Genomic DNA, 68,834 nt, shown 5'->3' on the forward strand with positions numbered 1-68,834 from the left:
CAGCGAAGCTTGCCAATCACTTTGAGGTTCAGAATTAGTCTGCCTGCTGTTTGATCACGTCCAACTTCATAGCCAAAAGATTGAGCCACAGGCAAGCCTGTTCCAACCAAAGAAGCTGATAAGAGATTACTATCTTCATGGTCTTGGTAGAATGGTGGAAGAGAGGTATAGGTTGTTATCTGTTGTCCTTTGTAAGCGGCATAAACTTGTAGCTCATCATAGTAAATGCCAACTTTTTTATTTGGGTTCTTTGCAAAGAGAGAGAGTTGGATAGAGGAGTTGAGAAGGTGAGAGCCTGATGAGAGGTTTAGCTGGTAGACGTTAGTTTCTTTGAGGGAGAAGTCAGGCTTTGAGGGGCGTAAGATGAGCCAAATGAGTAAAATGAATGAGAGAAAGGGGAAGACAAACGCAGATAAGAAGTAGAAGAGCTTCTTGTAGCGAAATTTGCCCAAGTTCAGTTCTTTCTTTGCGCAGTGTTTGGGAGACTCTACGAAGTATTGAGACATTTGCAGTGAGGAGCACGAGAGAGAGAGAGAGAGAGAGAGAGAGAGAGAGAGGGGAGTTTGACAAGGCTAAGGAAGAGAGGTGTTGAGTTTATAACTTTATATACAAAGTAGGATCAGTAAAGCAACACATTTATTCATAAACAACTTTTTATTTATTTATTTCTGAATATTCATACACAGTTTCACCACTTGTTAAAAGAAGAGGCAAGCAATGATTATTGTTGCGGAAAATTTAAGTCGGACGTGTGAAAAGTATGATAGATTAGTATGCACATAATTTTTGTGCCAGAATTTTGATGTGGTCAATTTTAAATAGTGAAAAAAAAAAATTATAGTTCACATAAAAATAATTGTTAATAGAGTACTTATTGTCCATTACAAAAGTTGTAACAAATGATGTGATCTTAAAAGAAGTGATTAGCGACATTTCAACAAGTCGGTAAGAAAATAAGTGAAGTGTATCTCTATAAAGTATCTTTGGGTATGGCAAAAAGCAACAATAATTTTGCTCTATCAGCTTTTGACTAGCAGCTACTCCTTGTGGTGGTGGAAGGTGGTTGTATAAGATATTTCCTTATAGACTTTCTGGAATACACTCTTAAACTTATGGCCCAAAAGATATAGGTAAAGTATTTATAGATTAATCATGCACCCAAGCCATGTGTTTATATATTAATCATGCACCAAAGCCAAGTGTTAAAACTTAGGGCAGTAAAGTACATTCATAGACTAATCATGCATATCTGAGCCATGTTTTCAATAGATTGCCTTTGGCCCTTGATGATGTTGTATGCTTCCCTCGCCTTTCTTCTGGGGTTAAGACAAATGAACTACAGTAGGGGCACTAGTGCATTATACAATGAAAGATTGAGGAGGAAGCTTGGGTGGGACAAGCCAAGGCCTTTTCCAAAAGGCAAAAGCAAGTGCAATTGTCATGCACATACATTTTCATGATTTTGTTAACAAAGGTTCATACTGTTGAATTGTTTGGACAGTAAAAGACATGACACAAATTTCAATCTGAAACTCTTTGATAGCTTTCCTAAGCTTTGTTTATTTTTTGGGTTACTTTTCATTTTCACTTATATGGTAGATTATGAGATGCGTTGGACTACTATGAAAAGCAAAAGATATACTGCTTGTGGTTGTGGCAACCTATCATTTCTGCTTGCACTTTTGTACACATAAAGATGCAAAGCTTGTTTGATAGGAAACTCATGTAGTCATGTGCAAGCCTAAGGTTTTTTTTTTTTTTTTGGTTGAGGTTGAGAGGATTTGAACCCTAAATGTTTTCATTGAAAACACGATGTGTTAACCAATTAAATTACAATGCTCTTGACATATGCAAATTTAAGTTTATTTATTCGTTTCTTGTGAAAAATGAGGCTTTTTCCCCAAAAAACACAAGTTGGTATAGTTTTAGTTTAAAGACCTAGTGATAGTTACCCAAGTTATTAGAATTGTGTTCATATTTTGAAATCTAAAATGCATTTTCCCGCACATAGATACCCAAATGCCTTTGTGGCTGAATTGGCCTCTTTAGGATATTGAAATGTCCTCATCTTTAGTCATTTTTGTCTATATATTGTGATAATCAGATTCAGAGTACAATTCAAATCGCATACAATAAAGTATTTTGTGAACATACTAAACACATTGTATCCACACCTAATTTGGGTTCCTATAACCGATCATGAGTTTGAGAGGGCTATTAGCTAGACAGCTCTTCTCTTTTTCTTTTTTTGTTAAAAATAACATTCAACAATTCTTACATTGCATGCTAATAAATTCATGCTCCTTATATGATTATAAAGAAGATTGAAAGAATGAAAAGCTTGCTTTGTATTGTAAAAATGTCATCTTTTTCTTCTTTATCTCCATTTTCAAACAGAGAGATTTGATCTTCTAAACTGTGTTTCAAGATAAACAAATAGAATCGTTTCAGCTCATGTGCCATCTATATATATATATATATATATATATAGTACTTCTTGTGTTTCATAAGCTGTATCTCACACATTTTAAGCTAACTTTCTACCTCGGAATGATGGAGCCAAGGACAAGGAGCATCGTGAAAAAAGCATGGTATATGCATGGTTCTGCTGGAACCTCGAAAGTAGTACACTTGGTAAAAACTTGCATGTGGGGACGACCATCATTCATTGGATCCCATCCCCAAGGCTTCCTACCTAAATTTCCAATATCATATTGATTCATGAATATGCATGCACTAATAGTAATACTATCCATATCATATGCTATCTTTGAAAGTATGCTTTTACAAGTTTCATTTATATACTTATTTCATATATGATACACTCTATGGAAATATATATATATATATATATATATATATATATATATATCTATAATGACGATGGAAAGTAAAGGATACGGGGATATCTTTCTTTCCTCAGCCAGAATCAGAGGTGGGAATACACTTTGGAATAATTTTGAAACGATATAAAGTCTTTCAAAAGAGCCATAGGAGATAGGGTAGCCAATACCAATAGAGATGGTGCATATGCATTGGTCTAGGCCTAGCTAGTGGTATCTCTCCTTTTTTTTCTTTTCCCACATTGTTTTATTTTTGATAACCTCTCTCCAGATTAACAGAGTTTGTATTAAAAATTGATTATGAATTAAAATACCTTATATTAGCAGTCCATGAAAAGCAGAAATAGTTGTTATTGGACTTGTGGGGTGTCTAGTGTCTACAATTTCTTGAACTGTGCACAAGATTTCAAAAAGGAGAAAGTTTATGGAGATTCTATAGCTGAATTTTTAGAAGCCCCTAGGATCAGCCTAATTTGTGTCTTGGTCTTAAAGTATTATTTTATGTAGTTGTTGCTTTTAAGTTAAGAAAAGGGCAAAATGACAGGAGTGTTAGTTGACTAATGTCCCTCAACCTGGGCCATATATACGATGTACAGCAATGGTCACAATGCTAATACTATAAATATAAAAATATTACAATTTTTTTATAATCTATTGATGTAATATACAACATCATTTTGCATAAAATTTGCAACTAGTATTATATTATTATGTATTAATTGTAATTTTTCAAGGGTTTTTTTAACTTATGCCCTAAGAGCATATAAAAAACTAAGATATGTTTAGTAACAGTTTTTTTCTCTTATTTTTTGTTTCCAAAAACAATTTTTTATTTTTTAAACTAAAAAACTTGTTTAGCAACTTAAAATGAACAAAAAACAAAAATTGTTCTCAAAACTCAATTTGTGAAGAAAACTGAAAACATGCAAAAGACTGTTTTTAATTTCTAGTTTCCAAAAGTTAATAAAAACATGCATTTAATTTATTGAATCTGTGTCATTTAATAAGTTAGCTAACATTAGAATTCAAATCCTAATAACAACATATTTTAGTATTTTCTATTTTTTTCTTCAAAAAAAATATTTTTTTTAATTTCAACTAATCAAACATGTTTTTTATTTCAAAAATACAAAAAAAAATTGTTTTTTCTTAATATTCCCCAAAACAAATTTTTGAAAATAAAAAAGAAAATCTATTACTAAATATAACCTTACTATTTTGACAATTTTTTCAAATTTCGATAAAAGGTTTTTTAAAATAAATGATTAATGCTGGACCCATTTTTCAATTGGAATTATATGACATAATTATCACATCAGTGTTTGACATCATAGTGGCTCAGTGCCATTTGATCTGCCACTTGTAAAACCCATTGTTGGTGGACAGACTCTTGGTTTATCACCAGGAACGTAAACCCATCCTAATTAGGATCTTCAAGAGAATATTTTTGAGTGTGGCAGGCAGAGAAGTTTGAAATTATGAGAGTTATTTTTGCTTTTGAAAAACCTTTTGATCAACTATTGGCTATTATTGAGGCCTTTAATCAAGAAAAAGATAGATAGATGACCCCAACAAGTTAGTGATTTCTCATCTACTTGTATTTCCTTGCTTCTTCTTTTTTATTTTTTATTTTTTTATGGGGTGGGTGGGACCATATCTTTCCTTGTTAGAAATAAGCCCAATAAAGGCCCATAATGTCTTTGATTACAGCAGGAAGAAAAATACCTCGGTCCTTTGATCTTTTATTGGGCCTTTGATCTTTCATTGATTTTAAGTATGTGGGGATGGGGTTAATGAAAGGACCTCGGTCCTACCACATCACATCCAGCCAATCTGGGCTCTTAATTTGTTGTATCACTTTCAATGAGACTATGACAACTTGATCAATCATACTTAAACAACCAACCAGAGCATAAGATAACAGCAATAATGATGAGCGGATGTATCGCAATTTCACAAATTGGAATCACTTTAATGGGGTTAGGAACTTAGGGGCCAAGGTGTGAATGAAATAACCAAAGTGTTTTGTAGTTTATTAATGGGGTACCAAACTAATCCGGTGTTTTTATTGGACCAAAATTCTTCAAGTTTAAATCCAATGTGTATCCTTAAAATTCATAATAAGCAATATACAAGGAACTGTTAGTTCAAATTTCTTGATATTAAATCCTCAAATCTAAATACAACCATACAACCTTAATGAGATTAAATTTTAACATGAAACATTTGTATAATTATATAAAATGACAAAGATTTCCTCCAAATTGGTTTGGATGAATCTCTTCTAAGTTCCAACTCATTGTATAACAATTCATAAAATTGTTATACATAAAATCATAAACATATATTAAATTTACAAGGCGCGTTAATTTATTTAAATAAGTAGTTTGATTCCCAATAGAATTGAGATGTCTTTGGTTTGTTGGACAAACCATGGTTTTTTTTTCCCCCATATATTTGGAGGGCTTCAAGAGGCCTTTATGATGGACACAGGGTTGTGCAGACTTAGCTTGGTTAGGAAATTATAAGGTGATAATAATATTTGGCTGTAGCTATGAAATGAAAGATGCTTTTTTGAAAAGTTAAAGGGTAAGTGGGAACATTTAATATAATGGGTGTACCTATGAAATGAAAGACGCTTTTTTGAAAAGTTAAAGAGTAAGTGGGAACATTTAATATAATGGGTGATAGCTTGTATTGATAAGGACAATTAAGAGAAAATTACAAGGAAATGTAAAAAATGAAGTCAAACTCTTGGTTCATGTGTTCCAAGTTAACACATTAACCAAGGGGTTAACACATTAACCAAAGGGATAGCTAAGCATTTTACCACTCACCAAAAATCACTCCCCTACCTACCACTTCTCCCCTTGCTGCAAACTAAAAATTTTCTATGGGCTTGGACCATGGGTTAAAAAGATTAGATGTTAACTTAATAGGCATGATTTTTTTTTTTTTTTTTTTTTTTTTAATAACAACTTAGTAGTTAGTAGGCATGATGCTTTTGTTTGTGGATAGCCATATGATATGGGTTGTGTTCTCTGTCACAGATTATCAGTTTTGGACTTTAAGCCTTAATGCATAATGTACTAAAAAAGTGGTAGCAACAAGTCTTTTTATATGTAAAAAAGAGAGAACATACCAAGGTGACCCAGCCCATCAAAAACCATACAAGAAGGGAATAACAAATTATTTTGATTTGTGAGTAATGCTGCAAATACAATAGTTTTCATAATCCCCTTCAAAAAAACAAAAAGGAAAAAAAAATTTCATAATCAATTTCATAATTACTATGTTGACAGATTATTATTGATTATCATATGAACCCATCACGACTTGCCCACATAGACAATAATGAAATTTATTGTGAATGATGTTGTGACTCTTAAGAGCTGTTGACGACATAAACGTTATGACGTGAGGAGTTTAATGAGTAATCAGAGCACGACCTTGACAAAGAAAATTTTTAAGAGTTGGAAGTCTGCATCATATGCGATTGCGGTCAAGAATTTATATGCCATTTCCTGTTTACTATAATCAATCTATAGATTTTCCGATTAAAAAAACAAAAAAAAAAAAAACCGAAGTAGCAAAATGAGTTGAGACAGAACCCATGAAAGACTTTGAAAGTTACCACTCATTGAGGATACTGGCTTAGCCATTAAGGTCCCATTTGAACCCAAGCCCATATCAGGTTTCCCTTTCAGCTTTCCTTCTTGGCAATCCAAACATGCGTTAAAGGAGATCCTAGTTTAATGACGTCGATGAGTAGATGATGAATAATAACTATATAGCTTCTAGTTTACACCGATTAATCTGAGAGGTTTTGAGTGAAGAAATATACATGTCAAAAAATAAAGAAAGAATGTCCAGGCAGCCTCTCCTACCAAGATGTATAGAAATTACAATGCTATAATACAGCGGATAGAGGATTATAAGAACCAACATCCAAAGAGAAGATAGATATATATATATATATATATATACAGTAGTTTTAGAAAGCATCTTGGTCCTTGTAGTTGTTTCCTCTTTGTTTCTCAAGCATCGATAACAGGAAAGGCAGAAATATGCCAATCATTTCAATTGCCTGAAGCTCAATATCTAACCATCGTAGGAATTGCCATCAATTTCTGAAGGTGATGGATCAATGTGCACCTGTCGAACAAACTGACCTTTTACTCTGGGACGCTGCTCTGCAAGTTTTTTTCTGCTCTCATACCGTACCTGTTGAGTTATATTTCGCATTAATAAATGGTAGTATACAGGAAAACTTCTCTAGGATATGCATAGGAATAGAATCATAATGATGATGATAATGATAAGTTACCTTCTTATCATAGCATCTTTCTTTCCGCTTCAAGCGAAACTTAGCTAAAGCTGCCTCTCTTTGGATGGATCGGTGTGAACTTCCATTTTGAGGATAGAAACCTTCTTCATTCTTGCTCTCAGGAGCAGCCCCCACAAAAGCAACATGATCCACATTGCTGTTACTTCCACAAGCACTTCCGTACCCGACGCTATTATGATGACTTACACCACCATTACAGAAACTACTACTTGCACTCTGATCAGTCGCTGAAGATACATGCCCTCGGTCCTCCAAAGGATCCAATTTGTGTTCCTGCTTGTACACATTCTGGTTTGCAGCATCATTTGTACTTTGACCATGTGGGTCAGACTGCTGCTCAAAACTATTATTTTCAAGACTTGACTGATAAAGTATATTCATTTGAAACGAGGGTTCCTGCTGTGGGACTGAATTTGGACTTGGCGTTGGTGATGAATTAGATTGTGTACAAAACATTGGAGGAAGAACAGAACCAAAACCCGTGTATAGATTATTAACTCTTATACCTTTCACTGGAATTGGCACAGGAAATACTCTCTGTTGAGAGCATGAAGTTGCAACTTCAGATTCTTTAGAATGACTGGCAGCTAGAGAGATAATACTTCTTTGTGTGATACCAGGATTATCAGAGCTACAAGAAGTAAAGGTATTGGATAACATTTGTTCAGAATTTGTTCCATATTCTTTCTGATGATTACAAGCATTGGCAATTTTTGTTTGTGGAGGTTGTAATGCCCTGTTAGTGTACCTGCAAGGATTGAACTTTTAGTACATAAACCCAGTCAAAGGAAGGCTTTAAATTTTTAGTTAGAAAATTCTGTAATCCCAACACCCGCGCCCCCACCCCTTCCCAAAAAAAAAGACAAAAAAATAAAAAAAGGATACAATAAACAGTTCATGTGTATATTGAAGCTTTTATGGTTATATTTTCATATAATGTCCTCAGAAGTTGCACGTACAATACCTTCATCACTTGAAAAACTCACTTAAACATAACCAACATGCTTCTCGTGTTTGGGCTTATTAGATCCAACCATTTTATTTTAAGATAGATTGATGAAATAAGGCAAGATATGCAGTCAAACAGCAACAAGTCTAATAAATTAACTGAATTATACCAATTCAATAAATTCTGAAAGAAACTGGGGGTAACCAACAAGTAATGAAGTATAAACAAGGAAACTTAAACTCACCTCGTAAAGGCGGAGGCATTAGAAGTCCCAAGGGTATGCCTTTCTTCAGTATATGAATTACAAAAGCCATTGAAATGAGATCTTCTCAATGAAAGATCCAATTGTGGCAAAGAATCAAACTTGCTTATGCCTTCACTGCTGCAGTTTGGATGGTTATGGAATGATCCAATCAAATCAATGGCTTTTCTAGAAGAGCTGACAAGGACATAATTATTGTCAAAATCCTCATTAGTGATAATAGCATCCCTATTTTGACTTTCTGGTCTTATATCCTTGCCAAGAGGAGTTGTGTTATCATCCTTGCAGTTATCCACCTCTGATCCTAGACATGTTCAAAAAGTTAGACGCTTCCTTACTAAACAGAACATATAAGATGATGCAAAGCTAGATAGAAATGTTTACCTTCTGCTTCACTCCCATGCATAAGAAATTTCTGGCCGAAATTCAAGTATTCTTCTTTGTTTTGCAATATTATGTCACTTGGAAACGATTTGCCCCATTTTGGCTGAGAGAATTCCTGCATATTTTCCACACGGACACTTTCAGCTTCCAACTCTGGCTTCGTGCAAGAGCTCTGCAAGAGACAGCAAACATGCAGCCTCTATATGAAACTTCATGTATCCAGCCTAATGTGAAAGGAAATTTCTTAAAACCATAATTGGCCTCATTAAACATAGGTTCATATCCCCTGGATACACGCATCAAGAATTTATTGCAATAAAACTGATTAGTCAATGAACGATGCGAATTAACTTATGGTCTATCAGAAACACTAACCTGTTCATCACTCCCTTTTTCAATTTGTTCAGTATTTCTCTGAATACAAGCCATCCGACCATTCAAACGGTTACTGGCAGCATGGTTTTCAGAAGTGGCCTCTAGCTGTTGTTGTGCAACGCTCTCATCTTGGGGATCATTTATGCCAAAATTTGACTGATAGATCAGTAGGAACAGATCAAGACTGAGATAAGTAGCTTATACTTTTTTCAAGACCAAAAGAATAAATAAATAAATAAAGACAAAATTGCTTACAGATTGTTTTCTCCAAACATGCTGCCACAAATTTCTCAACTCATTTCTTCTAATAGGCTTAACAAGATAGTCAGCCGCACCTCTCAACATGCATTTATAAACCGTGCTTACTGAATCCTGTGTGGACATCACTGCAAATTAACAGAAAAATTATTTAGACAAGTACAAAAAATAGCATATTATGAATAGTTTTTAGTTTTAATATAGCATTATATCAAATCAGCAATGTCAAATATTCGAAGCCTTTATTTAATTTGTATTACTTATGACTGGGATGTTTTTGCAAATCTCATGCTCCGCGATTAGCGTAAGAAGAGCAAATCCAGATATTGCTGGCAAATCCACTTCTGTCAATATGAGGTCTATGTTATGGGGTCTTCCCTTCAGTATCTCCCAAGCTTTTAAGCCATCAGGAACAGCAGTAACTGCTCAAACAATAAACAAGACATTTCAGTTCCAAAAGCACCATGTCTACAAATTTCAGGTTTCAACCAAAACACAATAAACAGCATTTCAGGCTTGTAACAGATAATTGCAAGCCTAATAGTTACATCATTTGTCCAGGGGCTCTGCGATCCAACTCACTAGAACCCTTTACAATTAATTTCCTATCCAGAAAGTTTTCAGGAAGTATTGGTGTAGAGTAAATTCAAGTGAAACACTGATCAATTAAATAAAGAGATCTGAGCAAGCCATAACATGTAAGAAGACCAGAGAGAAGGACTTAAAGGGTTGAGGATCCATTCAGTAGCATTTCCTATTTTCCAGTTTCGAAATTTTTGTTTTTTTGTGATGTGATTTGTAGTTAAACTTCTTATCTTTTCCTTAAAAGACTTTCTCTAAATTCTAAGTCCTTGATCCATTTTGTTTTCTTAAAAAACTTGCACATAGGAATTAAAGCAGTTGAACATAGAAGAAAAGGCAGCTTCTCTTTGTAATTTGAAAACAAAACCAGCTAACTATGCCTAACAGTAATCAAACCAACCTTATAAGATAAATACCATAACTTTCCAGCCCTTATCTAATCCCTCCAACTTGTACCCTTCAAAGCCAACTCTTTTACAATCCAATTGACACTACTCTCAAAATTTTACAAAAAAAATCCAAAACCCAGTTCACTATTCAACCCAATGAAGCTAAAAATCCAACAAAACCAACCATGCAAAGCAAGCATACACACACGCACACACACATATATATATATAGAGAGAGAGAGAGAGAGAGAGAGAGATACAGACCTCTGTAGCTACACTTTCTAAGAAGCGCCCCTATGATCTGTCTGGTGGAATCATCAGCCTCAATCAGCAACACCCTCAACCTCATCCTCCGCAAGAAATTCTCCCACCTCACAACCCCACTTGAATTCCCACCTTTTCTCTTCCTAAGCTTCTTAGTCTTCTTCCTCATCTTCTTATTCTCTGCAGTCTCACTCTCTGTCTCATACTTCTCTTCCTCCGTCTCCATCTCCATCTCTGTCTCACTCTCTGCTCTCAGTTCCATTTCCTCACTACTCACCACCACCTCATCCATGTCTCACAAACACACACACTCTCTCTTTCTCTGTCTGAACCAAACCAACTATAAAACACAACAGTGTTCTGCTAAGAAAATATCATGTCCTTGCACTACACAAACCAAAGCTTTGCTGAAAATATCTGAAATAGAACTCTAATATTATATTTCTAGAAGGGAAATGGACGGTGGAGATATTGAGTCCACTGCTCAAAGATTAATAATATCTCCAAAAAAATCTTATTTCAGTAGTGGTGGGCTGCTTTTTGCCACGTCAACTTGTACAAGTTTCTATCTTTAATCAAAATGCAATTGGTCATTGGGTTTTTTTTTTTTTTTGTTTTCTCTTTCTTTCTTTCTTTATGTTTGTGTGGTTATCAGCTGAGTTGGAGGGCGGTGCAAGCAAAGCAAAGCAAATCTGAAGGTCAATACAAAACCAGATCATAATGGTCCCCAACAAAACTGACAATTTTCTCCCAATTCATCCACGTAGCGAGTTATAAATAGTAAAATTGTGGATTATACAGTTTGTACACAACCCACCACTCATAATTTGCCACATAAATAACTTTGAAGCGAAGTTGTGTTAAATTGTTAGTAGCGTTGTTTGGGTCCCTTTGTGAAAGTTGTAGAGATGGCCGACATGAGTTAGATATTTTTTTTGAGTGAGTTGGCTTGGAGAAGACAGTTGATCTCAAGGACGGAATATTGACACGTAGAGGTGTGTCATAGGACTATAGGAGGGGTCGTATTGTGGCTTGCATTTTGTCCGATGCTATCTTATCTACGACACTATGAACGGCGTCAACTTTATTTGTTCTTCTGTCCAGTGGCCATTTGTCCGTCAAGATACAGATACGTGTATAATTTTAAACACGTGTTCGTAATTTAATATATTCCGTGACTAGTGTCACTAGATAAAAGTTGGATCCTGTTATTATAAAGTTTAGTCTAAACAAAAATATATTAAAAATTTGTGAAAAGGAAAGAAACAATTCAAAAATAAGGAGGAGGGATTCTCCTTAATCAATTGAGTGTTTGTGTGAAATTTGTTTTGAGTGATGTTAACAATATTATAAATTTTATAATTGATGTGTTGATTAAAATATTTATTTATTATATGATGTAAATATTTTATAATAAATTTTTACTTTTGTTTAGCATTTCCATTTTTTCTTTTTTAGTTAGGATAAATTTATTGTATGAGATATAAAATGATCAAATCATTTATTAATTGCATTTTTCTTTCCTCTTTATCTCTAAATACAAGAAAATCAAACATGTTAGGCCTAAATGAAGAATTTGTTCTCTCTCCTTTCCCCTTAGTTAATCTCTTTCTCTTCTTGCAAAGATCGAAAAATATCCTCCTTTTTGTCTCACTTATCTAATAGATCAAGTGTGTCCACGTTACCACAGCTCAATTGGGTGAGTTGGCACCCATAAGTGCTTGATGGAGAGGGGAGAGTGGGGCCAAGGATGTAGCATATATATTATATAAATCTTTCTAACTATTTCAACCCAAAAAAATATAAAGAAAATCTCCTATGGACACTTGTTTATATATCTCTTTATTTATATATATATATATATAGAGAGAGAGAGAGAGAGAGAGAGAGAGAGAGAGAGAAATTCCTCAATTTTTAGTTGTGACACAAAGGCATTGAGAAATTCCACATATATTAGTTTTGACAAGTGAATAATATATAGCCTCTCCTTGGGTCACTCACTTGAATTTGTTTAGGCGGTAGCACTGGCCAGTGGGACCCAATCCTTCCTATTTGTACCATTTATTTTTTCTGGGCTGGGTTAGTTGTACCATGAGTCAAAATTTCACCCCATTGTATGATTTCAAGTCCTTATCTAACTATTAATATACTTTACCATTCGACCAAAACTACCACACAAGAAAGCAAAGAATTTATGGTTTTAAAAACCAGACCAGCCGGCCGGTTCAACCGAAAACAGACCTAAGTTAAGTTCGGTTCGGTTCTATCTAAAAACCGAAAATATCAAAAAATTCGAAAAAAACCGAAAATCATTGGTTAAACCGGTGAAACCGTCAACTGGGACGATTCGACCGATTTTCAGCAGTTTTGTTCATTGAACAAAATTTCCATTCACTTCTTGGCTTCTAACGAGGAAGGTGCAAGTTTTTCTTTTCTATTTTGAAAAATCTCAGATTTGGTATAAGAGGAGATTTGGGGAGACACTTACTTTGGGAAAAATCTCATATTTGTTTGAGGAGGTGTGAGAAGCAATGTGAGAAAATGACTAGAAAATATCTCAGATATGCCGAACTGTGCTTGAAGGAGAGAGCAATTTAAATCTGCCACTACAGCTCCTTGAGAGAGAGAGCTCTGAGCAATTTTCTAACTTTTTCTAGATCTACTTTTGTTTAAGCCTTCAGAGGAGAAGACTTTATGTTTCTTTAAAAGTTTTAGTATCAACGTGGTTGAATGTAAATTGGCCATGTTGATGGTTAGGTGGGAGATCACTTTGTGACGGATCCGGCTCCTGGCCACTGGACACAAACCACTCCCTTTTGTGACTCCCATATTCTTATTTGCACTTCATAAATAACAGCAATAGTGGCTTGTTGCATTTTGCAAGACAATCATAAAATATTTACATAATAAATACTAATATTTTTGGGAGAAATATTTAGGTGTGAAATTAAATTATGTTAACATTGGTAAAAAAAAATTAAAAATAAATAATGGTATTGTTAAAACTTAAAAGTAAAGAAAATTATATATGAATATAAAACCTTAAACCATAACCTTTTTTATTTGATAGTTTGTTTAGGTTAATTTCTTTTGATTTGAGTTAAATTTGACATAAAAATATTTCTAAAATGTTATATCAATTTTTTTTAGTAAATATTGATAGCTATAAAATTATTATATATTTAAATTTATTTTTTATAATTATAAATTTATTAATTAAATTATTTATTACATCACCGATTCGACCATCGGTCTGACCCCAATTAGACCTAAAAACTAGTAACCAGTCTCTTTTACGGTTCTTTAACCAATTTAGTTTTTTAAACCATGGGAATTTCACTCTATCTGAAACTGTATGTAGTCAGTGGTGGTGCCAATAATTTTAAGTTGGGGATCAAACAATTGTATCAAAATAAACTCAAATCACAAATATACATTACCCTAAAAAAATCTACATAATACATGTGTATATTGATTTCTTTTTGGATGACTAGAAGAAAAAAGTGTTAGAGCATTACCATCAGGTGTGCTAAATGTGTTAAATGCTATAATATTTAGCATTTGACACACCAAACACCAAAAACAGAGCATCATCAGGTGTGTTATATGTGCCAAAATTTTGAGACATGTTACAATACGCTCTCAAATATGAGAGCGTATGGACGAGAATGCCAAAATTTTATGCTTATTTTATTCAGTTTTCCTCTCTCCTCCCAACACATCTCTCCTCGGACAACAACTTCAAAGTCTCCTAAGGTGCGCTCCAAGCTCTGGACTCCACTGTCGTGCTCTCCAGCGACCACTTCAAGCTCCACTTCAACACCACCCTCGTCCCCTCCGTCGTCGAGCACCTCAGCGACGCCAAACAGCCCGTCCGCGACACCACCTGGCAGTTCCTCCTCACGCTTATGCAGGTCTCTTCTCCATCCACGACTCCTCACTTATGCTTGGAGTCACAAAAGCTGGGTTTGATGGATCTCCCACCTCCAACGCTTTTGGGTTCTTTGATTTGGGATGGGTTTGATGGGTCTACCACTCCGACGCATCACTCCTACAAGAGTTGGGTTTGACGCTTTTGGGTTTTTTTTTTTTTAATGATATTTTAATGTGATGTATATATTATTTTAATGTATGAGATTGAAGAATAGAACATTTGATAAATAGAATATTGTAAAATGATGTGCTAAAATGATAAAGTAAATTTTTGGTGTGTCAAAATGGCATTTTTTATAAGAGAGCTTATGAGAATGCTCTAATCCTTTTATTGCAAATGAAACAAGAGGTTGGAGCGGACCCCACCCCCCTCGTCATGTGAAAATGAATTTTGATGTTGTTGATTAGAGATGGCAAATCATGTAGAGCTATTGATGGAGTAAACCACTCAAAGGTGATGTTATTTTTGCGTACACTGAAATTATTGTAGAGCAAAATCGGTAACGAAGGCAACGGAAATGGGACTTAAATTTGGGGCAAAGATTAAGTTCAGTGCTTCCGTGCACTGAAGAGGCTAGGATGCACGTGTCTGTAATTTAAACATGTTAAATGGCTCGAGCCAATTCCATAAATTTGTCATATACAAAAGAGATGCGTTAAACCTGATTCTTCATAATCAAAACTCCTTAATGCAATGATAGCATTGATCCATTAAATCCATCATTGGAGAGATTAAAAGCTCTCTTAATTCCTTTCATTTTGATTTGTAAACTATACATTCAAAGAAGCAAATTTTGATACCCACAAGCCACAATGTCTAACGCAAGATAGACCCAAAGGGTGGGATTGATCCCCCCATCTCTAACATCCCAGTTTCTTGTCTAAAATATTCCTGTTGTGTTACTTAGTTATTTAATTATTTTTACTTTTGTGTTAATGAAACCTAGAGTCTATTTATTTTGAAACTATTTATAGGGGAAATTAAAAATAATTATTTAACTCTTAAAAAACATATTCAATTGCCAAAAACTTTTTCCTATAAAAAAAAAATAAAAAATAAAAAACATTAGTGTTGGTGACTACCCACTTCAGCCAACCTAACCATACACCTACTTACTTCTCAATAGATATTTTCAAGAGAGACCTTTCATGGGCTCTCCGAAAGATGCGAATAATCACTAAACCTTTGTCGGCAGCCTTTGTGGTTACAATTCTCCCATGTTCGTTCTCAAGGAAATAAAGTAGCTTATATTCTCGCGAAGCATGCCAAATGTATCATTACTTTTCTAGTTTGGACGGAAGAAGTTCCACCATAAATCTAAGATGTTATTCGAATAAAGTAACTTATAATCTCTTACCAGGCATGCCAAGTGTATCACTACTTTTCTAGTTTAGATGGAAGAAGTTCCACCAAAAATTCAAAATGTTATCGAGTAACTTGTGGTATGAGAAACTTTAGAATAACATTGTTGATACGACATGATATTTTTTAAAACTATTGATATGGTCTGCTATTATTGGAGTAATATCATTTTCAACTTGGTCCACAACTAATACAACTTTTATATACACCAATAGCATGAAAAATGTGGTCTTCCTAAACTAATTGAAAACTTTGTAGTGAGTTGAGTACAAATATTGAAGATGAACTATCAGTAATTACACCAAGGAAATGGCTACAAAGAGCTCAATACTACATTAATCCTATGTGCTACAAGAACTACCCTACACCTAAGATAAAAGAAGGCATGTTGCCTCGAACTGTTGATCCATGTGTTAAGTGTTGTTCTTCATGCATAACCCTTATTCTATAGGCAAATATTGAAGTTATTTTCAGCTCATAACTATCCTATCCCACAAAATAAGAGAGCAGAGTGGTAATTTCCAATTGACATGGGTCTTCAACGCTTCTATTTACTTTACTAGTGTCTTCGGATCTTATAACTATTTGACAAGTGTCTTTAACTCTTTCATGCAACAGATAAGTGTTTTTTATGTGTCTCTAGCATTACTCATCTTTTATGTGGTATAAATAATTTAAAAAACACACACGACATGGTTACCAAACTAACACATATCATATAGTTCCCAACTTACATATGTCACCATCTATAGAATTACAGGTGACTTTTTGCCAACTATTGATATTATTATTTTTGTAGTATAAACATTTTCTTTTAGATGAACACCGTTGCCCAGACATAAGAAATGCCTAAATCTCATTATAGTTTTCTCTCACACTCACATACACATACACATACACATACACATACACATAGGGACAAAGTCAAGACTTTTTTTGTTTGGGGTCAAATTGAGGTACTAATATATTAGTTATGAGTCAAAAAAAAAAAAAAACTATCACACACATATGTATAAACACACATACACACATATATAAACCTTAATATTTTAATACTAAAGTAAGCCATAATTTATGAATATATTGTATACAAAATTATCAACTTTGACATATGTATATTCAAACGATAATTTTTAGGAGAATTTATTATCTTTTAAATTCCAATGAGTATACAAAATTTATTTAGTTTGATATTAGCCATGTCCAAAAAACAAAATTGAGAAAACAAAAATTACTTTTTCTCTATAACTACTAGACTAATTGAAAAATTTTATATATTTTTAAGAGTATTATTGGACTAACCCAAATATTTGAGGTAATTAGAAAACTCCTATATTTACAGCTAAAATTTTAAAGTTTTAAATAAATATACATAAACTAAATAAATAAATTGGGGGTGGGTCGAGTCACTTCCACGTGTACCTTCTCATTTTTTCCCACTAACTCTCTTTTTTTTTTTTTTTTTAGAAGATTCCCACTAACTCTTTCGTTTCGTCACCCACATTTTTTTCCTAACTGTTCATGCTTTCATCACCTACTTTCTGCCCCACATAACTAAATTGATTTTTTCAAGGAGGAAAATTACATAAAAAGTCATAATTTATAGTATGTTTCAAATTAATACAAAGAATTTTAATTTTATCAATTAAAATCTCAAATTTATGAAATTATTTCAATTTGAGACTATGTTCAACTTCATTATTCACCTCCATTCCTCAAGGCAGTAATAGAGCAAAAAGAGGAAAATCATTTATTAAACTCTATGTTTATGTTTCAGTCAGCTTGTTAAAAAATCAATTTAGAAGCTATTGAATAGCTAGAGAAGGTAGAGAGGGAGAAAGGCTTAGAGTGAGAAGTGATTACTAAAAAATTGAAGTTGTTTATTCAAGTGCAACACAAAGTTTTAACAACGATTTTCCCATTTTATCCACTTTGTTACTACCTAGATTGACAAAAATTAATCACAAAGATGGACAAGTTATGCAAATTGGAACTATTCATAAGTTTTGGAAGTCAAAATTAAAAACTTGAGACACAATTTGAAATAGACTATAAACTTTATTATGTTCCTTCTCTCTCTCTCTTTAAATTTTTTTCTCTTTTCTTGAACAAGTTTTTATTTTTTAAAAACTTTTTGAACAACTTTTTAATTTAGCTAGTCTAATTATAAACCATCTTATTGGGCTAGAACATGATGGACCAGTTATCAACTTACATTTTTAGAAGCCCTTAACAAATTATATGGACTTTAACCAAATAATTAATTTTATAAATTATTATCCTCATTAATAGCATTTACCCAACTAGGCAACCATATGGTTTGACGTACAATATTGTAGGTATGATCCCAATCACATCATCCCCAAGCCGTACCAAAATATTGCTTAGTAGAACAATGTTATAGTTGCTGCAAATTTTATTACTTAAACTTTATAAAGTGATGTGTCAACTTTTAAATAGTAAATAAAAATAATTAAGATTTGACATGATGCCAATCACATTTATAAAATACTGATATGTATGGGGTAAAAACCGAATAACTCTTTTTTTTTCTTTTTTTTTGAGAAAGCGAATAACTCACTTGGGGTTGAATCTCTATCAAAAAAATTAATTTATAAAGGTAGGCTTTAAAACTAACTATTTTGTAATGGAAAGATACTCAAGCTAGGAAGACTTTAAAGTTTAAACACAAAGACAAAAGGTAAACAAACAATACCTCTTTATTTATTAACTTTCCTCGAATTGGCTAAGGAACACTATAATTACATCAGCAGAAAAGATATATATCAACTCAATAGTTCACAATAATTTCTCTCTTCTTAAGTTTAGTATTTTCTCAATCCCTACAACAAGTGGGATCTTTTCCTATTTATAGTCTCATTGCTCTAATTTGGGCCTTCCATTTGTAGGGTTGATGATCTTCTTGGTGAGATACTTGTCACATCTTCCTCTTCCCCTCTTTCTAAGGCTAAGCTGAGCAGGTAACAGACTGTTTTGACATTGTTTAGAAGGGTCATTTAGCCAAATGCAGCTTGGCTGGTTAGTGCATTGCATTTAATGCAAAGGAGATACGGCTTCATCAAGAAGCTTCCTTTAACTTCTACTTAGGCAGATCATTGTTCCCTTGGCATGACTTGATAGACTCCAGTCGTCCATTTAGATTCCTAAGCTTTTCACTCTTCAGCTTAGACCACAAATTTGAATCTTCCTCGGATTGCTTAGTTTGGGCCTAGACCCCTCTGGTTAGCACTCATGTAGGCTCCCTCCTTATCCAAGCTTGGCTCATATTGGCTCACACAAAAAGGTTTACAACAAATCACTACTAACATCATTTTTATTGTATATCAATCACAACTTATCACCTTAGCATAAAAAATATTAAAAATTTTATTGTATAAATATTTCTTCATCTCATATTTAATTTCTTTTTTCTATTTTCTATTCTTGCCCTTTTCACCTCAACCAAACATAGCATAAGTCTAAAAGCCATAATAAGTCTTGGAATTGTTGAGATAGTATACTGTAATTAGTGTACAATAAAAATGATGTCAATAGTAACTCCATATGACTTGTGAACATAATGTTGCACTAATCACAATCCATCCACTCAATAATTGTGAAATTGTTCTAGCAATCTTGTCTCTTTTTTTTTTTTTTTTTTTTTCAAGAACTAGTTTTTATTTCAACTAGTCACAGACATGCGCATTGCGTGAGATAATTTTTTTTTTTAGGGTGATCTTATCAAATATATTTGGGGTAATAAATAATAACACTCTCCCATTCTATTTATATTAATAATAGAATATTTTAAATTTATTTAAGAATCTGTTTATAAATGTTTAACCATGGTGAGTAAATATACTACTCATAACTTTAGAATTAAAATACAAATTTATAAAATACCGAAACATTTGAAATGACAAATCTCTCCATAACTCATTGAGAAAAGAAAAGGGAAAAACAAATCTAAATGGCATTAACCAATGTGGAGTTTTAAAGAACTCTTGGTTTACCTAGAATATAATAGAGAAAATAAAAATGAGACTAATTCTAACTCTAGGAAACATATATAGAGAAATAGAAATAAAGATGCTAATTAAAGAACATTGGCAATACCATCCATCCCGATAGAAGTTTAATCATAACTCCACTAATTTGTTGACTTTCAACTTTTGGCTAGTATATATTTTGGTGTTCTCCAATGTCGTAAAATTCCTTATTGTCTGGTTTTACTTGAATTCCAGCAAACTATCCGATTAAATTAAGTGAGAAAATGTGCATAATGATTCTAGTGTATAAAAAAAAATAAAGAATTCCCAAAGATTAACAATTTGGCATAAATAGAAGAATGTATAAAAAAATCATCGAAACATTGAGAGAGAAAGAGAGAGAGAACCTTTTTTTGAATTCCAGCAAACTACCCAATTAAATTAAGTGAGAAAATGAGCTTAATGATTCTAGTGTAGAAAAAAAAAAAAAAGGATTCCCAAAGATTAGTAATTTGGCATAAATAAAAGAATGTATAAAAAATTCATCAAAAAATTGAGAGAGAGAGAGAGAAAAAAAAACTTTTTTTGTGAGAAAAAACCATGCATAGAATGTAATAGTTAGTTACAAATTTATAGTAAGAGAATGTGAATAAGAAGAGACAAAATAAAGAAAGATGAAGAGAAAGAAGAAGAAAAAGAAGAATATTTATGTAGAAGGTAGTGAGGAGATGAAAAGAAGAAGAATAGTATTTATGTAGAGAGTAGTGAGGAGATGAAAATGTAAGAGTAGAGAAATGTTAGAAAAAGTGTAAAAATTAAAATAAAATAAAAAATAAATGTTAAAAACAATTATAGAAAAATTATAAAGAAAATAATAATGAGGTAGACGCTGATATAGCTTAATTAGAACGTAACAATAATAAATATTACACTTATTTATTTATATATATATATATATATTTTTTTTTTTTAAAGCGTGCGAGAGTCAAGATGTCAAGTTTCCAAATTTATTAAATCGGATAAGGTTGTGACACTGTGATAACGACACAATACGTATACAGATTCCAGAATTTCCGGTGCTCAAAAAAAAAAAAATCCAGAATTTCCTGTCTCTATTCTCTATTTTCCTTGAACCTCTCAAAACCCCTCCAATTTCCCACACTTTCTCTCCATCCAAACACCCTCCCAGCTCCCATGGCTACTCTATTATCCTCCTTACAACCCACACTTCAGTTCCCCCATATCTCATCTTCACCATCATCATCATCTTCTTCTTCTTCTTCAGTCTCTCTCCTCAGCCTTACCACCTTCTCCACCAAGCCTACAAACTCACTAACTTTCACATTATCCAACTACAAATCCAGTTTCTTGAACAACCTTATACCCATTTCCCTCTCACCCAGAAAAAGCCATCTTGGCAATAATGCTTCACTCTCTGTCCGAATGTCTTGGGATGGTCCACTCTCTTCAGTGAAGTTGATTATGCAGGGCAGGAATTTGGAGGTATTTGCAGTTTTGCACTAACCCCTTCTCTTGGTACCTTAGAAAAAAAGTATAATTGGGGACCCTTTTCTTTGTTGCTAAGAAAAATTATAATAGAATATACAAAGTCAAAGACCCATGTCTTGGTTGCTAAGAAAAATAATAATAGAATATACATATTTCAGTTTCATGGTTTCTGTTTCTCTTTTATTAACCTATTTATCTAATGAAGTTAGGTACTTGTGAAACTTATAGATTTATGTATGAAGTTCTGTGAATGCATATTGAACAATCAGAATGGGGTTTAATTTTCTATGGTTTGTTTGATGTTCATTTGGTTATTATATAAATAGGACTTTGTCAAATTGATATGAGAGAATGTTTATGGGTGAATATAGTTAACTGAGACTGTCAAGAAGCATGTGGAAGAGAAGGTGGGGAAGGCAATTGCTAAGCACAGTCATTTGGTTAGGGAGGTGGATGTCAGGTTTTCAGTTCGGGGTGGAGAGTTTGGGAAAGGCCCAAGAATTCGGCGGTGTGAGGTATTGTTAATGCTACTTGGTTATGTATGTTTTTTGTGATTTGTAAGGTTGTGTTAAATGGGTCATTGTATTCTGAGCGTGTGTTTTTGTAGGTTACATTGTATACAAAGAAGCATGGAGTGGTTCGAGCAGAGGAAGAAGGTGAGACAGTCTTTGGGAGTATAGATTTGGTCTCATCGATAATACAAAGGAAGCTGAGGAAGATTAAAGAGAAGGAGTCCGATCATGGCCGGCACATGAAGGGGTTCGACAGATTGAAAGTTAGGGAGCCTACAATACAACCAATGAAGGAAAAGACAAATGATGAAGAGGAAGATGCCATTTCTCAAGAAGATGATGGAGAAATTATTGATGAGGTTGCTACTTGGCCATTTCTATTTATCTACAAATTTATATATTTTCTGTTTATTTTAACTCTTGTCCTCTTAAAAGATCAGTTTTGTTCCCCTTTCATTCTAAATTTGTCATTACATTTCAATTTCCCAAATCCAGATCTTGATCTTCTTGGGCAACACTCTTATGTTGACATTCAATATTAGTATCCCAGCACTCTTAGATTAGGATCATGCATTTCCTAGTTGTAAAAATTTTTATTCCAGAACTTTAGATTTGAACCTTTGCTTCTCTCTCTCATACATTAGACTGCATTTTTACTCTATACCAATAATATATATATATATAAGGACTCCATTTTCAATTGTATATGCATATTGTTAATCTTCTTAGTTAATAGCTTTTACAATTAAATTGTAGCATAAAATTGAATTACCATTATAAAGTGATTGGAAATTTTATCTTTCTCTTCTTCGAACAACAATTAGGCACTGCATGTTTGTCTTTAAAATCTGTGCATCAAAGGAATTGTGCCAATAATTGCAAAATACCTAGATGAGCTGTTCTTCTCCAGCACACATTTGCACTCACCCCATGTACCTGTCTTTCAGATTGTTCGTACAAAATACTTTGATATGCCACCTTTGACTGTCTCTGAAGCAATTGAGCAACTGGAAAATGTTGATCATGATTTCTATGCTTTCCGGAATGAAGAAACTGGTAAATACTTATTGTGTCACTTTTTTTTTTTAAACATTAATTATCATAATCATCCTGGGTCCAATTTTTCACTTGCCTTTGCTCCAGGTGAGATTAATATCGTGTACAAAAGAAAAGCTGGAGGATATGGTGTTATCATACCTAAAGAAGACGGTAAAGCTGAGAAATTTGAGCCCAGGGTGGTGGAACCAGCTAGAGAACCCTCCTTGGCAGACTAGATGTACCTAGCAAAGGAAGATCCTTTTTCAGAGATAATTTAACTAGCTATGTCTTCGAATCAAACGGCAATGATGTATTTGGAGGACTCAGCATGCTTAGACAAACCCGAAACATTTAAGATCAAATGAGGAAATTTTGAGATGTATGAACATGTTTACAAGGGTAGTTAGTTATTGTAAGTTGATATGCACCACGTGATTTCCAACACTGATGGAGCAGATATAACATGTAATTACTATGCAATCTGTAAATGATAATTAGCTCAGATGACTCTCTTTAGTTCTATTGTCTCTGTTTTATACCCTTCTTTCTGTCTAAACTTAAGAGGCTAAGACAATTTAAGTTACTGCTGTGCTCTCTTTTCTATACTTCAACAACTTCAAACTCATGTTTCTGTTAAAATGCCAGTTCTTTATCTTATTTTTTTTGTTATGCTTGAAAAGTATATTTTCTGTGCCTTGATGGTTGCTAAATGTAGGCTTTTAAGGAGCCATTGAACTGATATCAAAATAATCTAAATGGATTACCCATATCAAGAGTATCAGAAGCAGTTTTGTTTGCTTGCATAATTTTAATGTTTAGAGACTGCAGCCATTTTTTATTTTATTCAAAGTCACTATGATAACTTTACAATTTTAATTGGACATGCTTGCCTATCCAGATCATTACCTTCTGATCAATCATAAGATTCTACTATCTCAGTTCTCACAGATATTGGACTTCTTACAGTATGCACCCCATCAGTCCAAGTCAAGCTTCCAAAAGAGTATCCTGTGCTCACTTTCTGAGTAGAGGAAACCCTAACAGTGAAAGAGATTGTCTTAATCATAGAATTGAAGATCAATATATGAGGTTTTACTGCTATAGTTATGCCATGCGGAGGCTCAATAATGGCCACATATCTGGAATTAACCGCTCCAACATTTGTGACAGTTCTGGTAAGAGTTGTTGAATTTCCAATGGTTGGGATAGTTATAGAAGGGAGGTTTACGTCCAAAATAGATGGTTGTTTTATGGGGCAGAATGTGGGATGCTCAGTAAGCTGGGAAATGGCAGAGTTGTTGTTGCCCATGGCACAGAGGTACTGAATATAATCTGCTGTCCCCATGTCATACACAAGACCAGGATCTGCTGCCCTATTTGAGTTAACAATTCCACCACCATAATCGAATGGATCAGCAAGTTTCATTGGCTCTCCCTCTGCAAATACTGGTTCACGGGATGGATCAGTAGTCCATGCTGCAGATTATGATTATACCATATTAATTTGATGCGTTTTAAACCATGCATGCATCTAAAGTGTAACTAGCAAAGGACATTGCAGTACTTGAAAGAAAGAGCAATATAAGTACCTGTGGTTACAAGTGCTGATTTGATAGCAGCAGGGGACCAATCTGGGTGCAATGATTTGAGCAATGCAACAATGCCTGAGACGTGAGGAGTTGCCATGGATGTTCCTGATTGAAACTTATATGCAATTTCTGGGTTATGAGGAGAAACTGCTGCTAGTATATGGACACCCGGGGCAGCTACATCTGGCTGTGTCATTAGACCACATTGGAACACCAATGAGACAGATACCAGTAATTTCTGACATCCCACATACAAATTTTCTGTATTAGCTTTGAATAATAAGGAAATACCTTTAGTATTGCTGGGCTGATGGAACTAGGCCCTCTAGATGAGAAGTATGCCACGTTGGTTGACACAGGTCTACCAAGATGTGTTTTGGAAGGCCTAATCCTGACAAGTGGATTCCTGCAACAATTATGTCATTTATGAATTTGATATCAACCAGAGCAACCATGGTGATGATTACATCTTTGATAGCATGGACAATGGTGATACCTGGTAGAGCGAATATAGTAGAGTATCTGGGTACCAATTTCATAGCTTACTTGAACACAAGGGAAGTTATCATCACATGAATGCAGGGACCTACTGGGATTTATAGCAATAATTAGTCCCAAACAACCAATATCTTTGACAGACCATGCAGCATCCTCTACTGCGTACTGATTAGAATTTGAAGTGAAGCAGAGCACCACATTTCCAGCCAACCAAGTGTCATTTGGTGTGAGAGATTCGCAGTAACTGTATAACAACTCCAGGTAACAGGAAAATAAAAGCTGAAAATTGTTATTGACAAAGTCATAGTTGAACTAAGGTTTTCTTTAATGGTTATATGCCACATACTCTCATGCAAAGAGTAGGCGCAATTACTTGCTAAAACTAGAGGGAATAATATGATGCAGATATGACAAGTGCATCATATACCTGATTAGATATTTAAGCTATACTAGTCCATAGTAGACGGCCCATGTGAAGGGAATTTGGAGGGCCTGGTGAACACAATACATATAATGAAATGTAAAGACTTAAAGCAGTACTATGTTCTCTGAATATGTACCGGGGGGATAGGAGTTCTGGCACCTCAGGGTAGACCAGATTGATGAACCCTGTATCCTTTCCTGTAAAGATCGCTTGGCCCTACAATTAATAACCGTTCATTGCAACAATGTAAAGAAACTGATGAGACATGGATTTTTATTTTTCTTCCTTCTTTATGAAGTGCATGATCCGGTGTGGAGAATTACCATTGTAGTCCAGTTGTTTCCAAGGGTGATGGGTGTAGGGAAAGACCGGTCTATAGTGCTTGCTGCAACAGTTATGATCCAAGGTGATGTGTTCTGTATCGTTTGAGCACTTGGGCCAGCATTTCCAGCTGCACACACAACAGTGATTCCCTTGGCCACAGCATGGAAGGCACCAATGGAGATCCCATTGTGTATCTCCACATCAGGAAAGGGAAGATCAGGGGCAATGGACAGTGATAGCACATCTACCCCATCATGTATAGCTTCATCAAAGGCTTTCAGAATGTCAGCACCTGTACATACTCCTCCTCCATACAGATTCCAGCATACTTTATACATAGCCAGCCTGGCTAGGGGTGCGCCACCCCTCACAGTGCCAACACCTAGTCCTTTGTAGCTCACATTGGCCACGAAGGATCCACATGCAATTGAAGATGTGGATGTTCCATGTCCCGATAGATCTCTTGGGGACAAGCATTCTTGATATTCAGTACTGTTGTATGGCTGTCCATACTCAGCTTGGAGTCCCTTGATGAAGTAACGAGCTCCAATAAGTTTTCTATTACAGGTCTTCCTTGTATTGAACAGCTCTCCTGACTCACAAATGCCCCTCCATCTAGAAGGAATTGGCCCTAGACCTTCATCTTGGAAAACTTGGGATTCTGGCCATATCCCTGCTGACCATTTATTGGGATTAGTTTGGTGAGAGATATGAATGCACACGCTTGCACACAACAAGGGCGCACATGTTCACAGAGAGGAGAGGAACAGTACCTGTATCAATGAGACCAATGATAACGCCATTGCCCATTTTAGATTTGTGCAGGACATTAGTTATAGAATACGAAGACAGTTGAAGGTAGTCCCAACTTCTTGTGGTTTGTAACTTATGAAAGCGATTGGGTATGACTTGTAACACAGTAGGTAACTCTGCAACCAAACAAGAAATGTAGGACAATGCTTTAAATCTGTGGTAAGGAGCATATTTACAATAGTTGAAATTTGAAAAATGTTTGTGTCAAATATTGTCTTGAAATCATAGCTTTTATCTCTTTAACACTTTTTACCCTAGCACAGGTGTGGGATCCAGAGGTTGCAACCCTGACTGATTCAAGGATTAATTGAAATGGATCAAGCAGGGAAAAAGTCTTTTTTACTGAATGTAGAACTTTTTCTTACATGAACTTTGTTTGGCGAGGAGTTGTTCAGCGTGTTTCTTTTTTTAAATGAGAAATTTCATTAAACACAATAAATGAAATTGCAAAAGCCAGCAGCTGAGCTGCAGACCAACAAAGCCACATCTACACAAACAAAACAAGGAGCTGAAAACAAGCTAACAGAATACATAAACAGAACCAGCAGCTAACTACAACCCTCAAGACTCAAAGACAGAAAATGGAGGCCACCGCTTTAGGCTTGAAATTGACTGTATTAAAGATTGCAGGACTATAAAATATTAATTCTAAAACCTTTAAATTTCAAGACTTTTATGATTTATTTGTTATTGTTCAATCATTTAATGGCATTTGCTCTGGCTGCAGTGTGCTTAGCATGTAACTTATGTTGATGGCCTTGTCATGTCTTACTTTATGTTTCATGGTTCCATCTGCTTTCAAGTTCATTTCTTCGCAATGTGATGACTGTAGCACTAGCACCAATAAAGAAGACTTGCATGAACGTAGAAATTTTTCGTAGTTCTAATTGAAGGAGTACCTGTTTAGCGAAAATTGAAGGAGTACCTGATATTGCTTGCGCTTGAGCCTTGGTAAGCTTGGCTGCAAAACCAGAGAAGCCATGTTTGTAGCTATAGACCATGGCTTCTGCAGATGCTTCTATGCTGCACAAGTACATATTGAACAATCAGTTCTGGCTCAAACTATTTCTGAACTAAAGCCACCATCAACCTGAAACCTCAAGGAATTATGTTTCTCATGTTATACCTTCCAAGGACTCTAGCAAGCATTGTGTGATGGGTTTCTGCAAGGAGTTCTGGATCATCATGCTGCCGTGTTCCCATATAAACGATGTAAACCTGTTAATTCTCACTATATAGTTAGTTGCCAAGAATGGTTCAAGGTATGAGAAGGAAAGCAACAGCTATAGTATAGGCAAACAATAGTGAAACTTATTACATTGCTTTTGGCTTCAGCAAGAGTGAGCACAGTATGTTGCTCATTTAGAAATGAGAGAAGACACAAGAAAACAAGTGAGAGAGTTTTGTTGCTGCTCTTGCTACATCGAACTGAGTTCATTGTGCGTGTATGCATGCCTGCGCAAGTGTGTGTGAGAGAGAGAGATAACGGGGAGCAGGTTATCTTTTATATTGACAATGGAGAAAAAAAGATACTGATTATTCTCATGTTGCGTTGATTAAGCGAAAGCTACTTTATCTAGAATAAACCAAAAGACTAAACAAATACATTTCACATGATGAAACCCGCTTATTACTGCTTAGATCCCTATTCTAGTAATTAATTGTTTATATCTGATATGAGCTATGACTACCTCTAATGATAAGAAAGTGAGTACTTGATTCTAAGTGCTGACAACTTCACCAAGGGTCGAAATCATTCCTTGTAGTCATTTTTTTCTCAGAAGACTTCTTTCAAAGCACCGTTAATTATTGAACAACTTTTTGTACCACTATTCCAGATAATATATTTTTTAAATTCTTTGTAATCTTCTTTGTGGTCCTCTTAGGATTGTAAGGCTACTATTTGTCATATTATTGCTGACGCTATAGAAATATTCTTGAAATTTCTTCTATGCCAGTGTTGCGTAATCAACTAGGAAGTGCGGACACTTCATTTAGAGTGTCATACCCGTGTTGTATTTGTATTGTACTCGTGTCATACCTATGTTGTACTGGTCATTTTATGTTATAATTTTTCAGAAATTGCTTGTATTACCATATCGTATCCATGTCCGTGCTTCCTAGATAATCAGTACTATTACTCAAAACAATTTGCTACTTCTTCCTCTCTTTTCAAAGGGGGAATTGTTCTGCTCCCACTTTAAGTGGATATATTTCATAGACATAAAGCAAGTGAGGTGATACCTTGGACGACTTGGACTACTTCAGAATAGTTGAATATGAGTTGTTAGTCCCTTTGGAAGCAACATAAAGGAAAAAGAAAAAGCGCTCTAATGTAGAAATATAAACCTGGGGGCCAAGGTACTGAAAAATATAGTGGAGGCATACTATATTTTTCAATACCTTTGTAACAAGGTATTGAAAATTATAGTGGAGGCATACTCAGAACCAACTACAACAAAGGAACTGTTTTAGGCCTTAGACCAACTCTTTAAATTAGCTCCAGTGATCTAACCTCTAGAAGAAAATGAAAAATTTTCCATAACTTCCAAGTGTACCATTTTAATCTTGATAATATTCTTTAATTATATCAAAGACTACTCGAATACACCTTGACCAAATTGATTCTTCAAACTATTTATTAAAAATATAAACCTGGGGACCAAATAAACTACATCCTTCACCTGGTATTGTCTAGAACCATCTGTATCGGATCAATATGTTCCAAACTTTATTGCATACAAAACCTCGATTTCCATTACTTTGCCTCATTCTTCTTCCAAACCAATAGACAAATATTCTTATTGATATATATTGAGTTGATTTTTACAAAAAGAAAGTGAAAATAACCAAGCCAATTAGAGGCACCCAGGGGGAAACGATGCATCTAAATAGACAAGATATAAACTGTTGAGGAAGGAGATGAAGACACCCAATTTGGCAAGGCACATCCTCCTCTGACAGCACTAGAAAAACTTTGACAAACCAAGACCTTTTAAAACTCAGAATGACTGACTGCTCTGGGCAACTTTTATGGCTCTTCCCCAAGTTAGATGTCCTAGAATCAGAAAAGAAAGAAATAAGCTGGATAGAGCAACTGTATGCGAGTACAATGAATATCGGCTGCCATTAACTGTTTCTTTTGCTGCTAGAGCTTCAGCACATGGGAGATGCATAGAAAACCTTTCAGGCTTCAACCAACCTCCACAGTACCGCCCCTTGCTTTTGCTAATTGCTATAATGATCACAGCAGCAATGGCTACATCGCAGTTACAGTTTTTAATAAATTTTGGAATTTAGTTAAGAGCCATAGGGTTCTTTGTGTCAACAAAGCTACTTGTAATTTGATCTTCAGTAGGCAAAAAAATCAATACAAGCACAGCTGCTGCTAAACAGGCATGGCCTTGTTTTACGAAAATAAGCTTCATTAATTGATTTCCAGATCAACCAACAAGTCAATAATACATTTGATTCGAATGTTGTTAACATCATGTCCAAATCACCTTTCGCACTTTCATCCCATTATCAGAAGTGACATTCTAACAAAATAAGTGATATTAAGGCTAAATGGCTGACAAGATTTAAGCATTGACTCCCACCATTCACCATCTACTTTTTGTGCTAAATGGACAAAAATAGTTAATACTAGATATCATAAGATGCAAGCTCATATCATTAACAATTTAAACCAACCAGTCCATTGGTTTACATACAACTAATACAAGGCATCCAACTTCCATGACAGCACTGGATGTTAGAGAAACATCATAAATGCATCTATTCAATAAAGGTGCACATGAGTGGGCTCTTAACAATGAACATTTGCTGACAGTCAGGTTGATGGTCCTGTTGTGGGGGAAAACAATTCAAAAGAGCCAAACTTTCAGAAATAAGAGCATTATGGTCTATTCCACAAGTCAATTCCATTGTAATAATTCAGGTTAGTGGATGAAAATAAGACATATTTTCAAAGAATTTTTTATCCCTCCCACTAACAGTTGCTAGAAAGAAAGGAAACAAATAATTGAGAGACAGAAGAAAGAAGAAACCAGCTTCTTTCTTAACATAGCAAAGATAAATATACAGTCAGTTTCAAATATTGATGTGAGCATAATAAAGCTTATCCCAGAGCAGATTTCCTACTGCTCAAGCTTCATACGTTTCAAGTCTTCCATTGTTTGAAGAATCATCTCAATTTTCTGTACTCCCCAAGTTGCAATTGTCTGCACCAGCTAATATAGTAAAAAGGGAATTCGCATACATCAGAAGTAGCTGACGAGAGAGTTTCAAGAAGTTATTCAATAAAGCCGTCATAAGTGCCTCAATTAAGGAAAGGAACATATTACTATCCAACTTATCTAACCTTCATCGCAAGTTAGATTCTTGACCGCATGTAGTAATTTTTTCTCTTTCTTCTTTGTCGAGAATCTCTTAGTCGAAACAGTTAACAGCTTATTGATTGACATTCCTTCTCCAGTAATCTTCTTCTTTGCCTCATACCTAACCTTAATTCTCTCATCAAGCTTGTAACCAAGGAATGCCGGAAAAGCCAACAATTCTCCAACTTCACGACCCATGTCCTCTATCAAGTACTCCATCTTCTCCTCCAAAGAATTATGATTGTATTGCAGTATCTGTGGGTGCTTTGTGCTCATGTAAACAATGTCACTGTAAGACAACCCATAACTCAAGAATAGCCAAATTACCTTTCGCAAATTCTCACAGCTTGTTCTGGTCACAGATCCCATTGCCATTGCCATGTCCCTTGTCCTATATTTATACCCAATCTTAACCAAAAACACTAGTTTATAATTGAGGTTATCAAATGAAAGGCCTAGAAACAAGGGAGCTTTGATCAAGAACTTGAAAATATCATTGGAATCCAACCCACATTGCTTGAGAAACTCTATCCTGGGACGCAATTTCCGCTCTTTGCTAGCACTAACCACACTTGGGAACACAAGAAAAATCTTGAAAATTTCCTGATTATTTAGGCCAGCAAACGACCTCAAGAACTCTACATGGCCCTCCAAATGCTCCACAGTGTAACTTAAAATCATTGGGAGCCTACGCACCACATTCCCTGTGGCATCCTTATCTCCCCCACTAAGATCTAAAAGGAACCCGATTCTAGGTATCAACTGACTTTCCAAATTATAATTAAGAATTTCTGGACGCCTTACAATCAAATCAACACCACCATATGGGCTAAAAAAAGTAATGGTCCTATCGATCTCTTCAATTGGCCTAAGACACACTGCTTTAGCTAACTTGACATGGTTGAGCACATAACCAATCTTTTCACTTGGAACTCCACGATCAAGAAGCAATTTAACCTTTTTATCAAAACCCACCAAGAATCTAGGATCCGCGGTAGTCAAAAGGTGCTTTAGCTGCATAGGCTCAATCTTATTTTCCAATTCATCATGCACAAAACATATAAATGGATCAATTTCCTCAGCTGTTAACACACTAGGACATTTAATAATCAAGTAACTAAGTGTAAGGCTATCGATTCTAAGTGATAGCAAAGAACGAACCCGAGCACGTATTGAATCCAAAGATGTCAATGCAAGAGTTGGGTTTTTGTCCAAGACTAATTCAGTTTCTTTATCTTCAAGTCCAAGTTCTCTGAAGAATGGAAAGAGAATCCCTGAAACAAAAAAACATAACAAATAAAACATATCCCTATAAGGGAACATGACAATGAGAATATTTGGAAAGACTACATTGTGTTTGAGAAATTGACTCTGAGAGTCACTCACCTATATCAGTGTGAAGATTGGCGAGGGAGTTGATGCAACTGCATTGGATTGAGATATGTTTAGTGGGTCGAAGACCCAGTTGGGGAAATAGCGGTTTGAGCTCGTTTCTTGAGGCTTTACTGAACTTTGAGATAGAGAACCATTCGTGGGGATGGAAAGCTGAAACTGAAGAGAGTGAAAAGTGCACAGTTGTGAGAGGGATTGGAGGGTTTAGAAGAAGAGTAATAGAAGAAGAAGAAAAACAAGAAGATGGAGAAGAAAGGATTGGGTTTGTGAACAAAGTGAGTAGTGCAACCATTTGTACTCAACAACCAGCAGCTGAGTTTAGCGCTTAGTAGAGTGTTGCGGCAAGCCAATGTTACGTCTAGCGAATGTTTTTGTATAGGCAGGCCAATGTTACGTCTTTTTAGATTCTTTGGTCCATCCAATGTATACCTTCAAGGCCTGCAATTTGGAAACTAAGCCCATTAAGGAAACTTCGTAAATGATTTTTTTACCCAAGTTTTTCTTAAATCAAAAAGATTCCAAGAAACTAAGGGGTTTTTTTTTTTTTTTTTTTCATTTATAATGGATATTCACTTTTTTATCTCTTAAATTTTGTAATTCATCTAAAGCCTGATTGATCACAATCCCAAATATATTAAGAAGAAATATCGTCGATAGTTTATTTTGATAAGCATTAATGTGAGTGAGCTTGTTGGACAAGCATGAACATAATCAACAAGTTGTTCCCTCTAAAAGGAAGCCTAAAATTTGGGACATAGGAACTATATTTGTAGGAAAGAAACACATCAGGTCGAGATTCTCACCACAATCAAAGTGATTCTCTCAATTTTTACCCATTATCATGGCATCAACACCCATTTTTGACCATGACCTATGCCAAATTAACTCCTATAATTCAAAGTCTCTTTACTAGAATGACATATGAGATAATTTCTAACACTAAACACTCCTTAGAAGAGATTACTAACTTAGGCATCAAAGTATTAGACCAATACCACACTTGTGTCATCTAAGTAATTTATGTTCATTTCAGGTGTCCAAAGGTATTCTTTTGAGTTCATCATCACCAAATTAGTCGTGTAATCACTGATTCATCATTCAGTATAAATTGAGAAACTTTGATATATTTACCTAAGTTTAAATGATTGTTAAGTAAGAGGCCTAATGTTACATGCTTAAAGTGACCTAGTTAGACTCGATAATGACATTTGAAGGTGGAAGCCCCAATTGCAAGTCACAATGGAATAAAACATGACCGGATCATGGGTCTCTTATCCTTTCTTTGAAGTAGGAACAACTAGAGTGAACCAAGTCAGGACAAGGAGGAGCAAAGGCATATTGCCATCTCTAATGGGGTGATATCAGCACTTACGAGAGAGAGAGAGAGAGATGTTTTGGGAATGATAAAAAGATATGTATAAAAAAATAAAAAATAAAAAAATTATATACATCCAGGGTGATATGGGCAGGATAGGCAAAATCTATCCTTGTTCCATCCCCTCTTCATGACAAAAAAAACCCATGCAAAACGAGACTAATATGGTCAGAATGAAGGTATTTTGTCTTCCCTTAGGATGATTCAAAATAATTTAGTTATATATAAAAGATAATTGTATAAATGTGCAAAAATAACTAGTTGGTTGTCAAGTGTGTGGCATACTGCCATGCATCGTAACTTCTATAAACTATTGTAAACAGCATAGTGGAGGGAAAAGGTGTGGTTAATTCAATCATGAAGCAAAATGAGTTTAATTAATACATGGAAACTGAGTGGGTGTGATTAGAATAGGATAAAAGTCGGATTGTCCATACATTTTACCCTTTAGTCTAAAATCAAATTCCAGAACAGGCGTTACACATCAAATATCCTCACAGAAACTAAAAATGAAATCATCACTCCACTTTGAATGAAAAAATAAATATTCACACAATGTTGATTGGTTCTGACAATTGTAAGAATCGCAGAAGCTTGAAGTCCAACTGTGAGTTGACCCCAATTTCTTCCATACAATAAACATGGTTGTAAATAGAACCAAACGCTAATAGAAGAGCACTAGTGCTATCACAGGGAGAAACATCAAGTAGGAGGTTCTATCACAGACCATTAGCCCTATTAAATTCAGAACTTTTAAGTAGCAGTTCCATCAGGCTTGAGTCACTTGACTTATCTTTGAGTGTCCTTGTGGCATTTGCTGTTAACTTTTTCTCCATTTTTCTTGCCTGTAGGGAGACCTTTGATAAGGATAACAGATGAGCCTCCTTTTCTTGATTTTCCACATGATCTGGGAAAAGGCAACCTGCAAGACAATCATAATACCATGTATTTTCAGTTGGCATACAGGCAGCAATGCAAATTGAGATAAAATAACATCAGAAACCTTATGCAGCTAGCAAGTGTACTTGCCTCTTTTTAGGGACTTGAATAAGATCGTCAGTTCTTTCTTTATAAACTTCTTCTCGCACATCATTCTGAGGATTCTGTCCCTGCAAAATGCAGTAGAGGCAAATATACAATTCTTAAGTCCATACAATCAGGATTTCTCTCCAGTTAGAACCATTAACAGCTCATAGTATTTTACATCCTCTAAAGGAAGGGAATAGAGTTTTCAAGGAAAAAAAAAATCAGGAGAATTCAAACTCTTAAGTTATTCACTGCATAAGGTAAAGTCATGGGAGTAAACCCCTTCATATAGTCATGCATGATGCTGCCATTGGTAGCTTTATAACCAGATAGGCACTAACTAAATTGGGATGAAAACTAACTCTATGCAACTGAGGGAGGAAAAAAATTAACACATTCACTTGATTGCTTATTACTAGTTAATTAAGTCAAGCAAATTCAGAAATATAAAGAGGTCAGACAGAGAGCTTATTCCTCAACAGTTACAAGGAAAGGGGGTGGGGAAAGGATAATAGCTTCAACTGACAACAAAACAAAATCCTTCATGAAAATTATGGCTTTTTAATAATGGATGAATAGAAAAAAATGGAATGCATCCTTACAACACACAGGATAATCATTACTAAATAGAGAAAAAAAAATACCACTCAAAATTTATTTCACCATTGTAATTTTGTCAATAGATAATGCATTTAACAATGAAACCTAGTTATAGACAATGTCAAGTAAGCATTTTGAAACACAAAAAGTCAAATAGTCTGTCAAAAACCAGAAAATTTTATGCGACATTAAAATGAGGAGTCAGGAATCAGTAAAGACCTCATGCTCAATATGATAGATCAAGGCTGTCTAAAGGCAGAAGGATGAATGTCAGCAGCATTTAATCCAGTCTTTGAGTTAAATAATTGAAGTTTCAGCAACTATTTAAATTCATTTGTACCTATTAATTCATCCAACATATGTAATTACATGAAAGATCAGAAAATTTTTATTACCAAATAGGAGAATGTCTAACTTTTAGTTTCTAGGCCTCCTGGAATAAACAACCTCAATAAGATCCAACATTAAAACTTATATATCACCAACAGGAACACAAGGAAAACCTAAATCAATCCTACACATTGCTGCAATCAAATACCTCTTCTAAGTTCAATTTGTCTTAATAATTTAATATGAAACTATAAACGCTTGAAAAGTCCCAAAGTAAGAAAAAATGATGAGGTACCACAACAATAAAAAGAACATGAATTTGCTAGATGTGTCTTAATTACATTGAGAGCAACACAAGGGAAGAAAAAAGTGTATTTCTGGATAAGGTTTATCTTGGAAAACAATTCAATTAAAAGTATTTTATTAAGCAGAATGCTGTTGCAGCCTCTTAAAATTCACAAACACATCAACCAAAAAAAAAATTTGTTAGCAACATTGTTTATTACATATTAAAAAAAATGGCATAAATAATCTGCTAAGAAATTGCTTATTACGTTCAAACACTAATCAAATGATTAGCAACATTCACATCATCACTCAGAAAAGTGCAAAGCAATTTGCAGCTTATATTTTATGACACTATAAAAAGCCATAAATAACGTAATTTAAGCATTTCAAGGCAGAGGATCTGGGCAGTAGGCATAGATGCTTGGTCATACTCTCAACAATGCTTATGCCATATGCTCCCTCTCATATTCTAAAAATGGCCCAATAACTTCATCATATAAGAGTGACATCATGTTAGATAGCAAACCAATCATCTTTATTCTGATGCTTGCTGGTGACATTCCAACAAGCATATGCATGATCAACTTGTCAAAACTCCAATTCACATTTGTCAAGCACTTCACAAACCTTGTCTCCGTCAATGTTGAATGAAAAACTATCCATAAAATACAAACTATTAAAGAAGAAAAAATATAAGATGACAGTTTTTCAATTAGATAGAAAAATGCTCAAAGCAAAATACACCAATAGTCACTAATCTAAGATTGGGGAGGAAACTTATAGTTCAATATAATTTTCAAGTCCAACCACACTAAAATCATTAAAATGTTCACATGAAATCTAGAAATTCCTATGGCATGTAAAATATGAGAAACGGAATCATTCAAGCTTAAGTCATTGTTTCAAAACAGACACCAAACTCACAACACATGCCAATACAAGCTAAAAAGAAGGTAACTAAGAGTTCAACCTCTAGCTGTAAATGACTCAGACCAATCATATAGAAATTTAAAGCATGACAGCTGCATATGAAATACTCAATTCCAGAATGCATTCATCTCACAAATCCAAACGAGAAGATAATGAAATGTGCTTTAACCATTATCAAAACCATCCCTCCCCAACTCTGGATCGTGAAGTTTCAAGACAAAACATTTCACCCAATCATCATGAGACTCATCCTCACATAAATTGTAAGACAAGACGCCATCGAAACTAACATCCTAAACATACAATAACAAAAACCGAAACCCAAATTATCAGATAACTACAGAAACCACAACAACATATTCACCAAAACAGAATGCCATTGCAATATGATTTTTGCACACATGAATACTATGACATCCAAGGCACAAGCAAGCAATCAAATCATACATACAAACACACCAACATCCTAAACTACAAAAACCACAAAATTCAATCAAACATAACTTCCCAACTGCAAGCAAATACATATACATAGAATCAAATCAAATATCTTACTTCATTGGAAGCCTCTATAGAATCCGAACCCAAAACTTTCATTTTCTTCAAAACCCCACCAGCATTTTCATATTCATCATCATCAGGATCATCATTATCATCATCATTATCATCGTCATCATCACACCCACCATTCATTCTCTTCCTCTTCCTTCCAAAGTTCCTAACTTTCCATACATTCTTTCTCCTATACACAACCTTCTCACTCTTCCACACCCCAAAACTAGTATCAATCACCGTCACTTCACTTCTCGAATACCCCACTAACTCTCTCTTCTCCTTCTTCTTATTATTTTTCAACTTCATCTTCTTCCCCTCCTCCTCTTCTTCTTCCTCCACATTATTTTCTTTCACTTCCTTCAAACTGTTATTCGAATCAAACGAAGCCGTTGCTGGGGTAGTCACGTATTGGGGACTAGTGTTGTTGTTGTTGTTGTTGTTGGTGGTGGTGGTGGTTGTTGAGGTTAGGAATTTGGGGTTTGTTTGTTTCCTGGGAAACTTTTTCCTGGAAAGTTTGGAGCTTTGGATGTGATCATCATCATGAACACCGTCCATGAAGAAGAGCTCCGACAAGACATTGCTCATTAAACTGTACATTTGTTTGTGTTGTTGTTGTTGTTGTTGTTGTTGATGAGTACTGTTTCGATGGAGTCGGTCGTGGTCGGACTGAGTGGAGCCAGAGTCGGAGCGAGTGGACTCGGTAGGGTTCGGGTTCGGGTTTGGGTTTGGGTCATGGTTGAGGAGGAAGTGGTCGAGGTTGTTTTGATCATCGTCGGAGGTTGTCGGGAAACCTTTGTTGGACCGGAGACGGTCGAGCCAGTTGGACCCGGACTTGCCGGGTGGGACCGAGCAGAGCATTATTATTGTTGCTGTTGTTGTTGTTGTTGTTGTTATTGTAAGAGTGACACGTGGAGGAAGGTGAGTGGTGGGAATTGGAGCGGTTGTGTGTAAACCCGAAGAGAGTGTTGAGAGAGAGAGAAAGAGAGAGAGGCCTGAGATAGGGTTTTGGTGTTTGAAGTTCGAACTTGAAGAAGGTGAAACTCCGATTGCAGATGGAGAGAAAGAAGCTTGAGGAGACTCGAGAGAGTGGGCACACCTGCTTTACCTCCACGTGGCATAGTTTGATTTCATTAGAGGAAATCAACTGTTGGTCTGTCGGAAGGAAAGACAAAGCTTTTTTTTTTTTTTGGGGCCCAAAAAAAAAATTGTTACCACTTACTACCAACTAAACTTAGAGCATTCTCATTAGGCTCTTCAAACTAGTTTGATGCTAACAATTTGGCTGAAAACCCTAAAAAGCGTTTTGCATTAGACTCCTCAAACTAACTTAACGAGGAATAGTCACACGTTACTTGTGGTGAGATGTTACTCTTGGCCAATAATAAAGAAAATGATTTTTTTTTTAATTCCCCTTTTTCTCTGCATTGTATGCTACCATCATTAAACCACCTAAAGATCTAAGCACCACTATTCGAACCAACATCAAACCTATAAAAAAAAAAAACAACCGTTAAACCCATCAGATTCGAAAAGATTGTCCGAGTTGAAGAAACCCATCAAAAATCCACTTCGAAAACCCCCATCAACAATTCGTATGTGATTTACTGAGTTAAAGAAGACTCAATTGTTAGGCAAAAATATGATTCACAGTCCCAAATCAAGCTAAGCAATGGCACCAAGAGGCAAAGGCCAAGTGATGATTCCAATGATGGTAGCGAGGAAGATCGCTAGTGAATTTTGCTAGGTTTTGGCTAAGCTAGGTTGTGCCGGATGGCTGTGGATTTTGGTATTAAAATGTGAATAGGAAGTTAAAAAAAAAAAAAGTATAGTGATATAGTATTGAAACCAATGTATGTGTATTAAAAAAAATGATAGTTGAACTTTATTAAAAAAAAAAGAAAAAAAAAGTTGAGTTTTTTGGGTTAGTTTAGCTAAATATTTAAGGAGGCTGATGTGAATACTCTACACCACAACATTTGTTGCAACTATCCACATGTCTGATTCTAAGTTGTGGGATAAAAAGTGATGGGTTTATGTGAAAATGACAGACAACTAGTTACAGTCTACCACATTGTGGCAAAAGCTATGACTTAGTTTGTGGTACTAGAAGTCTAAAATGATTCCTGAAATAAATATGTCCCTCTTTTTTAAGATATGATAGAATTTCTAGATTTGCTCCATGTTTTTTGTTATATTTATTATCAAGTCAAGATGCCAATTGATTTTTTGTTTAGATAGGTTTTGAATCTCATATATTTTATTTTACGATAACAAACGACTTTACCAATTAATTTAACTGAAACCCACACTTCTCACTTCTTTTTAACTTGATGGATAAAATAACACACGTAACAACCTTTTTTTCTTCTTTAAAAAAAAATTTATTTATAATAACACACACACAACAATTATAACTAGTTATGATCTTCTCTTTTCTCCCATAATATAACCAATATCACACACTCCACCACAATTGTCTTATGTTATATACTAAGCGGTGAAAATATGGTAGATCTATGTTATAATGACAGACAGTTAATTACAATCTGTCACATAAAACAATTGTGGCAAAATGTATATAAAAATATGTGATATTGGTTCCCCCACAATCAAAATTCACTTATCTAGACATCAAAATTTTTTTATTTAAGTTTAAGATTAAATTTATTTTTTACTTTTGCAACAACCCTTGAAATTTATGAGGATTGATTTGGAAAAGTATGCAAATAACTTATTATTTGGTATGCATTTGGGAATTGTTGAAAAAAGTTTTGTTTTTTTGCCTTTTGTCTCTCTTTTTTTCCAAATAATATAGCTTTAAGCTTTTTTGGAATAAACTAGCTTTTAGATTTTTGCAACAAATTTAACATAAAAATTACCAAAAACTCTATATTTTGACAAATAATATGCAAATAAATTATCAAAAATAAGAAATTCCTAAACAAACATGCAAGAATCTTTAAGGATAGGGTCACATAGAGCTTGAAATGACACCGACATGGTGCTGACCAAAACTTTTTTGAGGGTTAAGTTAGCACTCATAATAATAATATATGCGATAGACATAATGATCCTGGAAATTTTTTCATACCTTGGCATGGCCAGTATATGGTGTTTATATAATACTTTGGCCGTCACTCATGACCTTAATTTACCATACTCCACAATTTAGGTCATAGAGCATGTTCTGATGAAGGTTTATGGTGGATATTTCGAGTTGTGCATCATCCACCATTAATGGGGCATGATGAATTTCAGACGATGATAAACTCACTCTCCTAAATGGGTTATGCTTTTCTTGTCCATCCTGATTTCTAGATTGGATGACACTTTTTCTTTTTTTCGGCTAAAAGATTTGGATGACACTTATTGGATGATTTGGATCCTATTATCATTAATTATTCTATTTTATGAAAAATAATAATCTATATATATAAAAGTGAAAAATGACCTTGCACCATTTAATAGTGAACTAATGGCTAAGATTGAAAGTTAAAAATTCACATTTAATCTCAGCCTTTAAAGTTAGAAAAAATTTAACCTCTCATTTTTTTTTTTGTGACTTTTTCACCTTTCTAGCTATCACACATCTCATAAACCAATAATTGCAAGGCATCTAAATCCAAATCTATACATCCAAGGTTGCACCACATGCAATTGCTCTCAATAGTTGAGAGTTTATAAAAACCATTTGAAAATGGTTAGGACCAGATAAAGTTACAAAATTTTTGCTACTCACTATGTGGCAAGTTGTGACTTGTGAGTAGTAGAGATGTCATGGTGGGTCCATTTGGATTAACAACTCGCCATGTGACAAGTTGTAGCAAAAATTGTGTAACTTTATCAAATCTTAACATTGTTGAAAGTTGGCGAATTGTGACAAAATGTGTAACTTTATCTGATCCTAACATTGCTGAAAGTTGGCGAATTGTGGCGAAAATTGTGTAACTTTATATGTTCTAAGTTGTGGCAAAAATTATGTGACTTTATCTAGTCCTAACATTGCTGAAAGTTGGTGAATTGTGGCAAAAATTGTGTAATCTTATTTGTTCTTAGCTAGTTGTAACAAGAATTGTGTAACTTTATCTAGTTTTAACATTTGTGTGACTTTATCTGGTCCTAGCATTGCCGAAAGTTGGTGAATTGTGACAAAAATTGTGTAATCTTATCTTGTCTAACATTGCTTACATGGCTTAATGTTGGCAAATTGTGGCAAATATTGTGTAACTTTATCTGTTCCTAGTATTGCTCAAACAACTTTCAATATCAACATATCCTTATCCGAAATAACAACCTTCAACCTTCTTTTACTCCCTTGTACAGTTGTTGTACTGATGTAAATACTTTTTCTTTTTTCTTTAAATACCAAGTATTAACACACGAAAAGGGGAGAGAAGGTTTCTTAAACTTAAGAGTACTTCGTATTGTCTCACTCTTGTATTTACCGATGTAAATACAAAGAGACCAAACGCCCAAGGATTTCCCCAACGCTAAAAGCAAGAGACCAAACTCCCACAAAACCCATGCACCTTTGCTTGCTATTCCCACAAGAGGCAAACCAAGAAATTATTTATTGACTTTAATTTGTCCCCATGTTTCTGTATGCTAAATCTCTCTCGTATCTTTCTCTCCTTTGTTCTGCACAATCCAACTATTATTTGGCCTTTGATTCCTCCTCACATTTATTTGGTTACCCCAAAACCTCAAAAACTTCTCCTCCACCAATTTCAACGTCAATATTATTAGTGTTGTAACTTTCTCCAAGCCATTAAACGACATATATTATTAGTTTGATGAATCATAAACTAGCCTAACCTTTTCCTTTCAAAGCCTCTTCCCACCGCTCATGTCTCAATCAATACCCAAATCGATATGCGCAAACTTTCTCCAATCTTCTGGTTTTTCACCAAATATTTGTGATATTTTTTTCCTGGGTTTGACTTATTTTTTGCTTTTTCAAAAAAAAATCTTCCATAACCTGGCTCTCCTTCAATTTTTTTCACACTTAATACTATCAAAATCTGAACTTTTGTAAATTCTAATTATTTTCCATTATTAACTGGGTTTTGTTTACTTCTTCTTCTCTTTGTTCTAAATGTTTTATGGCTTTAATTGAGGTTTTGGTATTTCTGGTTCCAATATGTGTAGCCTTTGTTTTTGGAATTCTCACTGGATGGGCTTGGAAACCCAAATGGGCAATCATGGGGAGTGACAAATTGAGCTGTTTTGTGTCAAAAGCCATTGACTTATCTTCTCCTTCATCACCCTTAGCATCGGTTATGTCTCCATTAAAGGGGTTGAGGTCAAAAGGCAGTGAAGCTTGGACCTTGAATACTGGGGAGGATAAGACACAATCTTCTGCACCACCTAATGAATATGAAGATTGCAGGTACTTGAGATTTATTGGCTTCTCTTTATTCTCTCCTCTCTCTTTTTTTTTCTTTTTTCTTTTTTCTTTTTTTGGTATTATTCTATTACTATTTGATTTGTGAGTTTGCTACTTTTTGTTCAGGTTCTTATTTGAGCATATTAAATATTTGTCATTATATGTAATTTATCATGAACATAGGATCTCTAATGTCATATTGATTAATGATAGTGAGTAATTCAATTTGTTCTTTTATCATGAAATCCTAAGACTATTTTTCTACCAAGAATTATTGTGAGGACTCGTATAATTCAAATGGCCTAACTGAAGATAACACATTTGTACCTGCATTTTTCTGTGCAGATGATTATGGGGGCATTTACTCTCCAAGGGATGCCCAAATTCTCAATCGTATAATGCTATTTATACAATCATGTTTGGTTGTGTGTGTGTGTGTGTGTGTGAGAGAGAGAGAGAGAGAGAGAGATTACAATTTGAACTTAAGGCGCATTTTGGCATCCTTGGAGATTAAATGCCTCCATTACCTTCCTACCCAAACATTATTTGAATCAAATATCTTACTGGTTGATTCTTCTTGTTTAGAATGTTGCAGCCCAATGAACAAAAGCCTAATTTAGTGAACAAGGAGGATTTAGAACGTTTATGCCAGCTTGTAGAGATGAAAGATGGAGGTCCTCCTTGGATACAAATGATGGATCGTTCTGCGCCAAATATGAGCTACAAAGCATGGCAAAGAGATCCCAAGGTAAGTTACCTTTTGTTTTGGTTGAAGAATTTCTTCAAACCTATGAAGTGGTAATTTGAACTATCAATTGAACTATAATATTAGGTCTTGTGCTAGAGCTACATCGGATTTGTGATGCCCCAATTTGATTGATTGTGTGATGTGTGTGGGTGTGTAATGAGTCCCACATCGGGTATTTACTAGGTAGATCTGGGCTTTATTAACAACTACAAAGAGCATCAATTGTGACTAATCCTTTTAAGGTATAGTGCAGATGTAGCTAGCGCTTTTCCTTGAGTCATTACTTATAGTATCAGAGTCGGCCCGATAATCCTGAGTGGGGCTCGGAGACACTACCCCACAAAGTGAGCCCTAATGAGAACATTAGGGATTTAAGTGGGGGAGATTGTGATACCCTAATTTGATTGATTGTGTGATATGTGTGGGTGTGTGATAAGTCCCACATCGGGTATTTACTGGGTTGAACTGGGCTTTATTGACAACTACAAAAAGCCTCAATTGTGACTAGTCCTTTTGAGGTATAGCGCAAATGTGGCGCGTTTTTCCTTGGATCGTTACATATGGTATCAGAGCTATGTCCTAGCTGGAAGTGTGGGTCCCACACGCAAGGACGCGTGAATCCCACATCGCCTAGGGAAGCACATAGGGATGTGCTTATAAGGAGTGACCTTCCTTTAATGTGTAGAGGCATTTTCCCCCACTGCTGTGTGCTTTGCGGGATCGTCACAGGATTGCATTCAAATTAACTCTTTTCTTCCATAGAAATCTTTAATTATGTCAATAAAACTGTATGTGATAGTTTTTGTCTTGTTTGGGTTGTTAGCATGGTCCTCCACAATATCGTAGCAGCACTATCTTTGAGGATGCCACACCAGAGTTAGTTAGGGACTTTTTCTGGGATGATGAGTTCCGATCAAATTGGGATGACATGCTTGCATCTTCTACAACTATAGAAGAGTGTCCCACCACGGGAACCATGATAGTGCAATGGATACGGAAGGTGAGACTTCCCTAACCATTTTGACCCATCAATTTTCTTTATTTTTTTACTGATAGATTACCTTAGTCACATGTGCTTATCTTTGTCAATGCTTTGTGGCACAGTTTCCCTTTTTCTGCAAAGATAGAGAGTACATAATTGGTCGTCGAATATGGGAATCCGGAAGATCATATTACTGTGTCACAAAGGTATGAGGATAAGTCTTTTTTTTTTTTTTTACATTAATTGAATTAAGTAATAATGGTGACAACAGGAACATGTGTGTGCTTATGTAGGACTTGATTATCTTTTTTAGGAACTGCTTGTGTGAATTAAAAGTGTTTTGTATTAGGGTATTAATTTTGGTATTTGAGTTCAACCACCGATTGATATACTAAAGAAGTCATTGCCATAGGATTGTAGGGTGGCTGGAATGTGCTTTTATTGTTTTATACAGGGAAACCTTTTCATCATAAGTAAAAATAATTCATATGAGATGTATTTTTGGGGATAATGTTGAGCAACCAAGTCTCACATGATCGTGGGATAATTGTGGCCTGGAAGGAAGATAAGGATGGATGGAAGGGCACTTCAGAACAACATATAAATACTCTCAAATTAGCAGTCAAATGGTTTTGGGACAAAATAGGGGTGGAAATAACTGATATGATGCTAGTGAAAAGAGACGAATGATCGGATATTAGAAAGCACTTGAAGGAAAAGAGGGCTCTCCTGTGTCATTTTCTCTTTGTGTTTACATTTTTATTGCAGCTCAGTTTTTGAAGCTCTAATGTTAACAGCCATCTGTTTTTTCCCCTTTAGGGAGTACCTTGTCCTTCTGTCCCAAGGCGTGACACACCGAGGCGTGTTGACCTTTATTACTCAAGTTGGTGCATTCGAGCAGGTAAATCATGTCACTTTTCATTATTGTAATAAATTAATTAGTATCTTTTTCTTGGTAATTTAACTCACTCATCCAGTAGGATTAAAACCAATTTGAAATTGATCCCAAAGTTGTTATCGAACATATAGATAATTTGTTTGCCAAAAGTATATTTGCATTCTGTGTAGTCCTAGACTCACTAATGGATTGTTTTAACAAAGTTTCATTTCCATTTGACTTAACCAGTGGAATCAAAAAGAGGTAATGGCCAGCTGACTGCTTGTGAGGTGCTTCTCTTCCATTATGAAGATATGGGCATCCCATGGGAACTTGCGAAGCTTGGAATACGGAAAGGAATGTGGGGAGCTGTCAAGAAGATTGAGCCTGGTTTTCGTGCCTACCAAAAAGCAAGAGCATCAGGTGCACCACTCTCTCGGCCAGCCTTTATGGCTCAGATCAACTCTAAAATAGGTCCAGAGTACCTGAGATTCTTGGGAGACACTGAAAATTTGTCAGAGATACAAATAGCATCAACATCTGACAAACCATCAGGGAGGAACATACCAAAGCTACTTATTTTTGGTGGGGCTATCATACTTGCTTGTAGTCTTGATCGGGGACTCTTGACTAAGGCAGTGATATTCGGAGTGGCCAGAAGGTTTGGAAATATAGGAAATAGATTTAAGTAAAGTGCTAGAATCTATCCGAGAATGTGAATGGTAACTTATATCTTGTATGAGTTAGCTTTATTTCATCCTACTCGAGAGAGATACTCTATCAATATTTTATGTCATGCAAACTCTTTTATGGCTTGTTTGAATTGAGGAGGGAGGAAAGGGGAGTAGAGTAGAGTAGAGTTAGTTGGAAATTACTCTACTCTACTTCCCCTCAATCCAAACAGGCCATTAGGAAGGATGAAAGGTTATTGCTTTTCCTTATATTTATTTGGTACATTGTGCCTGCTACAGTCTCATCTAGAATACAAACACATTGTATCGCTGTAAATACTTAAAGCAGAAATTTTGTATTAGAGGCTGCCAGAGTGCAACTAGTTCAGGGTTTATAGCTTTGCTACTTCCAGTTTTTTCATTTCTTATGTTCATCTAATTTCATCTTGGTGTGAACTTTCTCCATGAACATCAGAGTAATTAAATAAACATTATACTTTATTGCATAAAATGCTTGTACTTTTTTTAGTTGGATTTATCCCTCATTTAAACTTAAAGACTTCTTTAGTTATTTCTTTATTTTGATAATTCGATTGTTAAAATGGGGATGGGGGGATTTGAATCCTAAACATCTCTATTGGAAACATCAAGAGGAGCCAATTGAGCTACAAAGTATAAACTACAAGACTTTTTAAAAATTATTTGATTTGATGCAGTCATGATTGCGGAGGCAACCTGAGGCCATGCTTCTCTATGACTGTATATAGCTCCTCAGGCCATGCTTCACTATATCTGCATATATGGTTCAGAAGCTTTCGTATTGATATCTCAAAAGTGAGTGTTTAAACATCTTATTTAAGCCTTGTGAGTACACCATGTGTGAGTTTGGATTCAACGTTTCCGCTGAATCCTGCGTTGTGTTTTTCTTTTTTCTTTTTTTCTTTTTTTTTTTTGCTTTCACGCGTTTCAGGGAGGACACAAAATTTACTGTTCATGAGACAAATGTTATTGTTCACGCACTGTTCCGATACTGTTCACGGGTCCCACGATACTATTCACCTATTTAAAATTTATTTTGTTACAGTGTTTTCAGTTTTCAATTTCAGCAAAAATAAGTTCAATCCAAACAGACCTCATGTTTTGATTATGAAAGCCTTGCTTCTCTAAGAAGCTCTCTATAGGCATCAATATCTTCCTCAAATCTTTCCCCCTACACCTTGCTTGATACGAGAATTTTACACAACTATGTGGCAAAACACTCTCCAAACAGTGTTATCTTGCCAAATAATTATTAAAATGATATTATTTTAAAGAAAGAAAAAACCTCTATTTGAATATTCTTTTCCTATGCTTCCTATTTATTACTTCTCTGTTAAACAAAGATAATGGGTCACCCAATACTGTGTAGAAAACTAGAAATATACTCCATGCACGAATCATTATAACCTTGCTTGAAAATTCATACATTGAATATTCTGTACTTCTTGCTTTTGGTTGGATAATATTCTGCACTTTCTTTCTTAACTAATTTCTCCTTGTAAAACATCCAGTAGTTAACAATTAATATGGCAAAAGAATTTTGGATGATTAAGCAAATTATCTTTGACGAACTATTGTGACAGAAATAATGATGTTGCCATCGGAATCACTAATATTCACATAGCTGCTAATCTGCTATCAAGAACTGAAATACCTTTGAATAATTATCTTGAAGGACGGATGTTTCAATATCATGCCACAATTATTTGGCAGAAAGATATAATATTCATAATTCATGCTAACTAGGCAAGCCAAGCAGACCTATTAACGATGATGACCCACCAAGGTTTCAAAGCAGTGTAACCCATCAAACTGTGGTGCTAACTTTGGCATCTCGATCTTCTTCACTTCTTGCTTTGCTTTTGCCACCATATTTTTCATAGATGCCTGAACCCCACCTTCATGTTCCTGAATGTAACACTAAAATAGCTTAGCTTATAAACTATACCAACAAAAATAAGAGTTGAAGTTACAAGATGAAGGAAAAATCATAGAGTGGCTCTGTTACCTTAGGTCTATAGTGGTTTATATTAAAGAAATAAATCCCAGCAGCAACAACAACCGCAGGCACTGTCACGTAAATAGTTCCGGAAGCCATTGCAACCTGGAGAGCTTTGTTTGATTCTTAGAGAAGAGACAATATGACCTTTAGATGATATATATCTTCAGAGACTTTAGAGGAATGAAGAAAGTAAAGCAAAGGAATGCGAGATGCCTTGGTGGTGAAGAAAAGCAACGAATATTGTTGTGAGAGGAAGGAAATGGGAAAAAGAAAAAGCAGCAGAACAAAACTAATTTTTAAAAGAGCACCTGATTTGAGTGTGTATTTATTCAAATTTATTGAAAGCAAAAGTGATGGATTTAACGTCTACATTATTTTGGACATTTCGTGGGACTAAAGTATCATGCATACAACCAAATAGTTAACATCTTTGAGTTTACATTATCCAATTCTTTTTATGCTGAGAATTTGGGTTCGAATCTCACTCCCCATTTTGTGCATTTCTAAAGAGATAAGTACAAAGGCTTGTTAATTATTTTAGTCCCTTCATTTAGTTTGTTAGGCCAAAATTGTTAGGAATTCTAAAACGAAATTCACGTTGCCTTTTTACATGTATAATTCATATATAAAGATGCCTCATCCAGAATCAATCAATCTATATCTATATAATCTATATATTATTACTAAAAGTTAAAGCGTAGCGTTTAATGCCGCTGCTCTCATGTTACGCCACATCAGCTGCCACGTCATTTTTTTTTTTATAAATATAATTTGTCCTACAATTTTAAAATGGTTTTTACAATTTTCAGCCATATAAATGCAGTCCACTACTTATTTATTTACTTCCACTATCACCCTATAATAAATCCAATCCACTACTTATTTATTTACTTTCACTATCAACTTTTATTTAATCCAGCACACCTTTTATTTATTTAGTTCCACTATCAAGTTCAACCCAAAACCTTTTCAGTTCAGTCTTTTAGCTTAAAGGGAAAAAAAAAACGTTGAAGCCTTTCAAGCTTTAGGGGTTTTTTTTTTTTTTTCCAATTTTCCTATAATTGTTTTTAACATTTATTTTTTTTTAATATTTACCATTCTCCAACCTTTCTCTCTCCCTTACCATTTCATCTCCCCACTACCTCTTCAATCTTTCTCCCTCTCTTACCTTTTCATCTCCCTGCTACCCTCTACATTAATATCATTCTTCTTCTTTCCCTTCATCTTCCTTTATTTTTGTCTCTTCTTATTCACATCATCTTACTATAAATTTGTTACTATCTCTTCTATTCTATGCATAGTTTTCCCTCACCAAAAAAATGGTTCTCTCTCTCTCTCTAAATTTTTTGGTGGATTTTTTTTACTTTTCTTGCATCTCTACTTTAGGTTGATAATTTTTTATATTCTTTAAAACTCTATTTTGGGTTAATGCGATTTAGTTTTTTTTTTTTTTAATCTCTTTGATTGTTAAATGTTATCCTATTGCGTTCTAAAGAATTAAATATAGCATATAAAAATATAATATTATTCTATTACATAGCATGATTTGGATAATTTGGAATTTATTCTGTTACATAACATAATTTTTTATAGTGCTGAATTTAGATGTTAAAATATGAAACTTTAATAATTTTTGTTTATTTTCTAATCCTTTGTGGTGGACAAAGTACTCTTAATAATGGTATTAAAAGTACTCTATAATGCCATTCATTTAAAAAAAAAAAAAAAGCAAAGGTTAGCCAAACGAAAATAATCGGATAGATGACAAATTTTAACTTTTGCAATTTTATTTTTATTATTATTATTTTATAACAATGCCTGTATAGAAATTTAATTCTTAGATTTTGCTAATAATTGTTTATTTGATAATATGTTTTGGGTGACCGAAATTATAATTTCTACAAAGAAAATAACCTTAATAGATTATCAAAAACAAAATTTTATCCAAATATTGGTTCAATTAATCATTGTTAAGTTTTTTTTTTTTTTTTAGTTTACGTTTTTTTGGTGTTTTGGATTGTTTCTATATTACATTTATGATTGTTCCTATAATAAATAAAAATATAATTACGAAATACATTACTCATTATTAGATTAGTTTAAATTGTAAATTTTTTTAATAAAACTACCATTAAAATAATTATCACGCGCAACGCGAGGATTTGCGGCTAGTAATATCTAAAAGTTGAAACGTAGTATTAATGTTGCTACTCTCTCATTGTGCCACATCATCCACCAATTTCCAACTCTTATTATCATTTTAAACTCTTCTTCTTTTTCTTAATTTCTCACTTCCTCCAACATTTTCCCCTCTATTTTACCTTTTTATCTCTCCACCATTCTCTACCCTACTGTTACACTTCCTCCATCCATTCTTCTTCCTTTTATTTTGGCTCTACTTTTCCCCATCTTCTTTACAATATATTATTTTATCTCATTTAATCCATATTTTTTCTACACAAGAAGGTGATTACTCTCTCTCTCTCTCTCTCTCTCTCTCTTGGTGGATTTATAATTCTTTCCTGCATCTTTACTTTAGTTTAATGAATGAAATTAATAAAGATAATAAAATTTTAAAAAGAGAGTAAGAATTGGAACCATTTGGTCCAGTTCAATTCATTTTGGTCTACTTCGGTCTTTGGTCCATTTTATTCCAGTTCGGTCAAATTCGATCTAATTTGGTCCACTTCAATCTATTTTGGTCAATTTGCTTCATTTCAGTGCACTTACCTAAGAATAAGAAAAGAAAGATTTAACAAAATAATTTAAATCAAACTACAAATGATGGAATTTTTTAGATGCAATGTCTAAACAATATGTTAATTTCTTAACCAGAGATTTAATCAAAGATAACTCCATTGATAACTCAAAGATATCTTCTTAATACAATATCTCAAAATAATAGTTGGAGGACGGCAAGAAAACACAAAGATAACTTTGGCATCAACAAGAAGTAGATAACCTTATCCAGACTACTGGAGAAACTTTATTGATTTAATGTAAGCCACGTCATATGAAGTGACAGAGTAAGCATTCATATTCTTGATTTTTCTATGTTATCTTACTTTCATTTATCATATTTTTGATATGATGCACTACTTGCACTAATGGCTCAAATGACTTACTTCTTGTAACTTGGTGGATAGAGCATAGGATAGAGGCCAAAGAATTGATGAGTTGGGAATCTCTGTCATCCATTCATACTCCTTATAAAAAAGAAAAGGTAAACTATTTTTACGATGAAAAAAAATATTTTCTATAAAAGTGATATTAAAAATTTTCGTTAAACAAATTCATTAACTAAACAATAATTAATGGACATGTTAATCCCTTCTCCTTTTATAAGCTTGTGCAAAACATTTTTAGAATCAATGGATAACGACTAGGGAAATAGATAAACAAAAAACATGTGGGTAAAAGTATTGCCAAAACATTTTTCATTCTTGTTTGTCCTTGCATCATGATATAATTCATTTTATACCAAAATACTAGGCAATTTAGTTATATACTTATATGTGTTAGAAAACTCATATAACACTACTTTATCTTGAAGAGTCTATGCATGTGTTAGAAACTCAAACTCCCTTAGTTTGTTGGCTAATTTGCTAATAACAAAAAAGGAAGTCTTATAAAATTGCTTTAAGAGAGAGAGAAAGGGATGACGATTATAAGAAAGAAACATAGTAAAGCTGTTTTTTTTTTTTTTTTTTTTGGGGGGCCAGAAACTTTATCTACTCAAAAATAGTAAAAATTGGGTTCTAGCCTAGCAAACATATAATGCACAAATTTATTACCAACAAGAACTTTATGACTCAATGATATTATCTCATTTAATCCCTCTCATTCCCACCTCTTAAGTTGTTATGAGCTAAAAAAAAACATTTGACAATCCCCTCCAATTGGCAATTGAACTGTGTGTAGGATTGATTTTCGAATTTCTTGTTACATTTACAAGTGAATAGTTAGTTAAATAATTAAATTTCGAAATAAATGAATGGTATAAACATTATTGTTTTGAGTAAAAATACTGAATTAAAAATTTTGAATTAACCCACTCAAAACATTCATTCTTAGCTACAATAATCTCAAAACCCCAACAACTTATATTAAATAAGAAGTATTAAGAACCATTCAATTAATTATTTTAGAAAAAAATATATGAACTGCACCTGAGGTGCTGTTCCTTAAGTTATCCTTTTAAGATTTTATTATATAGCTACTTAACTAAAAAAATACATTTCCATCCATAAAATAAAAAATTAAAAATAATTAAAAAAAAAACCACATATTGAAATTTTAAGAGAGGAACCTAAGAAATAGCACCTAAGTACTATTCCTAAGTGTTTTTTTTTTGGGGGGGGGGGGGGTGGGGGGGGGAATAGGCTTGAATATAAACAGAACAAAACATAGCAATATTACAAACTGGCCACAGAGGCCAATGTCCTAGCTACAAGCCTAAGGTCAAACCGACCATTAACATCCGACACAAGCAAATTAACTAAATCAACAGAGGGTGGGGCATCAAAAATAACAAAATTTTCCCTCATAGAGCAACCCCTCCTAGCCAAAAAAATCGGCACATTTGTTCGCCTCCCTAAAAACATGGACCACCCGAGTCTGCGTGAGCCTTGACAAGAGGGACTTGCAATCATGTAACATAGGGGAGTGTTTTCTGTTAGAACAATTAGTGCTGTTAAGCATCTCCACTATTACTTTGGCATCAAATTCCACTTCAAGAAAGTTTATTCCCAGCTGAATGGCTGAATATAGGCCATCTCTCAACGCCCACAACTCAGCCATCACACTAGTCGTAAACCCAATAGATCTTGAAAAACCTTTAATCCAATTCCCCTGACAATTCCTAATAAGGCCTCCACCACCAGCCTTACCTGGGTTACCGAGGAATGCACCATCAGTATTTAACTTATGCCAACCCGATGAAGGTTTAGTCCAGCTAACTGAGATGGTGACTTTGGATGCTAACTTCTTAACTTTACTCACGCAATAGAAGTATTCCTTAGCTTGGCTAGTGCAGACTCTATCAAGTATCGGGCTTGGAATGGTGTTATCAAAAACCACATTGTTTCAATTTTTCCATAAAGACCACAGCAAACAGAAACAAAGTGGACCAAGGTACTACACATTTATGCCCCACCGTGCTCAAACAATTCATTTTTAACCAACTATCAAAATTTTCAGTAAAGGAGCTTACAAGTGAGGAGGGACCTCCAGTTTTCTCCAAAACTCTCAAGCAATTCAACAATCCCGAAGAAAGTGCACAATGGTTTCATCTTGGCATTTGCACACTAGGCAGACCCTATTACAGTTTAAACCCCTTAATGCCAAGACATCTCTCACAGGAGTGCTACCATGCATGCATAACCAAAGAAAATTACTAATCTTAGGTAAAATATCCAATTTCCATATCCACTGCCCATGAAACTGAGTGTCTAAGATCTCTCCTTGGTTAGCAAGTTGATAAGCCGATTTGATGGAGAATTCCCCATCCTTTAAGTACTTCCACATGATAGTATCCTTCCCATCCCCAAACAATCAGATTGGAATAGCTCTAATCTTATTTTTGATACACTCAGGGAGGTTGAAAGAAATGATCCCCCAATTCCGATCATGTCCACATCTCAAATCAGCCACCTTCATGATTTGCCCTTCCTGCCTTAGAGGACCTTCGATCATGGCCCTAAGAGAGTCACCATTAATCCAATTATCTAACCACACACTAACTCCTGTGCCATTTCCTATTCCCCAGAAAATTCCTTTCTTAAAAGTGGGAAATCCAAGATTGATAGCTTTCTAGTTTGGAAAAGAAGGGAGTTTCTCCAAATCTCTTGACCTCACTCTCGATGAGGAGCAATATTTGTTGAGGATTACTTTTGCCCACGGAGCCTCTTGCTCTTAATACATTCTCCAATTTAGTTTTGATAACAAGGCTATGTTTTTAGCTCTAGCCTCTTGTATCCCTAAACCCTCTTCTTCCTTGGATTTTACAATTTTATTCCATCCCATATGCATTCTCCTCTTTTCATTTGTAGAGCCCCATAAAAAGTCCCTATTAATTTTATCCAATTTCTCACAAACATGTACTAGCAACGTTGCCCCTTACATCACATAATTTGGGATGGCAAACATGACTGATTTAATGAGAACAGCCCGACCAACGAAAGAGAGGAATTTTGTTTTCCACCCAGCAAGCTTACTCATAACCCTCTCCGCGATGAAATTATATGGATTTCTAGAGATCCCTCTATGCCTAAGGGGAAATCCCAATCTCTCACACACTTCCTCCTTCAACTCATCATTGACATTCGGAGAAAATTATACGAGTGATTTGTCCTGGCTGATTTTTTGTCCAGATTCACAACAAAATTTCTCAAGCACTTCCATCATTGCATCACAAGCACGAGGGTCCACTTTGCTAAATAGGATGATATCATCTGCAAAAAGAAGATGGGAGAAGCCCAAGTTATCCTCTAAAGCCTTCAAAGGGACCCAATCACCATCCACACATTTTTGTTCAATAAGGTGTCTCAAATATTCCATAAATAAGATAAAAAGATAAAGGGACAAAGGATCCCCTTATCTTATACCCCTTGTAGGTTCAAAAGACTCCAAAGCACCCCCATTAACCAAAATGGAAGTGCTTGGAGATGTGACACAGCCCATGATGATCCTCGATAATTTTAGGGGAAAGTGGAAGGCTTGCAGTACTCTATAGATGAAATTCCATTCCAACCAGTCATATGCTTTTTCCAAATCCAACTTCACAGCCATGTAGCCTATTTTTCCTTTCTTTCTATCCAGAGCATAAAACAACTCTTGAGCGGGAAGCACATTATCAGTGCCCCTACAGCCAGGAACAAAAGCTGTCTGCACAGGCGAAATTAACTTAGCAAGATGGGGTCTAATACGACCACCTATAATCTTCGAAACAATTTTATAAACGGAATTGCATAAGCTAATGGGCTTGTAGTTACTCAATGATTCAGGATTTTGGCATTTGGGAATCAAGGAGATTAATGTCTCATTTAGGTAGCTCGGCACAACCCCTCAAGCAAAAATTTGTCTTATCTCCATACATACAGAATTCTTAACTTCTGTCCAGAAGTGTTGGTAAAAACCTGCATGAAGCCCGTCGGGTCCTAAGTTTTGCCTAATTATTTTAGTATCTTCTTGTCTCTGCAAATGTTCTCTTAACCCCAAATCTCAATCATTCCAATATATAATAATAATATATCAGAATTTCTTGTGCATCAACATGAAAAAAAATAGAAAATTAAGGAAAAGAATATGAGATTGTATTGAATTAATTTTGACTAACTTTTACAAGACATTATGGTGACTAACTCAAAAAAAAATCTCTAATAAGGTACAATGGTTTCAAAACAGTGGACACCATCAAGCTCAAGTGCGAACCTCGGATTCCTCTGCTGACTCCGAGGTTGTTGGAGGGGGGCTTTGCTAACTTGACTCGGTGGTGTAGTAGAATTAGAATTCCCTTCTCCATCATTGTTCTTCATTGGACCCAAAGGCTTTGAGCTATGACCCATCGAGAAACTCAATTTCTGGCAGAGAGCATCAAAGGAGCTGAACATAGACATCATTGATGATTTTGATGAAAAGAAACAAGGAATGCAATTGCAATTCAAAGAAGTTTGTGAAGGTTTTTATGATATGCAAAACGAAGAGTGTATTGCTTTGTTTGTAGTAATTTTTGTGTGGAAAAGGTTGTGGTAGGAGGAGGTATTTAAAGGTTGAGACTTTTAGAATTTGAGATAGGATTTGGATTCTGTGGAAACTAGAAAGAGCTGGAAGGAAACTAACCAGTAACTACTAGGATAATGTAGATTAATCGTTTGAATCTTGACCCTCAGTGATGGAAACGTGGACGGCTTAGATGGGATTGGTTGGCCGGCCCAACGGATTAGAAAGGGAAAAAAAATGTTTTGACACACAAAAAAAAATGTATTACCACAAAAACTTACCAAACTTTTGTCACAATTAGTTGGACGACCTATTGGATTATTATAAAGGAAAAATTCTAAGACTACAATAATTGACACAATTTTTGCTATAATTAGTTACATGGCAAGTTGTAAGCGATAAAAAAAAGTGATAAAAAAAATTGTGGCGAATTGTGACAAAATTTGTGTAAATTGTTGTGGTCTTAGTATTTTTCAAAAAGAAAGTTGAGAAGGTTAAGGAAGAATTGAGAGTGTTTGTTTCACACGTTATGACTAATTTTATTGGGGAGTAATTATAGTATCATATACTAAGTCACAAATTTAACTACAATTATCCTATATGGCAGATGGTAATTGATTTTCTGTCAATTTTACGTCGATCTAGCTTGAGTTATCTAGAATTTTTGTTTATTGGGTGAAGAAGAGTTATGACGCGTAAGAGATGGTAGTTTTTGGGTATGTACCTGTCGGCAGGTGTTGTGGACCAGGGTGGAAAGAAGGAAAGTGGAAAACCATTTCTCATTTTTCTCACACGCGATAACTGATTTTGGTAACACGTTTTCATTTTCATGGGGGAATCCCGGACCTTAATTGGCCAAAATAAACCCATAAAAACACGTCTTGGGAGGATGATGGAGTTTTCATTTCCAGGGAGAATCCCAGATCTTAATTGAGCAAAATAAACCCATGAAAAACACATGTTTTAGGAGTATGATGGAGATGTCAGAATAGAGACAAGGGAGGGTGAGAAAAGAGAAATATCTCTAGATATCTAAATTGTTTGGTTGGGGCAATTAGATTGAAGTTTTTTTATCTCCTCAAAACAATAGCATTGGAGAATAGAGGGGGTAATTCTCTCCACCCCTTTAAGAAATTTGAGTCTTTAATCTTTTGTCTCAAAACAAATTGTCTCCCTCCCAGCAAAATTTTTAGTAGGCTTGATTTTTGTTAAGATATTTCATAGAATCCTTTTTTATTTTTGTTTTTTTTAATAATTACAATAGGAGATAAAGATTTCAACTCTAAATATCTTTATTTAGAAAAACCAAAAAGTGAAGCTGTCAGTTAATAGGATTCATTTTTATTTAGTGAAATAAAAAAAATCCCTACAATTTTCACTCCTTTCTGTAAGCTGTTATCATCTTTAAATTCCAAAAACTAACCATTTCTACTCAATAAATGTGAAACCAACCTCAATGTCAGGTCTACAACAATCAAGTAGAAAAAAGCTTTGAGCAGAACTTTTTTTTGATAAATCTAGAGTCTCAATTTTTTTTCACAGATTATTGTGCTATGCCCTGTTGAATCGCTCAAGCCTCAAGCTACTAAGGAGGACCATCACAACACAGAAAATTTAGGTGAATAATCTGCCAGAGATAATATGATGATAGCCCATGCTTATTTTAAGGAATTTGAGATTTTAAATTCAACAAGCAGATTTGAGCTCAGTTGTCTTGTTCAACTTATAGGCTAGCACCTGACCCATTGTTCAAACAGAAAAGAACAGAAGAGAAATGAAGGAATTTGGTGAAATGTAAAAAGAGAGATGAAATTAACATTAGATCCAAAGGATTGTAGATATTTTAGGCGCTAAAAGATGTGGAGTTTTGGCCTCTAGGCCCTGACAACCTCGTCTCACAAACAAAGTTCATGTCATAATAATCACCAAATGGCAGTAGTGCTCATTTAAAAGATCAAAATTCAAGAAAAACAAAGAAGCAACCCAATATTGCAAAGCCCATTATAGTGCTTTTACAGGACAAACGGAACAAAATGGTCAGCCATTGTAAAGTGGATTCCAACCCACTACCCTCCATTTTTTCTTACTCAGATGTTCATCATAAGAAAATCAGAAATTCTAAGTAAATGAGATGATTGCGCTGCTAATAACATTCAAAGGAACAAACCCAACACTTAACAAAATAGATATATTCCAGCTAGCTGTGAATTATAACTTTAACGTATTAAATAGCCATGTCAACATAGAGCGATTTCATATAATTTATCAAAAACCAGGCAAAAATTAAACTGTGTGGCCACTCTCACTCCTAACCTGCCTAGCAATAAAAGAAGACAAACTGGTAGGAAAAACCTAATCAAATAAACCGAATCCCAAGTCACCATCATCGCTCTCTTCCTGTACCTCTTCCTGTTTACATAACCAAAAAAGAGAAGCATCAGAAGCTAAGATTTGTACTCAAAATAAGAAAAGGCAAAAAGCACCTAAAGTATCAATCTTTTCTGCTATTCCAAGGCCACTTTCTATTCTTATTTGGGACAATGGCTCAAGTCAATCACTAGGTCCAGTGGTTCAACCAAAACTTATACAAACCAAGTATCATATCAACTAGGTTTAGAGTAATTTATACCTTCTTTTCCTCAACAGCAGGGGCAGCTGCAGCAACGGCACCACCAGCACCGCCAGCAGGGGCAGAAACAGCGACTGGAGCAGCAGCACCACCAGAACCAGCATTCAGAATAAGGTCATCAATGCTCCTCTTCTCAGCAAGCTTTGCAAACAGGCTAGGCCAGTATGACTCCACTGAAACTCCGGCCGCTTTCACCAATGTAGCAATCTTCTCGGACTGTTGAAGAATTATATTACAATTTAAATCATTTCAACAAAAAAAAAAAACAATTAACTCTACATCAAATACAAGGACACACATTGAATTCTAACAAAACGTTTCATTTTCAACCTCAAATTAAAACAAATTCCAACCCACCCACCCAACGCCCAAAAGAACCATTAATAAAAAGCCATAAAATATGATACAAAATTCAAATCAATTTGAAGAATGAGTCACAATGCAGCAACCTCACATATAATTATATACATATATATAATCCCAATAAACTTCAAAATCACATTAAAGTTTTCTACCATTGTTCTGGGTTTTGAAATCAAAATATTGTATTTCAAATAAAAATGAATATTAAGTCCAAAAAAAATTAAACCAAATTAGAGGAAATACAATAAACTCTAATGGGTCTCAAAAAAAAACCCGTATAACATATATTTATATACACACAAATATCGAATAATAAAGGGTCTATTATAATCTAAATTAACAATAATCCGCATTATACTTAAAAGAACATAGAATCAAAATATTTAACATAAAATTGCACAAAACAAATAAACCCAAAAAAAAAAAAAAAAATTGTGGGACTTACAGTGATTGCGATTCCATCGTCATGGAGAAGCAAAGAGGCGTAGGTGCAAGCGAGCTCACCGGTAGACATTGTCACAGCGCTCTGATTCACTCTAAAACCTTAAAATTTTTCAAACAAAAAAAACTAGTTCAAAACTACTATTTCAAAAACTAAAAACTATTAAGAAAATAAAGTCAGAGAGAGAGAGAGAGAGAGAGAGAGGAAAAACCTTGAAGAAGAGGCAGCGCTGAAATGAAGCTTTGGGAGGGGTTAGGGTTTTGTGCACTGTGTATATATATATATAGGTTGAGATTTAAGGGTGCTAGGGTTTTTATTTTAGCGTTACCTGTTTTTTTTTTTTTTTTAATGGGCCAGAGTTTTGAAAGTATTGTCAGTTTGACTATTATGGATAGGCCCACGTTTCCTTTTCTTCTTTTTTTTGGGAGGCATGGGACTAGGGGCAAAAGATTGGGTCGGTAAAGATTATGATATGTGTTTACTTTTAATCATGTTCATGATCCGTGTCATATTACTTGGATATGCTACAAATTTGGGTTAAGTATGAATGGTTTAATGGGTTTTCTAATCTGTTCTTTCTTTAATTAATTAATTTTGCAAATTTTAGTTATAAATATAATTTTTAGTCGGTTTTTCTATCTTACAAAAAAAAATTATATATATATATATATGAAAGGCTATTACATAATCATTACGATATTTTTAATAGAAAGCTTTATAGATTTATAATAAAAAAATAATAACAAAACTTGAATAACAAAAGTATTCAAAATTCTTTAAGAACCTAACTATTCCTTCAAGTATGTGTAATCTTCTTGTCCCATACACGTTGGATTATGATAGGGAAGAATCCCTTATAATGGCTCCAAGAAGCTAGTCAGAGGTTTTGAATTTAGGATCTCAGGGATATCATAAGGTTTTAAAAACCACTAAACTAACCTCATAGGACATATATCATTTGTCAATGAGATAGAAAAAGATGTAGACAAATCTTCAAGCCAAACAACACTGTCAAAACATTCTTTTGCAAAGTTTGCTAAAGCAGCAGCAAATTAATTCCATTCATTGTCATCATAGGGAAAAGACCATTGAAATAATGTTAATTTTTAGACCAGTTATGCAATTTACAAAATGAGGTTAAATTTTATATGGAGTCAAAATAAAACCTTATATTGAAACCCGTAAACACAAACCTGTGAAGGGGCTATTCATTGTATAAGAATCAAATTCCATGTAAATTTTTTTTTTTTTTTTTTTTTTAAAGGGTCAACGAAGTTGAAGAACAATAAGGCTGCGTTAGGCATTGTAATTGAAAATGTCTCACAACTTTCCAGGCACTGAATGTATTTTGCACCCAAAAATAAAATAAAAAACATGTTTGGTTGGTATTTCGGGACTTGTGAACTGCATTTTGCCCATAATTTATTTTCCAAATTGTATATTAGTTAAAGCGTTGCATCTTACATCTATGATCTATCCAGTGAAGAGCATTGTGAACAACTGGTAAAAGTTTTGCAGCATTAACTTTTTTATACAGGTACATAACTAAAGAATGACAAGGGAACATAAGGAAACATTAAAAAAAAAGGGGGAACATAAGGAAACACAATGGTACATTAACTTTGCAGCATTAATACTCCATATATGATTCTCAAAAAGACATCAGATCATGAGAACATATAACTCTTGACAATTGAAACAATCAAAGCTTGGCCCTCTATATGATTAGTTTATTTTTAAGAAAGATTGTTGTACCCAATCTTAACTGGAAATTAGGCTGCTATGGCACCTGAAGCAGAACAGCATAAATCTGGAGTCACTACTGATGGATGCCACAGTGAGATCATCATAAAAAATTTGGTACCCTATGCCTATCAACCGCATTCTAGGCAGCAAGATGATCAAACTGACTTAAAAGGTCAATCTGAATCTGGAAATTTTTAGCCTCTGTTGCTAGGAAACTTCGAATAGTGAAAGCAGTTTAGTCTATATATAACAGGCAGAACTGCAAATAAGCCAAAATAAATTAACAACTTCCATGCTAAAATACTCCATATAGATTTTGTCTCTCTATCCCTTTCTTTCTTTTTGAAGAAACCTGTTAAGACATCCCATATCATGAACACCACCCATGTATCATCCATCCTTGGATCAACCTAACTCAACAATTTAATTGCAGACTATTTAGGAGCTCCATTACTACAGAAGAAACAAAATAAACTTGCCATCTCTTCATAAAATTGACTCGAATATTATGGCTCCTGAATATTCTAGAATCAATTTTGTTTAATGAAGCCACAAATTGCTGTGCAGTAAGCATACCCAAAGTACCAAAAGACCATAAGAACAATAACACACACAACGAAAAAGACGTTTCTATTTCCAGAAACGAAAATACCAAAAGACTATAACCACATCTGGCTGGTGAAGATCATATTCACAATGGTACAAGCTTTGCAGCACTAACTTTTTATATAAGGAAATAACTACAGCATGACAAGGGAACATAAGGAAACATAATGGCCCAACAACCTTATTTATTTGAATAGGTCAAGAGAACATAGAACTCTTGACAATTGAAACAATCTAAGCTTGACCCTCTGTATATGGGATTGGTTCATTTTAAAAAAGATTGTTGAACCCAATCTAAACTGGAAATTAGAAAGCTGTGGCACCTGAAGCAGAACATTATAAATCTGGAGTTACTACTGATGGAGGCCACAGTAAGATCATCATATAGACTATAGAGGATCAAGCTTAGATTTTTTTTTTTTTTTTCCTTTTATGTTTATGCCTGAATTATTAAATAGGACCAATAATAAAATGTGCTACGAGTTCTTGTTCAACATTTCAATACACAGGAGTCAGCCAGAGATGCTCCAAATGAAGCTCCAAACATTATCTATAATGAACAACAATCCTCCAGCACTAATATAGTCAGAAAATTCTCATTCACATGATCTTAATAAGCAAGATAAATGACTAATAGTCTAAGATACCCTTCATCAATTTTGCACCTAATATCATAATGGGGCCAATCATCAAACAAAAGTACATCCAAGACTTCTTGCATAATTTTATTAGCACCATGAAGTTGAGCTGCAACTGGACAATTCCTCATCCTACGCTCTGTTATCATCCACCACCCAAATTGCTACTATTTAAATACGACGTTTTTTCGGGAGCCGGCAGCCATTATGGGGACGTCGTGTTGTATCTTCAATGTATACAACTGGATTCCGATCCCCTCGAGAGTTGGTGAAGCCCTCTCTCCAGCTCATGATTGCCTGCCTCTTCTTTTTAAAATAAGTAAATCCCCTCACCTTCATCACAACTGACTTCAACCCCAAATTTCGTGACATGCGTCCCACATGTTCAGCAGTTGCCTCAGCAGCATATCGAGACATTTTTGCCCCACCTTTCATTTCTGGCACACATCCTACCGAGGCCCTACATTTTGTGTTCCCTTTAGAATCTGTCACTGTAACAAATGTGTTGTTACGCAGCATCTTTATGTGAACAATATCAGCATTTTGCTCAACATTATATCGAGGAAATTGAGAAGTCCCCATGATGTCCCTACCATCTTCTTCAATAATTCCCCTAACAAAGTTCATAGACCTAGAATTCCTCTGGGTCTCAAAATCTTTCTGACTGGAAGAATGTATATAACTCCGAAAGATTAAAGCAAATGGAGGAGAGACAGAGACATTTTCTTTTATGTTCCTCAAACCAAAATTCAGCCCTGAAGTTCCTGACAATCCCCCTCTTGCAAAATTTTCAGAAGAATGGGAACCACCATGAATACTCTCAACACAACCTACAAAATCCAAAATGCATCCATCACTAACAAAGGTATTTAACATAGTTATTCAACCTGCAAATGACAAAGTCGGCAATTTTCAATTTCCACACTGGTTACAGGTTGCTTTCTTCCATTATCTAGTCAGACAACCATTTTGGTTAAAATTTTAAAAAATAAAATAAAATAAAACCCAACAAATCCATCCTTTCTTATTGAGATCAGCCACTGCAACTGCATCATAGTATATACTTCTGTGTGCAATTTTTTTAACAGACTAGAAGGGCGGATTCAAACAAACCCAGATCAGGGAGTTTTTTTTTTTTTTTCACATAAATGATAAGTAACATATACATAACTATACACCTCAACTAAGCTAACATTTTCTGGAGCACAATAACTAGTCCATGTAATACTCAACAAGAGGACAAAAAGCCTCACATATGACCAAATGTCAATCCCTACCTACATTTGCTCAAGCTGTTCCACAACATGCATTCATATGCTGGCTGGTAATCAAGAATTGCTTAAGTACCAGAGATAGAATGCTTCTATAGGGGGATATAAGGGAGACTCAAATTGTGTTTTGTGAATGCAGAGGCCATCAATTTTTTGAGTGTTCCTTTACTATAAGAATCTGGAGGAATTGATGTTCTGGTGTTTCTTCACAAATCACAACTCCAGTATTTGACTTGGATCACATAATTGAATGGGGTGCAATTCAAATCACTGGAAAGTCTTAAAGGGCTGTGCTCAAAACAAAGGAATGCCATTATTCACAGTCAAGTGCTCAAAACAGAGGAAAATACATCATCAAGCTCATACTATGTTTGTCAAAGATTGTATAACTGTTTAGTTTGTTTGCCGTGTTTTGGACCAGGTTGCTTCTCTTATTAATGTTCAATTTTTTTCCTAGAGTAAATGAGCAGGTATATACCGATGTATTGTGCTTGATCCTAATAAATCTCTTATTCGTTAACTAGGCCATAAAGAAAACTGCAATGAATTCTATAACTCTTACAGTATATGACATTGAACTAAATCATAATCAGATTCAAAATCTCCAATCTATATCAATGCTATAAAGCCTTTTGAAATAAACAAAAAAACCCAATCTTGAGATGACCCAGAAAGTTAAATTAAATTCAAAGCAAAAGGGTCTCATTTGATTCAAAAAAAAAAAAAAAAATCTTAGTAACCAAACAGAGAATAAACCCAGATGAAATTGACAATTTTATCAATGCTATGAAGCTTTTTGAAATAAACCAAAAAAAAAAAAAAAAAACCCAATTTTGAGATGACCCAGAAAGTTAAATTAAATTCAAGCAAAAGGGTCTCATTTGATTCCCAAAAAAAAAAAAAAATTAGTAACCAAACAGAGAATAAACCCAGACGAAATCGACAATTTCCTATAAACCCAGAAAAACAAATACCTGGAGAGAGTGATGTGGGAGCAGTGAGGTGGGAAAATCTAGCAGCATAGAATGGAAGAAGTGAAATGGGTTTGGATGCAAAGAAAGACGAAGAAGGAGCAGTGGCTCGGCGAAGAAGATTGGAACAATACATTTCTCTCACTTCTCTTTCCGTTCTGGTCTAACTCTGTTCTGTTCTAGGGTTTTAGGAAGGAAAGGAAAGGAAACTACTTCGACTCAACCCGATCCGATTCTTCTCCGGGCTTTCCCCCAAATACTATTTTACCGTTTACTAACTTTACTTTTCTTTTTTTTCTTTTCTTTTTTCGGGTAAAAAAAAAAAAAAAATTGGGGGTTAGCTAAGCTACTCCCAGTAAGGGCTCTCACGTTAAGACCCATAGACCAACATTTATGAATGTCCACCTACAAAGGATTGCTGGCAGCAACACTTGAACCTAGGTAGGTTAGATGAAACGCTCGAATCTTATCAACTGAACCACCTTCCATTGATACTAACTTTACTTTTACCTTTCAGCCTTTTTTTTTTTTTTTTTGAAGCTTGGTTATTTACAACTTTCAAATTTAATTGTGATGTTTGATACTTTCAAATTTTGATTAAAAGAAGGAAAAAAATATTGGTTTAATTACATTTTTTTTAGAAATGCTATAATATTTTATGGGTTTAATCCATAATATTTTCACAACAAATTTTAAGTGACATGTTTTTAACAACTTACCAGTATGATTTGTAGTGAAAATATTATGAACATAACACTTTTCTACATACATTTTGAACATAACTTAAAAAGTATAAGGATTAAAATAAAACAATTCAAAGGACATGTACCATCTTAAATTGAGATTGTTTAGTGAAATCTTATGGATTATAATAGCATCAAAGGAGGAAAGAGATTGATTATTCAAATACTTTGTTTACTTCTTTTATATTTGTTTGGAGATAAAGAGAATCAAAGTAAGAAATAATGATAATTATCTTTTTTATACAAAATTTAAAGTATAACGACTAAAATAAAATGGGCAAATGCCCTTTTCTTGGAAATTAAACATCCTTTTGCCCATTTTCTCAAACTAATTAGGGAAATGCCCTTCTTTTGTAACTCGACAACATGAGAATCGAGTTATGTGAAAGACTTGATATTCGTATGATCGAGTTAGCTTCAGCTTTTTCCCACGCTGGTTGTCCAGCGTGGCATTTTCTTTTTGAATCCCTAAATAACTCGATTTTAAATTAATCGAGTTATGTAACCGACTATTTAGATATTTAGTTATGCTCTTATTAAACCTGATTTCAGACTGTTTTTGTGTCAGGCGTAGTCTTTCAATATAACTTGATTCCTTTAATATCGAGTTATTCTCGTATAATTTCTCCACACCTTCTCCCATTCAGAGTGTCTTACTTTCTGCTAAACTAAGTTCCACTTTGCTCCACAGATCAACAGTTGCTTTCAGACTCAATTGAAATTTGTATCACCTCAGGTAAAAAACTCACACCACAATTTTAGGGCAATCGTATTTTCATTTGATATTGTACTAAATTTTTATTTTTTTTTTGGTTGAATGAGTGTGAAGTAAGTACATTGATGTGATTTTGGTTGTTTGTTGTAGTAAACGTTGGTCACAAGAGAATGAAATCTTTACTATAGCAACATTTTGTATTATACATAATCATCATTAGTCAGGCATTTACAACAACATTTAGTATTGAACACAATGTGTAGACATTACTAACAATGTCTATGTTTATGGTCAAGTGTTAGTGTTAGTGTTAGTATTTCATTTTTAGCATGCAATAGTACACAATTTTATGAATGTCTTTGTTGTGTACCATCTTATGCAGCATTACATTATTTACCAACAGTTGATGCACACTATTAACTTGATCATTTGGTGTTATTGTATTCAGCATCAATGTCTGGTTCTGGCAACCCACAACTCTATAGGCCTCATGATGTGTTCACTGCTATAGGTCGTTGTTGAGTATTGGAAGATGAGTTCAACTATCCAATCAATCTGAATCTGCGAAATAGTGCTTACGTTCACAATATCATGAGACAGGAGTGGGCTTGGTTATTTCGTGAACAGCAAATGTTTTATGATGAGTTGGTTGGTTTTAAGTTGCCAGTACCTCGGCGACTTGCATCGCAGATGCCCAGAGACACCATCGACGAACTTCGTAAAGTATTGAACCGCATAAGAGAAGAAAATAATCGAATGAAGATATGTCTTAATCGATATCGGACCCAAGTCGAGATTCGAGAGTCAGTGGAGGAAGGGTGGTACGAGCATACACAATTCATGCAATCACTTCTTGCTGATCCCATTTATTAGTCAGACGTGGAGATGTCAGATGAAGAGTAATCGTGTCGTGTCGTGTCGTGTCGTGGTGTAATTAGATTTTGTTAGAGAACTATTTTGCTTAATTATGTTTTATATGTATGGTTGCATTTGTATTATGTAAACTTTATTATTGATTATGAGAAGCATGCACGTTATTCGTAATCTAGATTATTCTCACATAACGCGTAAAAGTTAAATATTCTCACACATGATGTTTTTCAATAAGCACCTACGACATAACATAGAAAACTTAAAATAACTTACACTAATATTATTAACTTAACCCTAGACATAACACACACACACCACATAGGCATTCATTCTGACAGGTAGTCCTCGTAGTTGAGGACATTGTTACGTTCCGTCGGAGTGAGTTGCCTGTTCGTTGCAGCGGCCAGCTCCTCCGCCAATTGTAACATGTGATACCTGAACTTACGAAGTATCATAAGATTGTTCTCTTTTTTTATTTTAGTCAATGCACGCTCATATTGGTGCATGTTTCGCCGTGGCTGTGTAAGCAAGCTACAGTCGACAAGAGGCGCTTCGAGTCACAGGAGATCATCGTGCAGAGTGTTAGACTCGTTCACGCAAAAGTCTCACTCCCGCCGCAGTCCAGCATAGTATTCCCTCTCATCAGAATCTTTTTTCCTTCTATAATTATCTAGAAAACGAAGTAGCATCCAATTGCGCATTGACATTGGAAAATGTGACTTTAGATAGGTATATGTAGATGTTTTGCAAGGGTAGATGTAAATGGGACTTCAGTATGTGTAGATGTTTTACAAAGGTAGATGTTAATGAAACTTTATATAGGGGTTTTGCAATGGCAAGTATTCACGTGGATGTGACTATAAGTATTCACGTGAATAAAAATGATATAACTTGACAGTATATTGTTCAGTGGCAAGGTGTTGAGGAGCACATGTAAAGCTACGAACATGACTTAGTTATACAGTGGCGTCTGTTGGTGCATGTGATTTGCTGAGGTAGCTGTTTGATATGGCTATAGCTTGTGTTACAACAGCGGGCTGGTGATATATACTGCAAAAGAGGTTGCATATTTATTCACGTGAAGACTATTCAGCATTGATGTGCTTCATCTGACATGACTTGACGAGACAGTGCTAAGCTGTGTTAAATGTATCATAAACTTTTCAGGGATGCTTTGCATCCTTGAAAACGGTGCATTGCAAAAGGATGCATAGTTGTGTATTGACATGCGTATAGGTGATATGACTGGACAGGGTTCAACAGTGCGAAACTGTTAAGCAACACTGCGAACATCAGTGTAGCAAGGGTGAACAACTCACCCCCAAAATTGATGCATAAACTTTTCTGGGATGCTCTGTGTATTCACGTGAATGTGGATGGGTACTTTTGGTCAAGGTTCAACAGTGCTGAGCTATCCACCATAGCTACACTCATTGCTCCCTATGGTAGTATTTGGCAAGTGGGATTGAAGAAAGCTGATAACAACATTTGGTTTTGTAATAATTGGCAGGATTTTGCTGAATACCATTTTATCTGTTATGGTTATTTTTTAGTCTTCAGATATGAAGGAAATTCAAGCTTCCATGTTCTTATATTTGATAAGACTGCCACTGAGATTCAATATCCACCCAGGAAGAATTGTAAATTGGAAGATCATCAGGTATAAATAATAGACTTAGATCATCAGGGATTGCTCTCTCTCTTCCTCAATGTATAGACTCATAAAACATGAAGTCAAAGAAAAGTTTGTTCTGAAAAAATTATGGATTATGTCCAGAGGAAGAGAGAGAGCAATCCAAGCAGCCAAAAAGTTCAAGCCTAAAAATCCTTCTTTCATGGGTATCTCGCGGTCGCATAATATGGTGAGCCTTTATACATAATGTGATCATGAT

The 68,834-nt window shown here is 34.8% G+C and overlaps 10 protein-coding genes and 1 long non-coding RNA gene across 18 annotated transcripts in view; 2 read left to right on the forward strand and 9 right to left on the reverse strand.

Annotated features, from left to right (window-relative positions):
- The window catches only part of LOC115960543 (NDR1/HIN1-like protein 26), a 996-nt gene extending 425 nt beyond the window's left edge, over positions 1-571 (reverse strand). Inside the window, exon 1 of the mRNA XM_031079476.1 lies at positions 1-571. This exon is cut by the window's left edge and continues 425 nt beyond it. Within this exon, the coding sequence (XP_030935336.1) occupies positions 1-506 (506 nt within the window). The 5' untranslated portion in view covers positions 507-571.
- Positions 572-6,591: 6,020 nt separating this feature from the next.
- LOC115959779 (two-component response regulator-like APRR5) lies at positions 6,592-11,124 on the reverse strand. 2 transcript variants are annotated; one of them, XM_031078346.1, is made up of 8 exons: positions 10,655-11,124; positions 9,680-9,841; positions 9,417-9,547; positions 9,162-9,317; positions 8,787-8,958; positions 8,385-8,700; positions 7,171-7,939; positions 6,592-7,067 (listed from the first exon to the last, which is right to left on the reverse strand). In XM_031078346.1, exons 1-8 carry the CDS (start codon positions 10,944-10,946, stop codon positions 6,945-6,947), a joined length of 2,121 nt encoding a protein of 706 aa, XP_030934206.1. In that variant the 5' UTR covers positions 10,947-11,124; the 3' UTR covers positions 6,592-6,944. The 2 variants fall into 2 exon arrangements, with proteins under 2 accessions (XP_030934206.1, XP_030934205.1); XM_031078345.1 differs by having other exon boundaries at positions 8,385-8,706; positions 10,655-11,123.
- Positions 11,125-21,015: 9,891 nt separating this feature from the next.
- On the forward strand, positions 21,016-23,603 carry LOC115959232 (ribosome-binding factor PSRP1, chloroplastic). 2 transcript variants are annotated; one of them, XM_031077571.1, is made up of 5 exons: positions 21,018-21,442; positions 21,820-21,963; positions 22,056-22,319; positions 22,908-23,016; positions 23,104-23,603. In XM_031077571.1, the coding sequence occupies exons 1-5, from the start codon at positions 21,134-21,136 to the stop codon at positions 23,232-23,234; spliced, it is 957 nt and encodes a 318-aa protein (XP_030933431.1). In that variant the 5' UTR covers positions 21,018-21,133; the 3' UTR covers positions 23,235-23,603. The 2 variants fall into 2 exon arrangements, with proteins under 2 accessions (XP_030933430.1, XP_030933431.1); XM_031077570.1 differs by having other exon boundaries at positions 21,016-21,442; positions 22,908-23,603.
- On the reverse strand, positions 21,357-22,923 carry LOC115959233. The gene is made up of 2 exons (XR_004084805.1): positions 22,848-22,923; positions 21,357-21,479 (listed from the first exon to the last, which is right to left on the reverse strand). It is a non-coding gene; the product is annotated as an uncharacterized LOC115959233 (long non-coding RNA).
- Positions 23,604-23,801: 198 nt separating the features above from the next.
- Positions 23,802-28,430, reverse strand: LOC115959229 (subtilisin-like protease SBT3.5). Of its 5 annotated transcripts, none has more exons than XM_031077564.1 (11): positions 28,362-28,430; positions 27,965-28,101; positions 27,773-27,864; positions 27,572-27,669; positions 26,607-26,762; positions 25,833-26,506; positions 25,646-25,725; positions 25,084-25,329; positions 24,879-24,993; positions 24,588-24,774; positions 23,802-24,474 (listed from the first exon to the last, which is right to left on the reverse strand). In XM_031077564.1, the coding sequence occupies exons 2-11, from the start codon at positions 28,097-28,099 to the stop codon at positions 23,912-23,914; spliced, it is 2,346 nt and encodes a 781-aa protein (XP_030933424.1). In that variant the 5' UTR covers positions 28,100-28,101; positions 28,362-28,430; the 3' UTR covers positions 23,802-23,911. The 5 variants fall into 5 exon arrangements, with proteins under 5 accessions (XP_030933424.1, XP_030933423.1, XP_030933422.1 ...); XM_031077563.1 differs by having other exon boundaries at positions 28,338-28,427; XM_031077562.1 differs by lacking the exon at positions 28,362-28,430 and having other exon boundaries at positions 27,965-28,281.
- Positions 28,431-30,285: 1,855 nt separating this feature from the next.
- LOC115959231 (transcription termination factor MTERF8, chloroplastic) lies at positions 30,286-32,775 on the reverse strand. Of its 2 annotated transcripts, XM_031077569.1 has the most exons (3): positions 32,412-32,775; positions 32,187-32,299; positions 30,286-32,054 (listed from the first exon to the last, which is right to left on the reverse strand). In XM_031077569.1, the coding sequence occupies exons 1-3, from the start codon at positions 32,707-32,709 to the stop codon at positions 31,005-31,007; spliced, it is 1,461 nt and encodes a 486-aa protein (XP_030933429.1). In that variant the 5' UTR covers positions 32,710-32,775; the 3' UTR covers positions 30,286-31,004. The 2 variants fall into 2 exon arrangements, with proteins under 2 accessions (XP_030933429.1, XP_030933428.1); XM_031077568.1 differs by having other exon boundaries at positions 30,286-32,299.
- Positions 32,776-34,160: 1,385 nt separating this feature from the next.
- LOC115960517 (vacuolar protein sorting-associated protein 13-like protein) lies at positions 34,161-38,711 on the reverse strand. Its single transcript, XM_031079447.1, has 3 exons — positions 37,522-38,711; positions 34,822-34,901; positions 34,161-34,714 (listed from the first exon to the last, which is right to left on the reverse strand). Exons 1-3 carry the CDS (start codon positions 38,377-38,379, stop codon positions 34,582-34,584), a joined length of 1,071 nt encoding a protein of 356 aa, XP_030935307.1. The 5' UTR covers positions 38,380-38,711; the 3' UTR covers positions 34,161-34,581.
- Positions 38,712-41,947: 3,236 nt separating this feature from the next.
- Positions 41,948-46,606, forward strand: LOC115960302. Its single transcript, XM_031079122.1, has 6 exons — positions 41,948-42,910; positions 43,493-43,655; positions 44,479-44,655; positions 44,760-44,843; positions 45,457-45,538; positions 45,764-46,606. Exons 1-6 carry the CDS (start codon positions 42,624-42,626, stop codon positions 46,204-46,206), a joined length of 1,236 nt encoding a protein of 411 aa, XP_030934982.1. The 5' UTR covers positions 41,948-42,623; the 3' UTR covers positions 46,207-46,606.
- A 1,060-nt stretch (positions 46,607-47,666) lies between these two features.
- On the reverse strand, positions 47,667-48,492 carry LOC115962276. The gene is made up of 2 exons (XM_031081184.1): positions 48,233-48,492; positions 47,667-48,132 (listed from the first exon to the last, which is right to left on the reverse strand). The coding sequence occupies exons 1-2, from the start codon at positions 48,320-48,322 to the stop codon at positions 47,989-47,991; spliced, it is 234 nt and encodes a 77-aa protein (XP_030937044.1). The 5' UTR covers positions 48,323-48,492; the 3' UTR covers positions 47,667-47,988.
- A 9,627-nt stretch (positions 48,493-58,119) lies between these two features.
- On the reverse strand, positions 58,120-59,697 carry LOC115960472 (60S acidic ribosomal protein P1). Its single transcript, XM_031079401.1, has 4 exons — positions 59,591-59,697; positions 59,383-59,480; positions 58,575-58,790; positions 58,120-58,354 (listed from the first exon to the last, which is right to left on the reverse strand). Exons 2-4 carry the CDS (start codon positions 59,449-59,451, stop codon positions 58,298-58,300), a joined length of 342 nt encoding a protein of 113 aa, XP_030935261.1. The 5' UTR covers positions 59,452-59,480; positions 59,591-59,697; the 3' UTR covers positions 58,120-58,297.
- Positions 59,698-62,195: 2,498 nt separating this feature from the next.
- Positions 62,196-64,871, reverse strand: LOC115962181 (probable ribosomal protein S11, mitochondrial). The gene is made up of 2 exons (XM_031081072.1): positions 64,615-64,871; positions 62,196-63,199 (listed from the first exon to the last, which is right to left on the reverse strand). The coding sequence occupies exons 1-2, from the start codon at positions 64,745-64,747 to the stop codon at positions 62,541-62,543; spliced, it is 792 nt and encodes a 263-aa protein (XP_030936932.1). The 5' UTR covers positions 64,748-64,871; the 3' UTR covers positions 62,196-62,540.
- Between the last annotated feature and the right edge of the window lie 3,963 nt (positions 64,872-68,834).

Source organism: Quercus lobata, chromosome 9, assembly GCF_001633185.2.
Source record: "Quercus lobata isolate SW786 chromosome 9, ValleyOak3.0 Primary Assembly, whole genome shotgun sequence".
In the NCBI taxonomy this organism is placed as follows: domain Eukaryota; kingdom Viridiplantae; phylum Streptophyta; class Magnoliopsida; order Fagales; family Fagaceae; genus Quercus; species Quercus lobata.

Bases quoted from the DNA above. Each gene is read 5' to 3' on its own strand.
- LOC115959779 (XM_031078345.1), bottom strand. From the start codon at position 10,946: ATGGATGAGGTGGTGGTGAGTAGTGAGGAAATGGAACTGAGAGCAGAG. The intron at 9,842-10,654 runs GTCTGTATCTCT...TTGTTTGAGCAG, and splicing joins TAGAAAGTGTAGCTACAGAG to TTACTGCTGTTCCTGATGGC. The intron at 7,940-8,384 runs GTGAGTTTAAGT...CAATCCTTGCAG, and splicing joins AATGCCTCCGCCTTTACGAG to GTACACTAACAGGGCATTAC.
- LOC115959232 (XM_031077570.1), top strand. From the start codon at position 21,134: ATGGCTACTCTATTATCCTCCTTACAACCCACACTTCAGTTCCCCCAT. The intron at 21,443-21,819 runs GTATTTGCAGTT...GGGTGAATATAG, and splicing joins TGCAGGGCAGGAATTTGGAG to TTAACTGAGACTGTCAAGAA. The intron at 22,320-22,907 runs GTTGCTACTTGG...CCTGTCTTTCAG, and splicing joins ATGGAGAAATTATTGATGAG to ATTGTTCGTACAAAATACTT.
- LOC115959229 (XM_031077564.1), bottom strand. From the start codon at position 28,099: ATGCATACACGCACAATGAACTCAGTTCGATGTAGCAAGAGCAGCAAC. The intron at 27,670-27,772 runs GTATAACATGAG...GTACTTGTGCAG, and splicing joins CTTGCTAGAGTCCTTGGAAG to CATAGAAGCATCTGCAGAAG. The intron at 24,994-25,083 runs GTATCACCATTG...TAATTGTTGCAG, and splicing joins TACTATATTCGCTCTACCAG to GAATCCACTTGTCAGGATTA.
- LOC115959231 (XM_031077568.1), bottom strand. From the start codon at position 32,709: ATGGTTGCACTACTCACTTTGTTCACAAACCCAATCCTTTCTTCTCCA. The intron at 32,300-32,411 runs GTGAGTGACTCT...TTTTTGTTTCAG, and splicing joins CAATCTTCACACTGATATAG to GGATTCTCTTTCCATTCTTC.
- LOC115960517 (XM_031079447.1), bottom strand. From the start codon at position 38,379: ATGCTCTGCTCGGTCCCACCCGGCAAGTCCGGGTCCAACTGGCTCGAC. The intron at 34,902-37,521 runs GTAAGATATTTG...TGCATTTTGCAG, and splicing joins CTATAGAGGCTTCCAATGAA to GGACAGAATCCTCAGAATGA. The intron at 34,715-34,821 runs GCAAGTACACTT...ATTGTCTTGCAG, and splicing joins ATTCAAGTCCCTAAAAAGAG to GTTGCCTTTTCCCAGATCAT.
- LOC115960302 (XM_031079122.1), top strand. From the start codon at position 42,624: ATGGCTTTAATTGAGGTTTTGGTATTTCTGGTTCCAATATGTGTAGCC. The intron at 44,844-45,456 runs GTATGAGGATAA...TTTCCCCTTTAG, and splicing joins CATATTACTGTGTCACAAAG to GGAGTACCTTGTCCTTCTGT. The intron at 45,539-45,763 runs GTAAATCATGTC...TGACTTAACCAG, and splicing joins AAGTTGGTGCATTCGAGCAG to TGGAATCAAAAAGAGGTAAT.
- LOC115962276 (XM_031081184.1), bottom strand. From the start codon at position 48,322: ATGGCTTCCGGAACTATTTACGTGACAGTGCCTGCGGTTGTTGTTGCT. The intron at 48,133-48,232 runs GTAACAGAGCCA...TGTTACATTCAG, and splicing joins TAAACCACTATAGACCTAAG to GAACATGAAGGTGGGGTTCA.
- LOC115960472 (XM_031079401.1), bottom strand. From the start codon at position 59,451: ATGTCTACCGGTGAGCTCGCTTGCACCTACGCCTCTTTGCTTCTCCAT. The intron at 58,791-59,382 runs GTAAGTCCCACA...ATTCTTCAACAG, and splicing joins ACGATGGAATCGCAATCACT to TCCGAGAAGATTGCTACATT. The intron at 58,355-58,574 runs GTATAAATTACT...TTATGTAAACAG, and splicing joins CTGCTGTTGAGGAAAAGAAG to GAAGAGGTACAGGAAGAGAG.
- LOC115962181 (XM_031081072.1), bottom strand. From the start codon at position 64,747: ATGTATTGTTCCAATCTTCTTCGCCGAGCCACTGCTCCTTCTTCGTCT. The intron at 63,200-64,614 runs GTATTTGTTTTT...TGGATTTTGTAG, and splicing joins TCCCACATCACTCTCTCCAG to GTTGTGTTGAGAGTATTCAT.